Source organism: Solanum dulcamara, chromosome 5, assembly GCF_947179165.1.
Source record: "Solanum dulcamara chromosome 5, daSolDulc1.2, whole genome shotgun sequence".
Classification (NCBI taxonomy): domain Eukaryota; kingdom Viridiplantae; phylum Streptophyta; class Magnoliopsida; order Solanales; family Solanaceae; genus Solanum; species Solanum dulcamara.
In genome coordinates this window covers 37,830,442-37,902,530 of record NC_077241.1, presented here as the reverse complement: position 1 = coordinate 37,902,530, position 72,089 = coordinate 37,830,442, and the positions used below count along the sequence as shown (strand labels likewise).

Genomic DNA, 72,089 nt, shown 5'->3' with positions numbered 1-72,089 from the left:
CCTGTGTCCTTTGGATTATTAGAGAGTATTGTTTATCTCTTTTTGAAGTTGAGAGTGGCATCACAACTATCAAGCAGTGCCTTGAAGACCTACCATTTTACTCCGTTTCTAAAGAAAGTGAAGGTACTAATTTTTCAAAAAAGACTCAGCAAGCAAACTCCATTACTATTGTGTCATCTAGAATATCAGTTGTACTTGCTGATAGGACATATGCTACTCAAAGTGCTGCATCTAAAACTGCTTTCTCTCCTATGATAGTTGTTCTAAGATCTTTAACCACTGAAAATATGAGAACCATTCTTCTCACTGTTGATTTTTTTTCTGGGAGCAGTTGTTGCTTGTACACTGATTAAGCTCATTCTAAGGCTGGAAGAAGTTCGAACATCAAAAATTGAAGTGAACAAAGCAACAACAAATGCATTACTGATCATGGTGTCAATGCTACAGCTAGGGCAGTCTTATGTTCTTCCTCACCCAATTGACAATGATTCTTCTAACAGAATAGTTACGTTCTTTGCATAAGATTGCTCTATAATACGGGTAACGAGGTTAAGAACATCTAGTTAAGCTCTTGTTGCAAGAGATTTGTTAAGATGTTTTCTGATAAACAACTACGAGAAACGGATGAGATCAAAGCAAGGGAACAAATTTCTCACTCCTAGCCAGATGACCTCATTGATTTCTACCATTTGAAGAGTAGAAGGCTGAGAAACTTCTGTCTAAACATGATGTGTTTAGAGGGTACCTGGAAAAATATTAGACAAACAATAGTTAAGGAGATCCTTGGTAATAAAATAGAAATCATGGAGTTTAAGTAGATCTCTGGCTTGATATTATAATTGTTCATTTCTTCATAAAGTTGTGCTCTTGGAGTTGTTTGTATTTATCTTGCATAAACAAGCTTTTGGAGGTCTTACAAATATTATAGATCTTTATCTATTCTAATTTCTAGATCTCACAAGGATATGATGCTTCCGTATGTAATAGTTTATATAACAATGACTTCTTATTAGATATATCATTGTGTGAAAGAATAAAAGGAAAATTAGAATTGATGTCATATTTTTTTATTTGTTCTTGGCAAAGAGGCCATTTTCATAGTCTCCTAAATTTTGTAGATAAAATATGATTAGTTTGTAGAGTCGTTAGCATGATAGACATCGATAATTGTCATTGTTTTTGCCTTGATTTTTTACTTGTTTGCTCACATTTGCGGGTAAACTTTATACCAGTTTGTACTTTTGAAACGTATGTTGATCAATCTGGTTATTTTATTATTAAAGAAAGTACTAACAACTTAATTATGCCTTATTTTTTGAGATATTTTGTGCTTCTCTACAGCTTTCATTAGTGTTTTTGTTTTGATTTTGTTTCGACGCTAGCTATGAATATTTGTTGCAAAAAGGTTATTCTATTGTTCGAATTTGTTGCCGGGTACTGTTCTTTTTGTTTTTTAAAAATATTGTTGCTGCACTTTTTAGGTGTTGATTGCTGATTTTAATTCTTCTGTTGTTTAATATTTGCTTTCAGGTGGTATTTGTTTTGTTGTGTGGTGCTTATGTCTAGTTACAAATTCGCAGCTGGTAATCAGGAGATGAAGTGAAATTCAAAGCTGCTAAGTGAAAGCTTTCTATTTATTTGAATAATTTCTTTGTGAAAGATGAAATGATCCTTTTTTGGTGTAAAGTTTCTATAGGCTAGATTTATTTTTGTTATTAATGTGCCAATCTGTACTTTCTGGTTTAAAATTTATTTACTCAAATAATGTTGCAATGTCTCTTTCAACCACTTATTTGATTTATTTGTGAAAAAATATTCAAAGATTTTATATTACAATATACTTCTAATTATTCTTTGGATCAAAGTTTATTGTTTAGATATTTTCATTAAGGTTTCACATTAACTTATGGTAGTGTGGTTCATAGAACATGACAGTACCCTCTATGATAATATTAACGACTGGAGTGACAATTCACAAATGGAAAGATGAGGGCGTACAAAAGATGTAACTACTGGATTATTTGTGGTCAGCTCGCTAAATATTTTTAACGACCAGATTGAATATCCGTTCATGTACTTTTAATGACGGAGCTTTTAACGATCAGTGACGACTGAAATCAAACCGGTCGTAATTGACCTTTAACGATTGGATTATGACTTTTAGCGTCTAAATTTCCCTTCTCTAAAGATCTTTTTTCTTGTAGTGATAAATGTTCAAATGTTTCTCTAATGTTCATGCATGCCTACATACTTAGTACATTCAAAGTACTAACGTATACTCTTTTGTCTACATGATATCACCATGTAGGGACCGGTGTTTCTCCACATTCACCTCCTCGTGGCTACTTTGATCATTGAAGGCTACTATTTTGGTTAGTTCCCATGGTTCGGGAACAATATCCCTTTTCTCTTCTAGTTCATAATATGTAAAGACCTTTGGATTCCTTTTTAGTACTTTGACACTTATTATGAGGGTGAACTAGGGACATGTCATTGCCCCCGCCAAGTCTATGATGTATAGGTATTGTTGGACATGTAAAAGCAAAGTTGGACTACCTTAGTTTCTCATATAAATGCTTCCCTTAGTTCATGTTTTCCCTTTTATTTCTTCTTATTCTTGAATGTCATTACCTATGAAAATCTAAACGAATGCTAAGAGGCTTGGGTGAGGTACCTACGGGTGTCTTATTCGCCGCGTCACATCTAGGCTCTAGGCTTGGATCATGACAAACTTGGTACCATAGATTTAGGTTTAGTATGGTTCTCGAAGTCCAACATACCGTTGAATAAGGTCTTATTCATGGTTGTGAAGTGCGCCACAACTATGAATAGGAGACTATGGGACGTTTAGGAAAGTTTTCACTTCTTTTAAATTCATGTTGTTTCCTAGAGTGTCCTAAGACTTCCTCTAACTAACGAACCATTTTGTGTTCTCTAGATAATGCCCCGAGGAAGAGAACCTCCACCTAGATCAAGGGTTGATGATGAGGACTACACCCCTCCGGTACTGAAGCTCCACATCATGAGGAAGGAGTGACCCATACAAAATTTTAGAATATCATCACATTATTGGCTCACGCCATAGCTAACCAAGGGAATCAAGACATTCCTCCTCCTCTTCAAGTGCCTACTCTGGCTTCTAGGATTCGGGACTTCAAGAGAATGAATTCACCCATGGTTCCAAGGTAGATGATGACCCTATGGAGTTTATTAAGGAGGTTTACCAAATTGTGGCTACGATGGATGTGCCTCCAAATAAGAATGTCGAGCTAGTGGACTACAAACTAAAAGGAGTGGCAAGGATTTGGCATGAACAATGGGTCATTGAGAGGGGTGAAGATATGAAACCTATAGAATGGGAAGAGTTCAAGGGTGCCTTCCTAGACCGTTTTTTTCCTTTGGAACTAAGGGAGGCAATGATTCAAGAGTTCATCAATATTCTCCAAGGGAGTATGAGTATGAGGGAGTATGCCCTCAAATTTACAAAAATTATCCAAGTATTCTCCTTTCATGGTCTCCGATCCAAGAGAAAGGATAATCAAGTTTATTTTTAGTGTCTCTGCTTGGTGTCCAAGAAGTGCAAGACGGCCATGTTGGTTAAAGAGATGGACATCTCCCGACTTATAAAATATGCGGAACAAATTGAAGAAGAAAAGTTGAGGAAGAGGTCAAGAGGGTTCAAGAAGGCAAGAGTGGATGGTAGAGGGTTCAATCCCCAAAGGTTCGGTTATAGTAATAGTGGAAAGAACTAAGGTGGGCAATGATTTGTGGGGAAAGTTTCCACCAACATTACTCCAAGGTTAAACAAGGATAAGGGTGTTATCCCGGTGGTTCCAAGGGAGAATGTAGGTGCTCAAGCTTTTCCCGCTTGAAAAAAGTATAGGAGGACTCACAAAGGAAAATGCTTAGCCAGATCCAATGCATGCTCCAAGTGTGGTAAATTGAGTCAGCATGCTAGAGATTGTAGAGGTGGTAGTGGTAGGCCTCAAGGCTAAATTTCTCATGGTCAACAAGGTCAAGGAGGTGGCCAACCCACCAACCGCTTTTATGTTTTGCATGAGAGACAAGAGGTTGAGGAAGCACCCAATGTTGTTACTAGTATGTTAAAGGTCTTTGTATTTGATGTGTATGCATTATTAGATCCGGGTGCAAATTTGTCATTCGTTACTCCATTCCTTGCCAATAGGTTTGATGTGTTACCAGAAATATTAATAGACCCCTATTTTGTATCTACCCCCGTTGGTGAGTTGGTTATTGCTAGAAAAGTCTATAAGGGTTGTCCCATTTCTATCTTGAATAAAATTGTTCCTTGTGATCTCATTGAGGTTGACATGGTAGATTTTGATGTTATACTTGGGAAGGATTGGTTACATGCATCTTATGCTTCTATAGATTGTAGGACTCGTCGAGTCAAGTTTCAATTTCCAAATTAGTGTATTCTTGAGTGTAAAGGTCATGATTTAGTAATGAAGGGTAGGTTCATTTCTTGTCTCAAGGCCCGGAAGTTGATTGCTAAGGGTTGCATTTACCATAATGTAAGGGTTAGTAATGTTGACTCCAAAAGTCCTTCTCTTGAGTTGGTTCCCATAGTCAATGAGCTCCCCAATGTCTTTATCGATGATCTTCCCTGTATCCCTCCCAAAAGGAAAGTTAATTTTGGTATCAATCTTCTCCCCGATACCCACCCTATCTCTATTCCTCCCTACAGAATGGCCCCTGTGGAATTAAAGGAGTTAAAGGAATAATTAAAGGACTTATTGGAGAAAGGATTTATAAGGCTAAGTATTTCACTATGGGGTGCTCCCATGTTGTTTGTGAGGAAGAAAGATCGGTCACTTTGGATGTGCATAGATTACCATCAATTGAAAATGTGACCATTAAGAACAAGTATCCAATTCCTAGAATATATAATTTGTTTGATAACTTGCAATGGTTAAGTCATTTCTCCAAGATCGATCTTCGGTCTGGCTGTCAACAACTAAGGGTGAGGGAGTGTGACATTCCTAAGACGACATTCCAAATGCAGTATGGTTACTTTGAGTTTGTGGTGATGTAATTTGGGTTGATGAATACATTGGCGGTGTTTATGGATTTAATGAATAGGATGTTTAAACCCTACCTTGATACCTTTGTGGTGGTCTTCATTGACGACATCTTGATATACTCTTGGGGCGAAGAAAAATATAAGAATCACTTAAGGGTTGTGCTTCAAACCTTAAGGGATAGGCAATTGTTTGCAAAATTTAGTAAGTGTGAATTTTGGTTAAAACAGGTGGCTTTTCTTGGTTACAAAGTGTCCGGGGATGATCAATGTTGATCTAAGAAAATGGAGGCTGTCAAGAATTGGCCTAGACCATTGTCTCCTTCAGACATTAGGAGCTTTTTAGGTCCAGCCGGGTACTATAAAAGATTTGTTGAAGGGTTCTCTTCCATCTCATCTCCTATGAAAAAGTTGACTCAAAAGAAGGCAAAATTCATATAGACAGATGAGTGTGAAAAGAGTTTCAAAACTTTGCAAGATCGACTTACCTCTGCTCCTATTTTGACTCTACCAAAAGGATTAAAAGTGTTTTTAGTGTATTGTGATGCTTCAAAGATTGGTTTGGGTTGTTTCTTGATGCAAAACGGTAAGGTTATAGCCTATGCTTCTAGATAATTGAAAGTACATAAGCATAACTACCCTACCCATGATCTTGAGTTAGAAGCCGTTGTATTTTCTTTAAAGATTTGGCATCATTACCTCTATGGGGTACATGTGGATGTGTTTATTGATCATAAAAGTCTCCAATATGTGTTCACCCAAAAGGAACTCAATCTAAGGAAAAAGAGGTGGCTTGAAATCCTCAAAGACTATGACATAAGTGTGCATTACCATCAGGGTAAGGCCAATGTAGTTGCCGATGCACTTAGTAGAGTGTCTATGGGGAGCGTGACTCATATTGATGAAGGAAAGAGGGAATTGGTGAAGGACATTCACCGGTTGGATAGGTAGGGGATGAAGTTGAGTGATTCCAATGATGGTGGTATGGTTGTTCATAACGGGTTTGAATCATCTTTGGTGGTGGATGTTAAGTCAAAATAATACCTTGACCCGACACTAATAGTGTTAAAGAAGTTGGTAAAAGAAAAGAGAGTAGAGGTCTTTTCATAAGGGGGAGATGGGGTACTTCACTACCAAGGTCGGTTATGTGTTCCGAATGTGGATGACCTAAGGGGTTTGATCTTGAAGGAGGCTCACAATTCTTCATACTCCATTCATCCCAGTTCGACTAAAATATACCGAGATTAAAAGAGCTATATTGATGGGATGGCATAAAAAAGGACATAGCAAGGTTCGTGGCCAAATTTCCAAATTTCCAACAAATTAAAGCCAAACATCAAAGACTGGGTGGCCTAGCAAAAGACATTAAAATCCCTACTTGGAAGTGGAAAGATGTGAATATGGACTTTGTAGTATGTTTACTTCATACTCGTAAGCATCATGACCCGATTTGTGTGATTGTTGATAGAATGACAAAGTCGGCTCACTTCCTACCGGTCAAGACATCTTATAGTGCCAAATATTATGCTCAGTTGTATATTCGTGAGTTGGTAAGGTTGCATGGTGTGCCATTGTCAATTATTTTAGATCGTGGAACCCAATTCACTTCTCATTTTTGGAGATAGTTTCAAAAGGGTCTTGGTACTAAAGTGAAGCTAAGTACCTCATTCCATCCTCAAGCAGATGGGCAAGCCAAATGGATAATTCAAACACTAGAGGATATGTTAAGGGTTTTTGTGTTGGAGTTAAAAAGGAGTTGGGGTGATCATCTACCGCTTATTCAGTTTGCCTATAATAATAGCTACCACTCAAACATTGAGATGTCACCATTTGGAGCTTTGTATGGAAGATGATATAGATCTTCGGTTGATTGGTTTGAAGTAGGTGAGATGACCTTGTTGGGTCCAATATGGTGCTTGATGCTTTGGAGAAGATGAGGTTCATTAGAGAAAGGTTAAAGATGACAAAAAGTCGTTAAAAGTCCTATTGTGATACTAGGAGAAGGGATCTTGAGTTTTGTGTGGATGATTGGGTATACTTGAAGGTTTCACCCATGAAGGGTGTAGTTAGATTTGGTAAGAAGGGAAAATTGAGCCCTAGGTATGTAGGGTCTTATAGAATCTTGAGACGTGTTGGGAAGGCTACTTATGAGTTAGAGGTTCCTTTGGAAATGGCCATCATCCATCCGGTATTCCAAGTGTCTATGTTGAGAAAATCTGTGGGTGATCCTAGTTCCTATCCCTTTGGAAGTAGTGGGTGTCGAACAAAACTTGACTTATGAAGAGGTGTCGATTGAAATTTTAGACCGGCAAGTTAAGAGATTGAGGAACAAAAAACTTGCATCCATTAAAGTCTTTTGGAGGAATCAACAAGTTGAAAGTGCTACATGGGAAGCATAAGCGGGTATGATGAAATGTTACCCTCATCTCTTTCATTCTACTTAAGCCCAAGGTACTAAGTTATTCATGCTCAAATGTTTGAGACTCCTATGTTTCAGATTTTCCCAAGTCCTCATATGCATGCATGTTCATGAAGTTGAATTTTAAAGTCATGTTTTATGCTAAGTTTAAGGATCTCATGTTTTATGCATTTCAGGGGCTATTGTATTCATATGGGTGCTATTCCTCGTGCCGTGTTCTTTTCTATGCTAGTGATTCTAATTCGAGGAAGAATGTTCCCAAGTGGAGATATTGTAAGACTCCAAAAGTTAGAAAGTCCTAAAGAGGAACAACGAATGAAATCTTAGGAAAGTGCAGAAACTGGCACCAGTGATGACCACGAAAGGCCATCACGGGCTTTAGTGAGCACCATGGTCCATGGTGAGCGGACCTTGGGGATTCATAGACTCAGACCTTTAGGGAAGGGACCACGACGAGGGACCACAGATTGTGGAGAGCACCACAAATAGTAGTGTCCTTCGTGGTGACCTCTCCTCTAAGGCCCTAGATAATTTTCTAAGGCGAAGACCATGAATGACTACCACAAACCGTGGTGTGTTTCCATGATGGTCACTCAGCAGGCCTCCTACAGGACCTGCACCATGACCACATTTCATGGGCCATGATGTCCTCCACAGATTGTGAAGGTTTCTGTGGAGGAAGTTCAGAGACATTCCTGCAAACCTCCAAAATCTTTTCCCTAGTTCATTTTCCACGGGACCCCACCACTGGCCGTGGTGAGTACCACAGACCATGAAGGGTCCCCGTGAAGCCCAGTCTGGCTAGATTTAATAAGGGTATTTTGGTAGTTTCTTGTATTTTTATAAACAAGGTGAGGTCATTTTAAGGGATGAATTCACCTATCTAAAGGACCCTAAACCTTCCAAAAAAACCTCATTCCTCACATTAACTCCCTTAAATAAAAACCCTAACCTCTCAAGTGTTCCTCTCCATCAAGAAAGCGAGGGGTTTATTCCAAGAAGATCAAGTCTCCATTATTTTCAAGCTTGAATTAAGGATTCATACCCTAAGGTATTTGGGTTTCATTAATGGGTTCTTCTACCCATGGAGCCCAAATGTTTTTTCTGACTTTATAGTTCAATTTCAAATAGAGAAATCTTATTGGTTTTTATGCTATGATTTCAAATGCGTGGATTATTGTTTATTCGAAGTTTATTTGTCTGTCTTAGTCTATATTGACTGATAATTGCATGAAATGGGTGATTTTATTAATGGTCCTTATATGAAGGCATGAAAGGGTTTTAAGGTGTTTGGTGGGTTATTTCAAAGGTATATTAATTGATGCATTCTATTACTCTCATGCATGCTAGCATTGCTTTAAATAATTTAAAGGTTGAAGGAGTAGAACCCACCTAATTTTACTATATTCTCAATGAAGTTTGAATTGAAGGGTTTGACTACAAAATGAATGTTTATGAAAGCAAATGTCTATGATTAAAGGCATTCTCAAGAAATGAAAGATTGATGAAGTGAAAGGTCAATTCTCACTTGTGTGAATCAAATGAAAGGTTTTCATGAGCTATTCTACCAAATGATGTTTTGATGATCTAAAGCTATGTAAATGACTATGTTCTTATTATATGAACTATTCTGTGGGATTGAATTAGCACCGAATGTGACATTGAGGTAGGATTCATTTAGAGAATCCTAGTAGCAACCTCTTATCCCATTAACTATACGCCAATATAGGAGCCCTTGTAGGCTTAGCCTAGTGGGAAAGTAATCTCCCCGTGCCAACATAGGAGATTATATTAGATTCCATGTAATAGCTCGCATGGTCTTAAACGTCAGTTATGATGATCTCCCCATAAAATGAATATTTTAAATGCTATTTACATGAATAATTATGCATGCATTACACTATGTTTCATACTACATAAATGTTTAAATATTTTTGTAATGTTCATGCATGCCTACATACTTATTACATTCAAAGTACTAAAACATACTCTTTTACCTACATGATATCACTATGTAGGGACCGGCGTTGCTCCACATTCACCTCCTCGTGTCTAGTTTGATCATTGAAGGCTACTATTTTGGTAAGTTCCCATGGTTCTGGAACAATAGGCCTTTTCTCTTCTAGTTCATGTTATGTAAAGACCTTTGGCTTACTTTTTGGTACTTTGACACTTATTATAAGGGTGATCTAGGGATATGTCTTAGCCCCGCCAAGTCTATGATGTAGAGGTATTGTTGGGCATGTAAAATCAAAGTTGGACTACCTTTATTTCTCTTTTAAATGCTTCTCTTAGTCCCGTTTTCCATTTTATTTTTGCTTATTCTTTAATGTCATTACTTATGAAAAGTTAAACGAATGCTAAGATGATTTGGTGAGGTACCTCCGAGTGTCTCATTTACCGTGTCACGTCTAGACCCCAGGCTTGGGTCATAATGGTTTTTAATACAGATACAGGTATTAGAGATTATCAACAGGCACATCATTGATGAACGATCTTCTATAACTTGTGGTGAGACCTCTTTTCATTCAAATGAGCTCCTTCATTATTTACTTGATGTCATTTCATTATTTCTTTAAAGTAGTCGTGGGCTTGTATCGACACCTTCTTAGCAGTCAGTAGAGGCTTCATAGACTGAGTAGAGTGGATTCATTTGAGTCTTTTAGAGTCTGTTTTAAAAATACTACTTCCATTATTAAGATATGATATTGATTCATATTCTAAATGAGTGCTTTAAGCTATTATTTGAAATCTTGATGAGGATGTTAGGTGAATGATGTTATTCTCTTATTGAGTTGAGCCATCCTCTGAGTGAGTTATTTAGGCCAAGTGGTTCGCTTGGGACCAACAATGGTTTCTGAGTACCGACCATGTCCAGGGTGTAGGTTCGGGGCATGACAGTTCATCCTGAAGGTATTGTTCCTCGCCACAGGATAAATTAGTACTTGTTTTAGTGCTAGCACTAGCTAATAGTTGATGACTCTTGACATTTTACTTGTTTCTCTTTAGTGCAACTTCAATAGACATCGCCTATATCCTAGCCTTCTCAATAACAACTTTCAATATGGTTGGTTTGAACATTTTCTTACAAAAAATTTAATTTGCTCCTTCAAGACACCTATGAGACTAGATAAGAAGGGAAGTTTATTCAACATTGGGTTTCTAATGAGAATTCGGGCCTTGAGGTTCTCTCATTTTACCAAGGAAGCCATCAATTGTACCATTTTGACTTAACTTGTTAAATTCTTCAACTGCATCCTCAACTAGTAATTCACCAAACTTACTGATCAGTTCCTCCTTGAATTCTATCTTGTTCATTATTCCACCACTTAGTATTACTGAATACTACTAAACTTCAGCAGCCCTATTCAAATATAGAGAAACAGTTTCTACTATTTCCTCATTCCCAACTCTATATTGTATAAAGTACCTTTCACATTTTTGAATCCATAACTTAGGTTTATGCCTCATTACATTAGGCATATCCCATCTAGGAGGTAAGACTAGAGTCTTTTGAGGTCTATTCCTGTTGTCTTGGTTTGGAATGGGCAATAGTCCTCCTCCATTTTTCTAGCTAGCAGGAGCCTTCTCCAATGTCGCCACCTATCAATATATAGTTCTAGCGTGCCTTAAATTCCCAATTGTGTATCTCACACCTCTTATTGCGATTTCAACAGATCTATAAACAGTTCATCATGTCGAGCCAGTTTGTCATTAGTGACCTCCCAGTGAGTACTTTCTACTATAGTTACCACACAGGTCACACGATTTGAGCTATGATATCAATGGTTAAGATTTCGATTGACATCTGTAAATTCATATTGAAAAGGAAATAATCAAAAACTGAAGAATGCGCCATAGCCACAAGAACCTGAAAATTTTGATGAGAAAAGAATTTTGAAGGAGATCCAAAAGAAGAGAAGAGAATTTCTGAGGGTAGCAACAAGGAAGAAATGTTGTAAAATTTTTGTTATCCTTCTTTCTGTCCTATGATTTGTACTTGTAACCACTAGACAGGTGGCTTGATCGCGACTCTTGCCCTTCATTTAGTTCGATGTAATCCTAGCCCTTTGTAATGCATCATAAGTTTGTAACATTTAAAATAACAAGATTATATCTGACAAACCAATTTATTGTAATTTACGTCAACCGTCATTGAGATGTTTGGGGAATAGTCGAAATTTGGTGGTTATACCAAGTAATAAATTTATAATTTCAATTAAAATTCATTGATGGAAGTTAGAGGCCAAGGGGTTCCTTGAAACAAAAATCTTAAGTGACATATTTATTGAAACAAAGTTTTTATATTATCTTAATTATGAACTGACTTGGGAGGAGCATATATACTAATATATCTGGAGTTAGGGGTCTTATTACATATCAAATAAAAGTTCTACGATTCTAGTTTTCTTTTCATAAAACCTCTTATCAATTTGACATTCGAGTAAAAAGTTATGACCATTGTTCCACAGGCTGTCTGGGCAAACCAGGTCACGAATTCGGGTCGGGTTTGACCAACTTTAAAAGGTGTTTTCTGACTTCAAAAAGGGTTATTTTTACATTTTCTCAAACTGAAAATCTCCATCAGCCATTGAAGATTTGTCCAATACCTCTGAGGTAAGAAAACAACCTCTTCTAGCTTGATTCTTCCTTGGCTCAAGTTCAGAAAAATATTATCCTCATCACAAGCTTAGTTTTATGCTATTTCTTATCATTCTTTTAATTGCCGTTGAATTAATTTCATTTGTAAGCTGGTGTTTTAAGTTAAGTACATGGTTGAGCTACTTTGAGGTAAGGTTCTACACACTTTTCTTAGAATCTAATGGCTTAAAGTTGGAAATTGATTCCTCCGACCTAGGCTTATTTTGGTGCATTTTCTTAAAGTTGTGGAGTTGGGATGGTGTTGGACCCTTGAGGCAGATTGTTGTGCTCAACAAATAGAATATTTTTGGTTAACATAAGTTTCCTCCAATTACCTACCTCATGTTTTTACATTTTTGGTCGTTTTGTTGACTTTTAAGCCACAATGTGGTGCTTGAGTACCGTGGCTCAAGGCAGCCTAGTTTTGTGTTGTTATGAGTTGTTTTGGTCTGTGTATTCATGGTAATATGACAGAGGGAATGTATCGTTCAATCCATTTTTTCTTGACTCAAAATCGAAATAGGAGCAGATTTGAAAAAGGATCTTAGAGTTTCTAGGGTTGGGCTAGGATCCAGAAACCTATTTATACACCTAGCCTTAAGTAAAAGAAATCTCGTTAGCCTTACCATAGAAGGTTCTTTTCATAACCCCAATACATTTTCTATGCAGATACTCACATTCACATTAAAGGGCAAGTTCTCTATGCATTCAAGAGGAATAATCGAGTCAAGTTCATCATAATGTGGTCGTAGTTACAGATCGAAACTGGACCTGAGAGAGACTAGACTTCTAGTAAGAGTAGGTGCGCCTTCAATTCTATTGGTCATGCGTTTTCCTCTTTACTTTCTATCTTTATTCTACGTTGAATATAGAAAGATGCCTTTCCTTTCAAATATGAAATTTCAGTTGATTTTCATTTACTGGTCTCATCTTTTACGGAATCGATCCTCCGAGGGAAAAATAGAGATGTCTCCTACATTATCCATAATATGTGGAAGTATCGACTCGTTAATTATTTTATTACAAATTAAATAATATTTTTGGATGCAGTGGCGACTAAAGGGACACGTAAGAAAATTTATGAATGGATGGGGGATCAGGGCACCACTTTTAGGTTTTGCATACGGAGGTTATTGATTGAATGACGTGAAGTGCATCCTGTTATATATTCTTGAAAGCTTACCACTCTTGTGAGATGTTGATAGACTCGTGTTGTTATTATTAGCTTCTGGTTATTTTGAGATTGTGATTTAGTTTGTTGAGTTAAAAGTTGGCTGGTGATGATAAAGACCTTAACGCCTTATTTATTAGTTATGGCTCATTTTTGCTGCATGGTTGATTCTTGTATTATTGCATTACTCTTAGTTTGCCAAGATTCTTAGAAGCACCTTTAAGGATTCAATGGAAAGATATGTTAGGCTATTATTTCTATTCCAGCATAATCCTAATGGCCCAAGATTTTTATGGATGGTATATTGTCATTATTTGACATGTAGCATTGTCCTATTGTGTTGGATACCACCATATGATATAATTTCTATCAATGACACTCTACTCCTTGCGTAGTAGCCTAGAAAAGCATGTTATAATGGTGTTTTGATCAATTATGATTACTTGTTATTGTTGCGATGTTTTATCATCTAGATGCTTCCTATGAGCTTGTTTTGGCCTCGACAGAACTGACACTGCAGGGTTCTTGAGCATACAAATTGATTGTTTTACTGAGCTTATGGGCTAGGTAGACTAATCCTACTATTTGGGTAGACTATCTAGGTTGTACTCTTCTCTAGATAGTGACATAAGTTTTTCACATTTTAAATAACAAGCTTATGTTCAACAAGATAATTTATCATAATTTACGTCAATAATCATTGCGATATTTGGAGAATAATGAAAATTTGGTGTTATACCAAGTAATAACTTTATAATGTAAATTGAAATTCTTTGACGGAAGCTAGAGGCCAAGGGGTGACTTGAAACAAAAATCTTAAGTGATGGATTTATTGAAAGAAAGTTTTGATATGATCTTATTTATGTACTGAGTTGGGAGGAGCATATCTACTAATATATATGGAGTTAGGGGACGTATTACATATCAAATCAAAGGCCTACAAGTGTAGTTTCCAATTCACAAAACCTCTTATCAATTTGACATTAGAGTAAAACGTTATGACCATTGTACCACAGCCTATCCGGGCAAACTGGGTCACAGATTTGGGTCGGGTTTGACCGACTTTAAAAAGACTTTTTTGACTTCAAAAGGGGTCATTTTTACATTTTCTCAAAGTGGAAATGTCCAACATCCATTCTAGAGTTCTCCAAGACCTTTGAGGTAAGAAAACACCCTCTTCTAGCTTAATTCTTTCTTGACTCAAGTTCGGAGAAATGTTCTCCTGGTCACAAGCTTCAGTTTGTGCTATTTGTTATCATTTTTTATTGAGGTTTAAGTAATTTTGAGTGTAAGATGATTTTTAAGTTAAGTAAATGGTTTAGCTACTTTAAGGTAAGTTCTACACCTACTTTGCTTAGAATCTCATGGCTTAAAGTTGGAAATTGATTCCAACAACCTAGGCTTATTTTGGTGCATTTTCTTAACGTTGCGGAGTTGAGATGGTGTTGGACCCTTGAGGCAGATTGTTGTGCTCAAAAAATGGAATATTTTTGTTTAAGTTAAGTTTCCACTAATCACCTCCTTCATGTTTTTACATTTTTGGTCATTTTGTCGATTTTGAAGCCACGAGGCGACGCTTGAGTGTCGTGGCTCAGGGTAGCCTAGTTTTATGTTTTTGTGAGCTATTTTGATCTGCGTATTGATAATAATAATAATTTTGTGGAGAGTTGGGGTATTGGTGCTCCACTTTTAGGTGTTGCGTACGGAGGTTGTCGATTAAATGGCGCGAAGTGCATCTTGTTATATATATTTAGGAGCTTACCGCTCTTGTGAGATGTTGATAGGCTCATTTTGTTGTTATTGGGGGTGGAGCTACAGCCTACTAAGGGTGTGCAAGTGAACACCCTTCGTCGGAAAATTCTATTATTTATGTAAGTTAAAATTTATTTAATACCAATATATAAAACCTTTTGCACACCCTTGACACTGTTAGAGCCTTTGATGCAGCGGAAGAAGAGGTCAAAAGTGATGCTTAGGTCAGGAGTTTGAATTTCACTATATTTTTACTTTTTTTGGTGTCATATAATTCACACAATCCTTTCTAGAGAAATTTTATGGGTCCACTTTATCTCAGTAATTTAGGCTTTTACCTTTCTTTTTAACTCCTTTATAATTCTCTCAAATCAAATTTATATTTTACTTTTTTTAAAGAAATTATTAGATACTACTTATTTGATAATTATTTTCTTCATTTTAATTTATGTGATATTCTTGAAATTTTGAGTTATTACTTTTTTTTAGAAATATTTTAAGTTATTAATTGTTGTAATTTATACATAAATTAGGACAGAAAAAATATTAAAATTAATTGAAACTTTATATATGTGTATTACATATAGATAATATTTCAAATGAGTTTCTACTAAAAGAATTAAAAGAAGAGGTTATATGCAATTACACTTTTCTTTTCCTCCTAAGTAGGTTATTAGGAGGTTTTGGAGAAAAAAATTCATAAGGGGTTAATTTTTTCATAGTTTCATAGGTCAATCGGGAGGTCTGGAACTTTTTATTAGAATTCTCACGCATTTTCTGTCAAAACATATAAAATTTAACATACATCCATTGTAATATAGAAGTAGCAAAATCGATTGATTGAAAAACAAAATTTAAATTTAAGTAAAAATTGATTATTTTTTTGAATGTGTTATTTAAATGTATTTAGCAAAATCAACTCATTTATTATAAAACTATTATTTTAGTTGATATAATTTATTGTGTATTTTTGAAATTAACTCAAACTAGAGAATTTTTTTTCAAATGATTTTTGTTTAGTGGAAATTGTTTTATTGACGGTGTTGATAGTAACATCGCTAGGTTGAGTAGGATGGATATGAACCCTACTTACTGAAAAGTTTTGTTACTTGCTGTTAAAAAATTTGCACACCCTTCGTAAAAAGTTTGGCTCCGCCACTGATTTTTATTAGTTGCTGGTTATTTTGAGATTGTGATTCAGTTTTTTGAGTTAAAAGTTGGCTAGTCATGATGACGACCTTAACGCCTTATCGATTGGTTATGGCTCATTTTTTGCAGTATGGTTGATTCTCGCATTAGTGCATTACTTTTGGTTTGCCAAGCTTCTTAGAGGCACCTTTGGGAATTCGATGGAAAGGTATATTAAGGCTATTATTTCTATTCCGGCATGATCCTAATGGCCTAAGCTTGTTGTGGCCTATATATTTTCATTATTTTATATGTAGACTTGTCCTATTAAATTGTCTACCACCACATGATATAATATCTATCAATGACACTATACTCCTTGCCTAGTGGCCTAGAAAAGCAAGTTATGATTGTGTTTTGGTCAGTAATTATGATTACTTGTTATTGTTGTAATATTTTATCATCTAGTTACTGCCTATGAGCTTGTTTTTGTCTCAGCAGACACTGACACTGCAGGGTTCTTGAGCATACTGATGGATTGTTTTATCAATCCTATGGGCCGGATAGACCTAGCCTACAGGCCGAATAGACCGAGCCTACGGGCTGGGTAAAACGTACCTATGAGATGGGAAGGCTATACCTACGGGGAAACATATTTGTATTTCACCACAGAGCTTCAGATTTGTAGTGATTCATGGCACATGTACATTCAAACAATTCAGATCAGATTATTTATGGGATCCAGGTAAGGGGATACTATAGGTATTTAGCAATAGTTAGTGCTCGTTAGGACTTACAGGGATTGTGTGTTGTTTATACCTATCGGGATTATAGGGTCCAGGTCAGGTTATTGTTTTTTATGTGTTTATGTTGCCTTGTTATAGGGAGATAGGTGTTGTACTTATGTTTCACCTCTACCCTTTTCATTCAGTACTTATACTTCAGATTCAGCTTCTAGTTGCCTTACATACTCGATACATTACTACGTACTGATGCCCCATTTCCTGGAGGTACTGTATTCATGCTTGCAGGTACTAAGCAATGATTATTCAGACCTTTCAAGTATCATAGACGAGCTTTAGCGGGTTTGTTGACTCCTTTCTTTTCAAGGGTTGCTAGAGTCTTAGTGGTTTGTCTTTTTGCTATTTATAGTTTTGGGTAGGTTGGGGCCCTATCCCTCCAAGTATTATATTCATATAGGCTTACAGACTAGTCAGTTGATGGTGGCCATTTTGGTCTTGTCTGTTTGTTAGCTATAGCATGTTAGCCAATTAGGCCTTATTTTATTAGTAGTTTAGCGGCTCACTAGCGTATTTTACATTATATATACATGTTTTCAATTTTAATATAGAGATGATAGTGTCCTTGATAGCCCTCTTAACATTTATGCTTTCCAAGATATCATGTCGGCCTCGATAGTCGAACAGGATTATGTGTTACCTGCTTATTACATTATATGAACTCTTGGGTGTAGCTGGTTTCTTTCTAGAGCTGTCCACAGGAGCCTTGCTGGATGAGGGTTTATTTTTAATTCGGGATGTACTTGTGTTTTTTTGATTGTGTGTGGCTGCTATGCTACACTAGTAAATTCAGTTTGGTCGGATTTGGCTTAAGTTTTTGCATTAGATTCTAGTTGCGCTGCTTGAGTTTGGTGTGTGACACCCTTCACTTCTTATTTTGTTGCTTAAGTTGAAATGTATTGTTCTACTTTGAAACTCGACAACAACATATATTACTCATTTATTTGGGATCATAACAGCTTGCTAAATTAACTATGAGGAGGTTAGAGTTTAGAAGGAAGAGAAAAACAATCACATATTTCTTCTCTCCATTACATATTAATACATATTTTTACAGGAACTAAATGTTAGCACTTAAATTATTTTGATAATGATCCTACTTCTATTTGTAGAAATAATACTCATAGGGAAGGATAACTCGCGGAAATCAAAAAGGAAATTAATGGTTGGAAGAAAACCACATATGAAAGACACTGTATAGATTTGGTGATATCTCGGATCAAGCACACATGCAGGCGAAAATCAATCAAATTGATTGAACTAAACAATTCATTGATGGAAGCTCAAAAAGAAACTGCCATAGAAATATGAATCACCGACCAAGAGAAGACTGCACAAGACAGCTGGAGTCAAGGAAGCACTCTATACAAGGTAGAGAACCTATCAAAGAAGGATAGAAGATATTACACGAACATATCTGATATGGATGTGTATCCTCAATCAAGTAAAAATTACAAATCCCTGATTGAAAGAAAATCTCTTGAGGTTTCCTTTTAGAGATGAAATGATGACCTCAACCAGAGCCAAATATAAAGTCATCCTCATCTAGCTAGATAGTTAGGCACTTCACTTGAACTTGTGCTATTGTTTTCTCTCATCATTCAGGAAGCCTTGTATTATTTCAAAGTCTACAATTGTAATAGAAAAGAGAAAGAACTTTCTCTAGCATAAATTATACGAGTATAGGTGACGTCAAGTCAAGGATTCTGATTTGCACATCAGACAAAGTTTGAATAGTTTCATGAATATATCCATACGAACCTAAACAAGATCTAAAGGTAACCCTTTGTTACTCAAGAGGATTGGACTAGGCATCATATTGGTGATCCGAACCCACATAAAATCTCTATCTCTTGTACTTCCATGCGTTTGTCTTTTATATATTATTTTTTTAATTAACTTGCAGTCAGTTGGCTCTCAACCTTGAGTAGCCGACTAAAGAATTAAATTTCAATTCACCCCAACCTCTTGACTTTCAATTGGTATCAGAGCAAGTCTCACTGATAAGAGTGTTTAACACCACATGAGAAACGATCCATGGCTAACTATCAAATTCCTGGTGCAATTCTCCAAGATGGTCATTCATCAAATCATCCACCCTACTTCAATGGATAACACTACTCTCATTGGAAAGACAGATTCAGAATCTTCATTAAATCAAATGATTTTCAAGCATGTGTTGTGATAAAAAAGAGACCAAAACCCATTCCTAGCATCACTGGAAAAGAAACCTCTGGAAAGACCATTGATTTGGAATCCTGTGAGATAACAAAGTGTCACGACCCGAAATCAGGTATGATGGCACTTGCCTAACCTACCAAAGGCATGTTAGCCTAAGAGTCTAAGCAAGTCAATAGGCAGAAATAAAGGCAAAAGAGTAGAGTCAACTACGATATAAACAATAATAAGAGGAAAATAGATTCTAAACCACCCAAGACATTCTGTCACATGTACAAGCCACTATCTCAACAGAAATGAAAAGATACAAGTCCAAATGTCTAAGTCCTCAAGTAGAACAAAATATAAGATAAATGGGTGGTAAGAGTTTGCCGAAGATGACAAGCTACTACCTCTCACGCGTCTAGAAGCTCGGTCCAATCAACATGAATACTAAGAGCAAGAGGTACAGGACTAAGATCCTACACATATGTAAAATCAAGGGGTGAGCACTAACGATATGGTACTAGAAAATGGAAACTAAACCCTAAGTAAAGCAATGCAGAACATAAGTACTCTTGACATCCCAATCACATACCACCACAACTACACACCTGGACTCAGACAGCCCAGTCTATACAATTTATACACAATTACCTCAGAAATACTAGACCATCTACAAGTAGAAAGTACATATATGTTCTCATCAACATACTCAGGCATACATAAGAAATCTCAGTCGTACACAACCATAGGATGAAGTAAATACAAATGCAATGTCAAATAATTGTGATGCATATGTGTCCTACGATACACATTCACTAGTCACCTCATATCGAAACCTATTAGGGCCCCATATGGACCATGTATTAATCACCATTACCAGAAGAGACCTCGACCATAATATCAGTAGAAAAAGACCTCCGTCGATGAAAGAGGCCTTGAAAAATTACCTCGACCGCTAGAAACCTCGGTCCTAATATCCAGTATCTCACTCATATCACTTTTTCAACCATCACAAATAAGATATGCATATGTAATGAGTGAAAACTGAATGAATATTCATATATGATGCCATATAGTGCAAAATCATACAATAAGTCAATATCTCATAGTTCACAACATTTAGACAATTATCCATATCCAAATTCCACGATTGTATTCATATCATATGAATCAAACTGAATCTAATAACCCGATACACCCTAATCCACTCACATAGGAAGATACAAGGTTCAACATAGTTAATAAAGGTTAGAAATCTACTTGCCTTAGCTAAAGTCATGATCAACCTGAAATCAAAGCTTTCCCACACTGACAATACACCAAATCGCCACAATCTAATCAAATATATACTTATAATCACATTTCGAATACAATGAAACTAAAATCAAGCATTTGGGGTAAAAATGGTAAAATAATCAAAAATCCTTTGTCAAAAAATAAACTCGAAATATGATTATTTTTAAATGAAAATACTCTACAAGTAATCAAGAATATAACGGTGAAAACCTTTTAGAAAATAAGGTTAAAGTGATTTCACAATCCCAATTTGTCTTTCAAAAATTCATGTTCGAGAAAACCCCAAAATCTCCAACTCAAATCACCAAATTTGAGGTTAAAATCCATAAATAATCAATGGGAATTGAAGGAAATAGTTAGAAATACATTACCTAAGAGTTTTGTCACAAGAAACCTCGAAGAAATCACATAAAAAGAGCTTGGAAATATTTAAAATGGTGAAAAATACCTTAAACCTCACCTAAACCATCTCAGATATCGCTTAAGTGAGTGGGTCTTCGCTTTTGCGAACCCTACTTAAGTGGGCCCCTTAGCTTAAGCGATGGGTATCGCTTAAGAGAATGTTCGCTTTAGTGATCCTAGTCTACTTAAGCAGACCATGCATTAGCACCATAAAGTTGAACTAAGTTAAAACTCAAGCCTCCGATCGGACCCTCGAGATTTATTCAAAATCACGTATTATAATGACTGTAAAAGTCATTATTGATAATTTTTATGAAATGACCATTTTATCCCTCCCTATAATTATCTCATGTCATTTTTATTGGTAACGACTGTGGGTTTTGGAGAATTCTATGAAAAAGATGAGCTTTGGAAAGTTTCGAGTTTAAAAGGCTTTAAGTGTTCAAAAGTGGTATTTGAGACCAACCAGGGATACGGGTCTCAGAATGGATGTCACGACCTAAATTCGGGTGTGATGACACTCATCTCAACACACCGAGACAAGTCATCCTAATACCCAATGGAAAAATAGATGTGGAAGAAAAAGAAATAAATCCAAATTTAACTTAACCGAAAATAAGTAAAACAAACTCAATCTCCCCCAAGATTGATTATCATGTGTACAAGCCACTAATACATTTCTGAAATATAAAAGAAAATACAGTCATAATGTCTTTGTCTCTAGAATAGGACTAAAACATATTAAAAGAGTAAGAGGTGTCCGCTAGATGGATGTAATAGCTACCTCAACACTCAGAATGATAGCCTCAGAAGTGGTAGAAAATGCTAGAAGATCAATCAGGTCCGGGCTCACAACCTACACAAGTATGGAAGCAATGGGCGAGTACCAAATAACACGTTACTCAGCAAGTGAATAACTAAAACTAAGCCATACTTAATAGATACAAGTACTCCTGTCCTCCCAACCGAACTTCTTTAACTACAACCTGCATAAAACCAGCCTAACTCTATACTTGTACAATAACAACATCAATATAGTCCACGAATACTCATCAATAATCTCATCAATGAATCATATCAAATCAACTCAACATATACATATCAATATAGGGGTAAACACAAATTCACAAATATCAGAGAGGTGCAATGCAATGCAATGAAATGATGCATGTTTGTCCTATCGGTACAAATTCGCTGAATCACAGTCCGAAACCCATGGGGGATATTTCTGTCTATGTAACCTACCACGGAACGTGTGGCCCATCCGCTTAACATATATATCTTGCCACAGAGCGTGTGGCTCGACCCCTTTTATATCATAATACTTGCCACGGAGCATGTGGCTCAACCCCTTTGTTTTATATCATTTTCAGTCTCAACACAATATGTCAAAACCAATGCAATTAATTCGTGTTCATATAATTAACGATAATAACATAACAACAATAATAATTTTTCCTATCTCACATCAACATAGTAATTTCGCATGTCCAAGATAAACCCATAATCACAACATATCAATTCCACCAATACATGTCATTAAATCACCATTTAATACCCCTCATCTCCATTTTTAAGAAAAATCAAGAAAAATATATATGGTGGCATATATTCATTAAAAGTGGCGAATTTAAATGGAAAATCAAGAAGACGCTTATCGTAGAAGAACTCAAAAATGAGCCTGAAAGTTATGAAAAAGAATCAGTTAAGTGTTACATATGCAATTCCAAGTTCAAATCCAAGAGGAGGAAGATTGGGATGGCATAGAGGTTGGGGAAAGGGCCCACATGAACCCCAAGAGAAGTCCAAAGGAGTTCCTAGCTAGGGGCCTTATTTGCATGCCAAAACTAATGAAAGTTCAAGCCTAAAACAAATAAAGAAATTGATGCAAGTGGAGCTTCATCAAAACCTTATACATGAAGCCCAATTAAGGGGTTATACACCCAAACTCACCTCAATTAAGAAGTATAAAACGGTCGCTTTCAAATATAAAAACCAACTAGGTTGGGGTTGAACCCATAGGGAATGCGGAGAAAATAAGTCTAGTAGCACTTAAACACAGTTGTAGTCAATATTTCCAAAAAATAAAAATATATAAAGAAAATAGAGGGGGGGGGGGGGTTGTTTTAATAAGTAATTGATTTCAGTAATAGAATGAAATAGACTTAAGGTTGGAAACAATATGATAAGGTGACTAGGAATGTGTTCCCCATGACATGTAGCTCAAGAGTTGTAAGGTATTTATGATATCTTATCAATGTGTCGCATGCATAATCTAGCAAGTTATATACATCTAAAAACCTCCCAGTCCTATTAGATATATTTCACTTCTCACTTCCCGGTCTCTGAGTGTAGTACCAACTAACCCTTGTTTTTTATCTCAGAAAAATATCCCCTCTCGGCTCAAGTTCTTAAATGAAGGTTTTGGACCTTGAATGGCTATTGTAGTTTTCTTTTCCTAATCACTACCCCTCTCCCGATCAAGTAATAAATATAGGTTAGTTTTAACGCATGCACTCATTAAAAGGAAAACTAGATGAAGAAAACTATAATGCAATGATAAACATCGAATGACAATCACCTATATGTTTGCCTACTTCTTTATTTTATCATGATTCCCAAAATCCTAGTTATGGGGTTTAGCTACTCATATTCATAAGGAATGAATCAGCAATCAATATAGAATTCATAAGGCAATACTTACATTTATGCAAAAGTAAACCTTGAATCACAAGAACAAAGAATGAATCAAGAACGAACAACATATTAGATCACACATTTTATTCTTGAAAAGTAGTTGAAGTTATGTACTCACAATGTTCACAATACTCAAAAATTAGTAAATACTCGTAACCCCCAAAATAAAATGTGTTTTATGTATTTATAGAAGTAAAAAACCCAGTCCTAAACCAACTAGGAAAACTTAAATCGGCAAAGTTTATGCCAAGGCTTCACGGTCCGTATTCAATTTCACGCCTCGTAGTCATGCTTTGTGGTGTTTGACTTAGTTCCACAACTATGTGGGCCTCTGCTCCTTCACAGAAAATCATCACATCTCGTGGTCCTCACCATACCCCATAGTGGGTTCTGTGGTACTTTTCTTGGGCAATTTCAACTCTTTTCAATACATCCTTCACGAGCTCAGGTCACGACCCATGGTGGACTCCATGGCCCGTGAAGGGTCTCCTGGAGTTCCACTTAGCCAAAATTCTTACTCATCTTCAAGCTTCACTTGTCAGCACAATGCCAACCACCATTGATCGTATGAGTTACCTCGGACCATGGTGGCACTTGTAGTCCTCGCATGCAATATTTTTTCAGCAAAAACTCCTCAGGAACACAAAATAATCAAAACACTCATACGCGACTTAGTTTTCCTGCAAAATGAACAAAAGCACATCATATCTACTAAATATGCTTGAAAATCATACTAATCCACTATTTTGAGCGTCCAAAGTGTCGTAAATATGCTACACATCAAAACTTTCAACTTAGAACTATTGTTTCTCCTCAAGCGATGACACGAAATAAAACAACACCATGCAAAAACACAAATGACTATCAGAAGACATATAGAAACCCAACACATAAAACCATGACCCTCTCTTTCAATCAACTCAGCTATGTAAATGCACTTATAGTCCAACTAAATCACAAGAATTGATTTACGACATCACACTACTCAAAGTTAACCAAGCCAATGCAAACAACAATGTACTACTCATTATAGCAACTCAACAATATAATCATAGTGCCCTCACCATAAGGAATTCTCTCACATGATATGTATAAACAAAAAAGAGACTGAAACAAACTCACTCACACTCGCAAATAAAGTTCAATCAATGCATACATACAGATCATAGGCTTGCTCTTATTTTCTATACTTCAACTTTCGAATAGCTCTTTTAGGATCACATTAGGACTTTCTTTTCATGTACATAGATTCAGGCTCATATAGGATACATTTAGCATTAAAGTGACTATTTTTTCCCTCTATGACACTACATTAAATTAGTTTCTTCTTTTTCAACTACAAACTAGTTCATCGCTTTTTTTTTCTTTATTTATTCTTAGGTGTGGCTTCCACTTTTGTTCTTTCTTATTCTAAATGTTTTTATCATTGCAATTTGAATTTTTTTATGCATTACACTTGTTATTTCATTTCTTTAGCAATCACACCCTAATGCTGTTCTTTTTCCTCTCATCACAGTTCTTTTCACACCCTAAATTTTCCTCTTCTCTCTATAGTATCCACCCTCAACTTATACTCTTAGCTTGAGTTGAGGTTTACATTGTTATAGAAGGGACTAAGGCAATGATAAAGTTGTCCAGTCAGACATGGAAGGTAAGTTGTGTTATTTCAAAAAAAGGTCTTTTTCAGGCTCAAACTTTTGGTTTAAAGGATACAATTTCATTAGGTTGGTTATTTTTAGGCTATGTGAATCATTTTCAATAATGGCCTATGATTTTGTCCTAACCAATCTATCCAATTAATTCAATGAGACTAGCCAGGCAAGTTCTATCTTGTAGATATATTGTTTGAACTAGGTAGTTCAACTCACAAATGACACATATGCTATACTATTCAGCATAATCAACACAGTCATATTCTAGCTAGAATTTGATTGACAAGTCAATATGTACAATGTCCTATAAAGATCCTAACATGTCTGTTTTCACAGTTCAGACAAAATCATATAGCATTTCAGAAAAAATTCAATTGGGGGTCATTTTTGTTTATTTCAACGCATTCCTTGTCACAGGATACTATATAATTCTATAGACTCTTGTATTTACACAAAAACAACCTAAACATGCCAGTTCTACTAGATATGAGAGAAAAGAAACATGACAAAAAAAATCCCAAGAGATTAGGATGCCCCCACCCCTATCAAAAAGTTGTGTATTGCCTTCCATACACGTCAAAATACTCAAAAGTAAATACAAGGGAGGTGATCATACCTTAAATTTCCTATGTATTAGTTGGCTTTGTGTATTTAATAAAGTGGGCTCACCTGAAGGGTCGTTGCCTATATCAGGAGTGAGCATGCTGGAAGGCATCTCATTAGTAATAACATTTAGAATTGGGGTCTCAGCAGCCTTAGAGGGAGTGACTCCACTATTCGGCAAACATTTGTTTCATCAAGTTGTTGCCACTCTAGCTTTGCTGTCTCGTTAGCTTCTCTTTAAGAAGAAACATAGCTTTTTTGAAATGTTTTTCCTCAACCCTCTTCTCTTTTGCTGCATCATCATTGGAGTTATCTCTATATCGATGCTTCTTTCCCTTTCCCTTTTTTATCAAGCTTGGGTTCTAAAATAAATCCCCACATATCATCTAATCGCACGAGCATGAGAGGTGCAGATAAAAGTTGTATCAAAGCATCAATAGCAATAACATGAGCAACAGTGGTTGATTTTTATTACAATCTATCCAAGTCCTGATGCAAGGCGGCCAACTATGCCCGCATGGCCTCGGTCTCCTCAACACCCAATCTTCTATTCTACTTAGTAAGGTCGGCCTCAAGGCCATCTATACGACACTAAAATAGAGAGATATCTTGCCTGAACTTTGAGAGAAGCTGAGCAGCTTCCTCATGTATCTGATCTTAGACTATCCTTGGTAGTCGCTTAATAACCTGATCTACCAAGGTCCTTATATGCCACTAATCCTGCACCAATCTCTCAAAGAAGGAAAATGGTACAGTAATAATACTTGTAGCTGCAGGCGTGGAAGGATTAGGCTTAGTGTCATCCTCAGGCTGCTCTGTGGCGTCCTCAATTGTAGGAATTGTAGAAACTCCCTCCAAGGATAGTATAGGAGAAGGTGGACCTATGGTCATAGGTACCAACACGACTGGTCGATCGGGCTTAGTCTTATTGAGATAGTTGTCCAGATCCTTCATTAATACCACATTTGTGGAATTCTTCATCCTGGTATGGCAGTCATTGTATTTGCACACAAGGATACCCACAAACTCATACATCTCCTGTATTAGGCACTTGAATGGTAATCCAGCCCGCTCATTAAAGGCTCTGTCATAAATCTCGGTCTTAATCAAATAACTATTGTATTGTCCAAATTGAGCCATAATAAGGACTATTACTAATGCCTATAATGGGTGGAGCATATTTTCATTTCCTATTTGTTGGAAATTAGCATAAACAATGGCCTACCAAAACTTTGCCGAGAATGTGAGGGAGGCCTCAATAATCAGTTTCCTTGGGGTTGTGACCCTCGGTGCATTCATACCATCAATGGAAATCAACTGTGAAATCCACTGCATAATCTGAAGCCTCTCCGCCTGGTCACTCATACACTCTTCATTACTAACCAAATGGTGTCAGTGCTCATAAAGACCCATCCGAACATCTGTGTGGAAGGATGAACCATATAAGAAATGATTAATCATGGTCTTAGAGATATGAAATTGCACTCTACAGACCTGTACCTAATTCAGCAGTGGTGACCTTAATACAATAGCCCTCTTTTTCTTTCTAGAAGTCTCATCAGGGACCATATTTAGCATCGTAGCGGTATAGGTAGAATAAAAATCCTAAGTAAGAGTGTGGCCGTAATATCCTGAGTCCTTAGTCATCCACCCAAAGTGATGCTTGTAAAATAACTATTTAAGCTCTGGAAATGAGAAGAGGTTATTGATGATGACCTGAACTTCTAGTACAATAGGCCATTTGTTTAGGCCTTTAGAGCCTATGGTCAGGCCATTTGTGAATATCTCATATTGGCTCGTAGTGAGCCACCTATTTCTCAGGACTGAAATAAGTTTTTGGTGCTCTTTGGGGTCACTTTCTTTCTCATTCTCTAGGAGCTATATCTTATCTTATTCACCTTTGCCACTGCCAATGCCACCTGCCTCCTCCCTGACTGCTCATTTTCTCCACTAGCTTCTTCTTTAGAATGTTCATCTTCTCTACTTACCTCATTTTCCTAGATGGTTGCCTCCTCTTTAGACTAGGATGGAACAGCCTCGACCTCAACTAATGCCATAGCTATAGTGGTCTGGGGTATGTAGGAAGAAATATTAGTAGTGACCTGCACCTTGGACCCACTAAAAGATTCATTTCCCAACTCCTATTTTGAATTATTAATTAATTCCTCGAACGGTGAGTCAAGGATTCAGAAGGGATTCTTTGACCATCTAGGTCCTATGGTACCTGTAAAGATGGAAAAAAATAGTATTAACATAATAAACAACGAATTTAAATGGGTACTTAGGCTTCCCCTCTTAAGAAACAATGCCGCTCAATCCATCATAGGGTGATTGCTAGCTATTTTGGAAATGAAACTTATTTTTAGATTTTCTAATTTTTTTCAAAAAATTATTTCAAATATTTCTACATGGTGGACCTTCACGGGTCGTGACAGGCCTTACGAACCGTGAAGGATTCTGTAGTGACTACTAGTGATTGGGGTTTTAAGTAATTACCCAAAAATTTTCTAAGTGTTGGAACCATGGACTACACCACGGCCTATGATAAAGTTCACGGTCCGTGATTCCATCTGTGATCTTACACATAGAAGAATCTTAGGTATGAAGAAAATAGGCATCCACCATGGTTCATGAAGTACAATATGGACTATGGTGAAGGTCGTCATCCCCAACTCAATTAGGTCAACCATGATCGATCATTCCTTTCATCCAAAAACACCACACAATATGCAAATACAACATAATGATACCTGAATCAGTCCAACCCACTCCCAATACCATAAGGCACAGCAAAATCGAAACCCTAAACATATTTTTATAATTTTAGTATAATCAAATATAAGAAAACTTACTTTGTGGTGTCAATGGACTGATTTATGGTGCCAAAATAATGTTGTGATGCTCTGCACGTTCTTTCGACAACCACATGCTTAGAACAATTTGAATTTGAGTACTTAGTGAGGTATGGTGAATTGGAATTGGGTGAGATGGGAGCGAATTGAGACGGACCCGAATTGTGCAGTTGAAATTTGGTTAAAGCCCAATAACTTTTTAGAATTTGGGAATGGGTCCAAACCGGGTCGAGCTAACGTTAAGTTAGACTACCTGCTTTTCGTGATGGGTTTTCGTGATGAACACTATGGGACATGATCCCCTTCATGGCATTGGACTTGTTGAAAAAGAAGAACAAACTAACCTTGGGGTCATGAAAGGCTAAACGGACTGTGAAGTCCATCACAGCCCATAGACCCCACCATGATCGTGAAGCCCATTAAGGTTGTGTCTGTCATGCCTCCTCACCGCGGGTCATGGTTACCTATACGGTCCGTATAGAAGCCTATGGTGGAGTGCATTGGCCAATTTTAAGTGTTTTATCTTTCTTTGTATCTGTGCACTCGTAGAACACACCATGACAGTATAAAATATCAAAAAACAAAATTCAGCCTACCTACTACAACTACAATCCTTGGGTTGCCTCCCAATCAGAGCTTGATTTAACATCAAGGCACGGCGTAGGTCACTTAACTACTCAAACTTTATCAAGATTTCCCCCGTGGATTGCCTCCCATACAACACCTGATCTATTGCGGTATGATGCAAATTCCTTGACTACTAAGACTTCATAAAGCTAGAGCTTCTCAACTGTCTTGCCTCCTCATTGGATCCCAGGTATATCTTCACACGCTACCCATTTACCTTGAATTTGTGCCCATCCTATGCTTCAATCTTGATTGTACCATATTGAAACACTTGAGATATAGTGAAAGAGAATGAAAGGTACAAACCATTTGAACTTCAACTTACTTGGAAATAATCTCAGTCTGGAGTTGAACAATAACATTAAGTCACTAGGGAAGAACTCTCACTTCTCTATATGCTGATCATGATATAGCTTCATTCACTCTATGTATAGAGTTTCTCTCTCATATGCTCTTAGATAGAACTCATCCATCTCATTTATCTGCTCTAGACTCATATTTGCAGTTCGCGTCAACTCAAATTTAGCTTCTTTAGTGCCCACAACGCCGTGTGCTCTAGTTCTAATGGCAAATGACATGCCTTTCCAAACACTTACTGATATGGTGACATACCAATGAGTGTTTTAAAAGCTGTCTGATATGCCAATAGTGCATCATCAAGCTTCCTTGACCAGTCAGTTCTATTTGCATTCACAAACTTAGCTAATATCTCTTTTATTTCCCTGTTGAACACTTCAAATTTCCCACTTGACTAAGGATGATATGGAGTAGCTACCTTGTGTTGCTTTACACTGTCTTTGGCCAATAGTGTCCGAAAGATCTTTTTATAAAAATTGGACCCCCCCATCACTGTTGATTTCTCTCAGAGTGCCAAACCTAGAAAAGATGTTCTTTTTCAGAAAACCAGCTACACTCTTACTCTCATTGTCTGCTAAGGACACAACTTCCACCCACTTGGATATATAGTCAACTATAACTAGGATATACTTCATACCATATAAGCTCATGAATGGTCCCATAAAATCAACACCCCATAGATCAAAAAGTTCAACCTACAAGATTGGAGTCATAGGCAATTCTTGGCACCTTTATGTAGCACCTTGCCTCTGGAATTTGTCACAACTCTTCGCCAGATCATCATATACATCTTTGTAGATGGTGGGCTAATAATATCCAGATTGAAGCACCTTATGAGCTATTTGGTCTCCACTATGATGTCCACCCACTAGAGAAAAGTGACACACCTCAAGAATACTCAACATCTCAGCTTTCGACATACACGACCTGATCAGATTATCAGCACACATTCTAAAAAAATAAGGCTCATCCCAGAAGTACCTTCTCATATCATATAAAAACTTCTTCCTCTACTGGAATATTAGGTCTTTGGGTATTATATCACTAACCAAATAATTGGTAAAGTTAGCATACTAAGGAATAAGATAAAGATAACAGCTAATACCAACTCATCTGGGAATGAATCATCAATCTCAAGCTCATCCCCATTTTTTTTCCAGCTTCTAACCTAAATAAATGGTCTGCTACCTGATTTTCACAACTTTTTCTATCATTGACTTCAACATCAAATTCATGTAGCAAGAGAACCCATCTTATCAACCTTGGATTTGCGTCTTTCATTGTCATTAAGTATCTCTGAGTATCATGATCAGTGTGCACTATCACTTTTGTACATAGAACGTACGCTCTAAATTTCTCAAATGCATGAACAACTGCTAGCAACTTCTGCTCAGTGACAGTGTAGTTATTCTGGGCAACATTGGGTGACCTGCTTGCATACTAGATATGGTGAAAGATCTATTCATTCTTTTTCCCTGGCACAACCCTTAAAGCAACACAACTCGCATCATATATAATCTCAAATGGTGAAGACTAGTCAAGAGCAACAATCATCAGCACTAAAATTAGTTTTGCATTCAAGAACTCAAACTCCTTCATACATGCCTCATTAAAATAGAATTTCACCTCTTTCTCCAACAATTTACACAATGGATGTAAAATTTTAGAAAAGTCCTTGTTGAATCGCCTGTAGAACCCGGCATCTCCTAAGAAACTGTTGGTACCCTCCATAGAGATAGGAGGGGGGTAGCTTCTTAATAACCTCTATATTTTATTTATCCACCTCCAAGACATTTTTAGAAATTTTATGGCCTAGCAGAATACCTTCTTTGACCATGAAGTGGCACTTTTCCTAGTTAAGAACCAGGTTGGCCTTTTCAAATCTTTGCACTGCTCTTCTAATATTAAACAAACAATTATCGAAAGTAGTACCTACCACAAAAAATTCATTCATGAATACCTCTAGCATATCTTCCACTATAACTGAGAATATTGACATCATATAACTCTAAACTATGGCGGGTGCATTACATAGTCCAAAAGGCATGCACTTGAATGCAAATTTGCCATATGGATATGTAAATATGGTTTTATCTTGATCCTACGATGCTATAGAGCTCTGATAGTACCCATTTAGGAAGGAATACCAACCTCTACCTATAAGCCTGTCTATCATCTGGTCCATGAAATGTATTTGAAAATTGTCTTTCAAGGTCCATTTGTTGAGTTTCCTATAGTCCAAGCAGACTCGTCATCCTATGGTCGATCGAAGTGGAACTAGTTCATTCTTTTCATATACAAAAACCATCATACCACCCTTCTTGGGGACACACTACATAGGACTAACCCAATCACTATCTGAAATCGGGTACACCACATATGTATCAAGCCATATTATACTCACCTTCTTCGCCACCTCTTGCATAGGCGAGCTTAATATCTACTGGCGCTCAATGCTAGAAATGTAATCCTCCTCTAACTGGATTTTATAAGTGCAAATGTCAGTTGGTATGCCAATGATGTCAACAATGGTCCAACCAATTACTTTCTTCTACCTCTTTAAGACTTCAACAAATGCCCTAACCAGCTCCTTATTTAAATGTGCAGCAATAATAACTGGCAAAGAGTTAATTTCACACAAGAACACATACCTCAGATAACATGGCAGTTCTTTCCATTCAAGTATATTCAGCTACTTAATAGATGTTTGGCAGGAGGAGTTGTCTATTCTTCTAATCAAGATCTAGCTTTTTAGGAGCATAAGGATGTGATCCCATGCCCTGCAAAGCATTTATAGTCTCATCAAACTCCTCTAATCCATCATCCTCAAAGTTTATGATCACAACAGCTAAAGTCTCGATAGTGAACCTTTCCTCAATGGATACCTCAATAACTGCCTCCTCAGCAACATTGATCACAAATATCACGGTCATGTCTCTAGGCTGCTTCATGGCTTTGCACACATTGAATTTTACTTCCTCATTATTAAGCCTAAAGGTAATTTTGCTACTTTTCATATCTACCAAATCTCTGCCCATGACCAAAAATGGTCTTTCTAATATTATGGAAACTTCAAAGTCCACCTCGCAGTCCAGGATGACAAAATCAGTAGGTAATATGAACATGTCAACTCTCACCAACACATCACATAGAATCTCTATGGGCTTCTTCATTGATTTATCAACCATCAAAACCCTATTGTATTCTGTTTGAGGGCTTCTAAGCCTAACTATTTGTAGAGCATAAGTGGCATGAGATTAATAGTAGCTCTCAAATCACACAAAGCCCTTGCAAAATTGAATACACTAATAGTGCATGGAATAGTGAATGCTCATGTATCCTCCTTCTTTTCAACTAATTAACCTTATAACAATAGAACTAAAATGGTGTAGATTATCTGTAGGCTTGAAAGTGATTGTTCTCTTCTTAGTAACCAAGTCTTTCATGAACTTTGTATAACCCAATATTTTATCCCACACTTCTACTAATGGAATGTTCACAGATAGCTCTTTCAGCATGGTGATGAATTTCAAGAATTTCCCATCCTCGGTCTTCTTCTTTCATCTATGTGGGAATGGGGGAGGCGGTTTGGAATTTATGGTAACGGTTGTGCTACCTCTTCCTCCACTAGCTGTTTACCTGTTGACTTCTCTGTTATCTTTGGCTCTACCACTATCTCCTCAACCTTATCATCATCATCAACCATAACTGCATCATGTGTACCACTCATTGCCTGCTCATTGATATCGGATCCAACATCCTTATCCTTCTCAATACCTGCAGGTGATTGTCCCTGAATCATCATACCACTTCTGGTCATTATTGCCATACATTGCCTGTCTTGTTTTGGGTTTTGTATAGTATTACTAAGAAGTGTGCCATTCTTTCTTTGATTTAGTGTTGCTGATAACTTTCCCATCTGGTGCTCTAAATATTTGATAGCAGTAGAGTATGAATCTACTAGCTGAACCATGTTGGACATATCTCCCTGTAAGTATTTGACACCTACATCCATTGACTCTACCTTTTGCAAAACCTTAGCTAGCATGTCTTCCATTTTTGAGTTTTGAGAACTAGTTGAAACTCGATCTCTATTCCCAAGAGAAACATACATACCGCTTCAATTGTTCTTGAAGTTATCCTTTGCTTTGTCAGTTCTCTTAATCACGGTTACCATCTCGATCATAATATCCATCCTTTTAAATGTTCCAACCTTGATTTTAAGAATTGTAATTCCGAACCCCCCCTTCCCCATGATGTAAGACCTCAAAAGTTGGAAAACAAGGAACAAAAGATGAAATTTTAGAAAAATACATCTTTTTGGCACCAGGTGATGACCATGAAGGCCATTATGGGCCATATTGAGCACCATGGTTTGTGATGTGATACTGTGGTCAGGATTCTAAAACTTAGTCCTATAGGAAAGGGACTATAACAAGGGACTACAGTCCTTGGTGAGAACCACAATTTGTGGATCCCTCTGTGGTGACCCTTCCATAAAATGCTTAGAAATTATTTTCCAAGGCAGGGACCATGCCTGACCACCAGGGGTCATATATACTTTCACAGACCGTGGTGGGATCTGTGATGGTCACCCTGAACACCTTCCTATCATGATCCTCATCATGACCTTTACCACGGGCTATTGTGGCCTTCATGGACCATCATGCTCTCCGTGAATGAGGTCCTAAAGATTTTTGCTTTCCTCAAAGTCCAAGGTATTCATCACGATAACCACTACGGATTGTGGTGAGTTACATGAACCATGGTGGGTCCTCCTTTAACCCTAGTTTCTATTTTTTAAGTGAGGTTATTTTAGTCTTTTCCCTATACCTCATTAGTGAATGTGGATGGTTTTAGGGACTAAGTTCCTACCTATTAACTACCCTACAGTATTCTAGACCTCTCATTCTCTCCATAATCCCCAAATCACAAAACCTTCTCTCCCAAGTTGTATCTCTAAAGTCTTCTTCTTCCTCAATCATTTCAAGGTGATTTCTTCAAGATCAAGCCTCTATTATTTTTAGTTACGAACTCATCAAGGTCAAGGTATGTGGGACTTCATCCATGGTCACTTTCACCCATGGAATCCTAAAGATCTCTTTTCAATTCTCTTATGATTTCTTCAAGTAAAAGCCCTAATTTCTTTGGGTCTTATTAATTATGATATACTTCAATGCTATTAGCCTAATTATGCATAATTCACATCATATTATATGATTTCAAGTAAAATTTCAATGACTCATGATATATACTAGTTTTAAGTATGATTTTGAGATATGATCATGATTTTCAAGTTATATTATATGAAAACTTTATACTATGAATTAAAGATGCTTTATGTAAAGAACTTTATGAATGATGATTCTATGATGTTTCAAGCAAAGTTAAAGATATGGCAAGTTAAGTCTCTAAAGATATTTATGATCAAAGATATGTAATGATGAAAGGAATACACCTATATTGCATGAGTTATATGATAGAGGAGCTAATCCTATGATTTTACTATGATGATGCTAAATGAGTTATTATTATGATATTTTATAAAAATGGATTGATATTAGTTATTATCTTTCCCTATGATGTTTATAATCATATTTTATGAGTTCCATTGGGATATTGACTAAGCACCAGGAGGTCTTTTAGGTGGGATTCGGTCCGGTAATGAAGTAGGTTACCCAAGGGAGTGATAGTAGCAACCTTTAGTCCCAAACTATGTTGCCCGTGTAGGTTTATATATGCCAATAAGGCGAAGCTAGTGGATCCACATAGCCTAGTTAAAGAGTTACTTATGGAGTATGCCCTAGCAAGGTTTCCTCCTTTGTCTCAATGCAGGAGTTATCAGATTCCATGTATTATCTCTCATGATCTTATATGTCGGTTAAAGGTCCTATCCCACACAGTTTCAGTTGAGTATGAGTTCTTATGATGATTATGAGATTTTTTTGATGCATTGACCAATGAGGTAAATGTCTTAATGTTTTCATTACTTTATACATGTTTTGATGATATTGGTCTTGTTTCCATGATTCATATTTAATATGTCCTATGTTATTGCGCATGCATATTCCATATACTTTGTGTATTCCATATACTAACACAAACGTTTTTCCTACATTGCTTCATAAAGTAGTGTCAGGCGATCACATTCATTCTTCTTCCACTCGTGGCTAGAGTTAGCACTTTCATACTGTTGGTGAGTCCTCATATTCCAAGATGAGACATTTTATTTCTTATGAGTTTATGACTTCTTTATCTTCTATATGGGTGAGCTGGTAGCTTGTCTTATGCCCCCATCGAGTTATTAGAGGCATGTTAGATAGTGAGAGTCTATGTTATCTCTTATTACATAATTTTAAGACTTATGTTATATTTGAGATTTTTGCTTCCGTTTGTTGATTTATCTTTATTTCTTAATTTCCTTATGTATGCTCATTAATGTTATGCTAAGAGGCTTGGTTGGATTCCTTCAGGATTCTAATTTTTGTGTTACGACTAGGCCCTAGGTCAGGTCATGACACCTAGTTATTAAGATATTTTACTTCCTCCTCAAAATCTATCTCTGGCTCGTCATACTTGTTTGTACCCCCAACTGCATTTACCTTCTCAGCACTTCTGGATAGTAAGTTCTTAGTCAGGAAATCCATCAGGGTTTTAATGTGAGTCATATCTTGATCATGTTTCTTTTTTCTCCTTCTCTGCTCAACTGACATCTCGAATATATAACTCGGGCCTCCTACCTCAAAACCGCTTATGTGCCAAGCCCTTCTAGTGTTTGAAATCTAATCCAAGAGTGTTGAAGCTTCTATAAAGGTTTTGGACATGAATGACCCAACACAAGCTTGACCAACTATTGGCTTAGTAATGAAGTTGCATGATCTGTAGAATAGCTCCATCAAATGCTTATCTGTGAGATTATGATTTTGGCATTATTTCATCTTCCAACAAAATCTCAGCCATGAGTCATGTAAAGCTCCATGGGGGAGCTGCATGTGTGCATTGATCTCATCCTTGATCTACAACTTCCTTGAAGGTGGGAAGAATCACTCCAGAAATGCTTTCTTTAATTCTCTCGAGTTGGTGATTGAGTCATGCGGGAGCTTATTTACCCACTTGATTTCCTCTCTAGACAGAGATAATGGAAATAGTAGTAAGCAAATCATTGTTTGGCTAACCCCAGGGATATTTCAAGTTTTGCATGTAGCAATGAAGTTCATTATATTTTGATGTACCTCATCTCTAGCCACTCCTTTAAACAGTCATTTCAAATTCAAGAGTTGAAACATGGTGCTAGTTATGGTGAACTTTGCGCCTGGTGGTAGTGGAGGAAGAACTATCGCCCTAGTTGCTCTAACTCCATCCATATCTCGATCATTATTCACCAGAGAAAAATCAATGGATATTTCTTATGCTCTACCTCTTTTCACTGGTGGAGGATGTTGAGGTGCATCTTCTTCCTCATTCCCTAGATTATCGTTATTACCATGATTTCCTCTAGCTTGAAACTCCGCAAGCTCTCTCAAACTTTGCACTTCGCGCAGAAATCTAGTAGTAGTATTGTTTTTGGAATTATTTCAATTGAATTTAGTGATTCACCTACTTTAATCATTACTGAAGTAATTTCTTTTTTTTTCTTGTGAATTTATTTTTCTAATAGACTTCTATAGCTCAGGATTGTAAGGGAGCAGTGGTTCACCCATACTTTGGTATTGGGAATGCATAAACATGTACCATGTATGAAGAAAAACAAGAAAAAAATAAAATTAGGAAACAAGACTACAAACCAAAATAAATACTAATAGAATATTTCAAAGTCTATTCCTCAACAATGACGCCAAAATATAATACTTTCACACTTACACCTATATTAAGAAGTATAAAGAGGTCGCTTTCAAATATAAAACCCAACTAGGTTAGGGTCGAACCTAGAGGGAATGCGAAGAAAATAAGTCTACTAGCACTTAAACTCAGTTGTATTCAATATTTCCAAATAGTAAAAATACATAAAGTAAATGGGGGTTTTGTTGTTTTCATAAGTCAATGATTGTAGTAATTAAATGAAACAAACTTAAGGCTGTAAACAATATGAGAAGGTCACTAGGACTGTGTTCCCCATGACATGTAACTCAGTAGTTGTAAGGTGTTAGTGATATCGTATCAATGCGTCACATGAAAAATCTAGCAAGTTATGTACATATAAACATCTTCCGGTCATATTAAATGTATTTCACTTCTCATCTCCCGGTCTTAGAGTGTATTACCAACTAACCCTTGCTTCTGATCTCAAAATACTATCCCATCCCAGACTCAAGTTCTCAACAAAGGTTTTGGACCTCGATTCTTTATTGTAGTTTTTTTTCCTAATCACTACCCCTCCTCAAGCAAGTAATGAATACAGGCAATTTTTAATGTGTGCACTTGTTGAAAGTAAAATTCCATTAAGAAAACTATAATGCAATGCTAAAAATTGAACGACAATCACTTGTATGTTTGCCTACTTCATTATTTTTTCATGGTTCCCATAACCCTAGTTATAGGGTTTATCTACTCATGTTTGCAAGGAATGAATCAAGAATCAATATAGAATTCATAAGACAATACTTATGTTTATGCAAAAGTAAACCTTGAATCACAAGAACGAAGAATGAACAAAATATTAGATTGCACGTTTAAATTATGAAAAGTAGTCGAAGTTATGTTCTCACAATGTTCACAATACTCAAAAATCATTAAAAACATATAACCCCCAAAATAAAATGAGTTTTGAGTATTTATAGAATTACAAAACCCAATCCTAAACCAATTAGGAAAACTTAAATCGGCAGAATTCATGCCAAGGCGTCATGGTCTGTATTCACTTTCACGCCTCGTAGTCATGCTCCGTGATTTTTGACTTATCTCCACAACTGTGTGGGCCTCTGATCCTTCACGGGAAATCATCACATCTTGTGGTCCTCACCACGCCCTGTAATGGTGTCCGTGGTACTTTCGTTGGGAAATTTCAACTCTCTTCAATATATCCTTCATGAGCTTTGGTGGACTCCATGGCCGTTGAAGGGTCTCGTGGAGTTGCACTTAGCAAAAAATCTTACTCACCTTTAAGCTTCACATGTCAGCACGATGCTAGCCACCAAGGATAGTATAAGGCACCACAGACCATGGTGGAATTCATAGTCCTCTCCTGCAGTATTTTTCAGCAAAAACTCCTCGGGAACTCAAAATAATCTCAACACTCATATATGACATAGTTTTCCTGCAAAATGAATAAAAGCATATCATATTGTCATGACCTGACCCAGGACCTAGTCGTAACACAACGATCCAAACCCCTAAGGGTTCCAACCAAGCCTCCTGTTTATATCATAAACATACATAAGGTAAAGTAAAAGTAGAAACATCATAAGAGAGTCTAAACCATGGATAGTAAACTAAAAATGTCATATGACAACATAGACTCGAAATATTTTTCCAACTAGATTCCTCTATTCATGAACATGGGCAGAGGATAAGACACGTCCCTATCTTACCCTCAAAATAAATCATAACAAAAATATTTGGAAATAATAACCAACTCGATAACTAATCCCAAAAAAATGAGGACTCACCACAACTTCGCCAGACAGGAAAGCTTAACCAGCCATGTGGATGGATATGATCCTTAAACTCAACCCCTACATTGTGATACAATGTAGGCAAAAAGTATGCATTAGTACGTTTGAATGTACTAAGTATGGAGGCATGACATGCAACATAAATAATTGAATGCAATGGTCAAGTAAAGTACATGATAAGATAAGGTAAGTAAAACAAGAGAAAATCATATTGACCAAAGCATTTGAAAAGCATAATTTAGATCATGAAATACATAAGAGATCATACTTATGTAGGATAGGAACAATAACCAACAATAAGACCATGCAAGCTATAACATGGAATCCCGTTGTCTCCCCATACAACGAAGGAAAGGGGAATCTATACTTGCATAGGTAGACTCTAACCAGCTAGGGAGTCATAACGAACGTTATATGTGGATCCACTAGCTAGACCAAAAGGGAAATCCTACGGTGGGACATAGTTATGGGACAAGAGACTTTATATAAGGATCGTATATTTCGACCCTCCGCCTCAAGTCCATATTCGGTGCTATGTCAAATCTCACGAAATACATACATAGCATAAAAAATGTAAGAACATATATCATAGTCATGACCATAGGGTTGAAATCATAAAGTAGCTCATTCTCATAACATAAGTGCAATGCGGACATTGTCCTTCCACATTACAAATCATACATCCATAATCATAGTTTATACTTGGAAATTAGGGTAATACATGGATGCATGATCAATTCATTTGAAAATTATGAAATTGACTTGAAAACATGCATAATCATATACTTTCTATCAGCTCATACATAATTCATAAAGATAATATCATTTGGAAGTATAATTGAAAATACCCATAATTCATATCATGAACCCTAAAGATCAATATAGGAAAATTCAAGGAGAAACTCTTCAATTCAATGCAATAACTATCAAGTTATATTAAAATAGACTCATAATCATAAATTGAATCATAATTCATTCAATTGGAATAAAGATCATTAACCTATAAAATCCATACTTGAATTTAATAAAAAACTTGAGGAATTTATTAGGCATCATGGATGAAAGAATCCATGAATCAATACCCACATACCTTGAGTGACAAAACCAAAGAATTTGGGAGAATTTGAGAGTTTTGATGGAGAGCTTGAGTGAATTTCTTGGAATTCTTCAATGGAGCCAGAGCTCTTGTATAGAGAGAAATATTTGAGTTGGTGAATTATAGAAGAATGAATAGGATTAAGGGATTTGGGTTAGAATATAGAGTAGAATTAGGATCTAAAACACTCAGGTTCATTAACTAATAATTAGGGAAATATCTAAAGTGCCCTTACTTAAAAAACTGAATTCGGACGAAAAATATCTCCCAAGTTCGCGATGCGGAGGTGCTCTCGGATAGGCCAATTGCGAATGCGATTTTGGCCAGATTTTGACTTGGTAAAAAATTATACTGAACGGGAACAAGTGGGCGACGCGGAGCTGCCGCGCACCTCACTATTTTGTGCAATTTTTGACAAAATTCATCTTTTGATACACGAGACCTAAAAATCCATTGAGACCATTTTTTCGTAGGTTTTGACCCCCTAATCAATATTCTGGAATTGAATTTGCCAAAAACAATAAGGAAAATACATTACGCGAGTAGCCTATTCCCAAGGCATTCTTAAGGTACTTATGAGCATTTTTAGGAATGTTACAATATCTCCCCCTTGGGAACGTTCTTCCTTAAATGAGATTCAACTAATATATGAAGGACATGGGAAAGAGGACAAGCAACCCAACATGTAAATGAGAACACTTTGAAAATGCATAGAACATGTAAACTTCAAAATTAACATAAAACTTGGCCTTTTTGAAAATAAATTATTTCATGAATCATGCATGGATATGAATGACATATGGAACTGAAACGTAGAATTTTAATCGATTTGATCATGAACAACTTAGTACCTTTAAAATTGAGTGGAAAGAAAGAGATACACATAACTCTTCACTATATCCACTTCTGCTTCCCACGTAGCACTCCCTACTTATTGATTCCTCCATAACACTTTGACGGATGCAACATCTTTATTTATTAATCTCTTCACTTGTCGGTCTAAAATTTCCACTAGGACTTCCTCATAAGTCAAATTATCTTCAACGTTCACAATTTCCAATGTCACAATAGAGCTTGGATCACCCACAAAATTCCTCAACAGTGAGACATGAAATAACGGATGAACCATAGCGAACTAAAATAGCAAATCTAACTCATATGTCACATTGTCAATATGCTTCAATATCCTATAGGGTCTTACATATCTAGGACTCAACTTTCCTCTCTTACCAAACTGCATCACACCTTTCATAGGTGACTCTTTCAAATATACCCAATCATCCACATCAAATTCAAGCTCTCTCCTCCTAGTGTCCGAATAAGACTTTTGATGACTTTGAGCCATTTTCAATCCTTCTCTTATAGGCCTTACTTTCTCCATTGAATCAACTATCAAATCTGGACCAATCAATGCCATCTCACCTATTTCAAACCATCCCATCAGAGATATACATCTTCTCCCATACAGGGCTTTAAAAGGAGTCGTTTGGATGCTAAAGTGATTACTATTATTGTAGGCAAACTCACTCAATGGAAAATTCTCATCCCAACTTCCTTTAAGACCAATCACATATGCCCTTAACATATCCTCCAAAGTTTGAATTGTTCTTTCATCTTGTCAATCGATTTGAGGATGGAAAGTGATACATAGCTTGATTCTAGTAGAAGACCTTTTTTTTGAAATGACTTCCAAAAATGTGAAGTGAATTGAGTACCTCTATCTGATATAATCGACAAAGGAACACCATAAAGTTTCACAAGTTCACAAATGTATAACTTAGCATAGTCTTCAGCACCATAAGATGTCTTGACCGGTAGAAAATGTGACTATTTAGTCATTCGATCCACAACGACCCAAATAGAATTATTTTGTCTCCTAGTACGAGGTAAACCCATTTGAAAGTCCATATTCACATTTTCCCACTTCCAAGTAGAAATATCAATGTCTTGAACTAAGCCTCCCAATTTTTGATGCTCAACTTTAACTTGTTGATAATTAGGACACTTAGCCACAAACTACGCTATGTCCTTGTTTGTGTCATTCTACCAATACAATTCCCCTAAATCACGATACATCTTGGTGGATCCCAAATGAATTGAAACTGAGAACTATGGGCCTTATTCAATATCAACTCTCTTAATACTTCAATATTTCGAACAGAAAAATGACCTTGGTAAATAATACCCCATCTCCCCCTTGGGAGAAAGCCTCAATAGCTTTTTCGACAATCGACTTTTTCAATTCAACCAACACTGGATCATTGTCTTGTTTGTCCTTAACATCTGCCACAAGAGGTAATTTTGAGCTGTTATTACGAGAATACTTCTATCATCAGAGTCAACCAAACGCACACCTAAACATGTCAATCTATGGACCTCTTTAACCAACTCTCTCTTACCTTCCTCAACACATGCAATACTATTCATGGACAACCGACTAAGATATCGGCTATAATATTTGCCTTACCCAAATGGTAAAATACACTTATGTCATAGTCTTTGAGGTGTTCAAGCCACCTCATTTTCCTAAGGTTCAAGTCCCTTTGGCTAAAAACATATTGCAAGTTTTTGTGGTCAGTAAACACATCAACATTCACCCCATAAAGATAATGGCGCTAAATTTTCAAAGCAAACACAAACGCTGCAAGTTCAAGATCATGGGTTGGATAGTTCCTTTCATGCACTTTAAGTTTCCTAGAAGCATAGGCTATAACCTTACCATGTTGCATCAAGATGCACCAAAAACCAACATGTGAGGCATCAAAATAAACAACAAACCATCCAAACCTTTAGGCAATATCAAAATAGGAGTCGATGTTAGACGATCCTTCAATGTTTGAAAACTCTTCTCACATTCATCCGACCATTGAAATTTTACCTTCTTTTGGGTCAAATTAGTTAAAGATGAGGCAATAGAAGAAAACCATTCAACAAACCTTCTATAGTATCCAGCTAAGCCCAAAAAGCTTCTAAGGTCCGAAGGAGATAATGGTCTAGGTAAATTATTAACCGCCTCTATTTTCTTTAGATCTACTTTAATCCCATCATTGGACACCACATGGCCAAGAAATGCAACTTCCCTTAGCTAAAACTCACACTTACTAAATTTGGCAAATAATTGCTCCTCTCTCAATGTTTACAACACAATCCTCAAATGACCCATATAATCTTTCTCATTTCGAGAATAAATCAAGATATCATCAATGAATACCACAACAAACATGTCCAAGTATGGCATAAAAATATGATTCATCAAATTCATGAAAATAGTAGGAGCATTTGTCAAACCAAACGACAATACTAAAATTCAAAATGACCATACCTTGTCCGAAATCCCGTCTTAGGAATATCACACTCCCTTAACCTCAATTGATGACAACCGGAATAAAGATCAATCTTGGAAAAGTAACTTGCTCCTTGTAATTGATCAAACAAGTTATCTATCCTCGAAAGTGGATATTTGTTCTTTATAGTAACCTTGTTCCATTACCAGTAGTCTATACACATTAAGAGTGACCCATCTTTCTTCCTAACAAACAATATGGGAGCACCCCATGGTGAAATACTTGGCCTTATGAAACTCTTATCCAACAAATCCTTCAATTTATCTTTCAACTCCTTAATTTCCATCGGAGCCATATGGTAAAAAGGAATAGAAATAGGTTGGGTATCGGGAAATATATCTATGCCAAAGTCAATTTCCTTTTTGGGAGAAATACCGAACAATTCATCGGGAAATACATCAGAAAACTCATTAACTATAGGGACTGACTTAAGAGTAGAAGTTTCAGAGTCAACATCCCTAACTCACACGATATGATAAATACACCCTTTGAAAATTATTTTTCGGGCCTTAAATCATAAAATAAATCGACCTTTGACCATGGAATCATTACCCATCTATTCAAGAATAGGCTCATTAGAAAAGTGAAACTTAACCACATAGGTCCTATAACATATAGATGCATAGGCGGGATGTAACCAATCCATATCAAGAATGATGTCAAAATCATTCTTGTCAAGTTGAACAAGATCACATAGAATAACTTTGTGCAAGACCGACACGGGACAATTTCGATAAGATCTCTTGGCTAATACCGAATCACCTATGGGAGTATAAATCGAAAAAGGCTCTAATAACACTTTGGGGCACACATCAAATCTCATAGCAAGGTAAGGAGTAACAAAGGAAAAGTTGGCACGTGGATTAAGAAATGAATAAAAATCAAAGTTAAAGACCCATAACATACCTGTGACCACATTGGGAGTCTCATCCACATCTTGCCTAGCATGAAGAGCATAGAATCGGTTATTAAATTGACTACTCTTAGGTTGAACTCGAGCATCTTGTTGCACTTGGACTCCTTGATGATGACCTACTTCACCCTTTTTGGAAGAAAAAAGGCACTCAAATTGCTTATGCCCATCTTACCACATCCATAACAAGCACCCATCCCCATCAAGCATTTCTCTTCATGATTCTTTCCACACTTAGCACACTTAGGAAAAGAAGGGCTACTAGCATTCACACCTCCTCCTCCTTGAGCTTCAGGGTATGGTACCCTATCCTTAGAAAACTTATTTCTCGAATGTTGGACTTATTGAGAGCGGCCACTACTACCACCAATCCTAGCATTGGAGAGCCTACCTTCACACCGATCACTCTTAGAATCCGTCATTGTCGTTTCCTTGAGCTCTTCTACTTTAATATATTTGGCAAAAGTCATGATCCTAGATATGTACATCTTCTTAACAAGCATAGCGGTACGCAATTCCTTAGCAACCAAGTCGAACACCCCTGATATGAATTGGCTCATTCGAGAATGCGGATCAATAACCAATGAAGGAGCATACTTGGATATCTTAGTAAACTTGAAGGCATAGTCCCTTATTCCCATAGTGCCTTGTCAAAGATTTATAAACTCCAACATTTCAGCCTACTTTAGCTTAAGAGGGAAAAAGCGATCAAGGAAAGCAAGTTTGAAAGTTTCCCATTTAATAGGACCTTCATCCACCCTCTCCAACTTCCATTGAGTGTACCAAATTTGAGCAACACCCTTAAGTTGGTAAGCCGCCAACTACGCTTTCTATTATGAAGTCACCCTCACGATACTCACTATCTTGTAGATCTCATCTACGAATTCTAGGGGATCCTCATCAACCTTTGAGCCATAAAACTCCAAAGGGTTCATTTATGCAAAATCCCTAACTCGTGAGGCCGGAGTAGGAACATTAGAAGGATTCATAAACCCTTGGTTGGTCACCACTTGGACTAGCATAGTAATAGTGGTCCGAAACTCCGTATTAGTCACTTGGACCCCATAGAGGACCATTATATTGAGGAGCCAGAGTAGCTTGGGCTTCATTAGCATTGTTTACCCTTGCCATTGGTGGTTTCTTGGAGCCATTATTTTGAAAATTGCAAAGAATAATCATTAGGGAAAGAAAGTCTTAAAATATACTCTATCGCACGACCTAGATCATGAAAGAAATTAGAATTCCTAAAAATTCCTCATAGCCTCCTAATTATAGATATGGCGCGCATCACACCAATGCATAAGACACTACTTGACGCGGCATATTTGACACCCTAGGACACTTGAACCTTGTGCTTTGATACCAAGTTTATCATGACTCGATCGAGAGCCTAGTCGTAACAGGGCAATCCAAACCCCGAACAACTCCAATTAAGCCTCTCGTTTATATCATAAGCATACATAAGGTAAAGTAAAAGAGGAAACATCATAAGAGAGTCTAAACCATTGATAGTAAATGAAGAATGTCACATGACAACGTAGACTCGAAGTATTTTTCCAACTAGATGTCTCTACTCATGAACATGGGCGGGGTCTAAGACACATCCCTAGATCATCCTCAAAATAAAGCATAACAAAAATCTTTAGAAACAATAACCAACTCGATAACTAGTCCCTGATAAATAAGAACTCACCACAACTTCGCCGAATAGGAAAGCTTAACCAGCCATGTAGGTAGATATGATCCTCAAACTCAACCCCTACATTATGAGACTAAAAAAAAGCAACCCATTGCACTAAAGTTTCCACTATGCACAGGGTCTGGGGAAGGGCCCGACCACAAGGGTCTATTGTATGCAGCCTTATCTTATATTTCTTCCAGAGGTTGTTTCCAAGGCTTGAACCTGAACTCCTACATTATGAGACAATATAAGAAAAAAGTATGCATTAGTACATTTGAATGTTCTAAGTATGAGGGCATGACATCAAAGGTAAATAATGGAATGCAATGGTCAAGTAAAGTACATGATAAGATGAGGTGAGTAAAACAAGAGATGATCATAATGATCAAAGCATTTGAAAAGCATAATTTAGATCATGAAATAAATAAGAGACCATACATATATGGGATAGAAACCATAACCAACAATAAGAACATGCGACCAATGACATGGAATTTCATTGTCTCCCCATACAAAGAAGGAAAGGGAAATCTACTTGCTAAAGTAGACTCTACCCCGCTAGGTGAGTCACAACGTACGCTATATGTGGATCTACTAGCTAGGCCAAAAAAGGCAATCCTATGGTGGCACGTAGTTATGGGATAAGAGACTTTATATAACAACTCCATATTTTGAGCCCCCACCTCAAGTTCACATTTGGTGCTAAGTTAAATCTCACGGAATACATACATAGCATAGAAATCGTAATGAACATGTATCTCATGATCATAGATTTGAAATCATAGTGTAGCTCATTTTTATAACATAAGTGCAATGCGGGTATTTTCCTTCCACATTACAAATCATACATATATAATCATAGTTCATACATGGAAATTAGGGCAAAACATGGATGCATGATCAATGGATTTGAAAATTATGAAATTGACTTGAAAACATGCATGATCATATACTTTATATCAGCCCATACATAATTCATAAAGATAATATCATTTGGAAGTATAATTGAAAATACCCATAATTCATATCATGAACCTTAAAGATCAATATAGGAAAATTGAAGGAAAAACTCTTCAATTCAATGCAATAACTATCAATTTATATTAAAATAGACTCATAATCATAATTTGAATCATAACTCATGCAATTGGAATAGAGATTATTAAACCCATAAAATCCCATCCTTGAATTTAATAGAAGACTTGAGAAATTGATTGGGCTTTATGGATGAAAGAATCCATGAATCAATACCACATACCTTGAGTGAGAAAACCAAAGAATTTGGGAGATTTTGAGAGTTTTGATGAAAATCTTGAGTGAATTTCTTGGAATTCTTCAATGGAGTCATTGAGAGCTCTTGTAGAGAGAAAGAAATATTTGAGTAGGTGAATTGTAGAAGAATGAATAGAATTAAGGGTTTAGGGTAGTTTATAGAGTAGAATTAGGCTCTAAAAATATCTAGGTTCATTAACTAACAATTAAGAAAATGTCTAAAGTGCCCTTACTTGAAAAACTGAATTCGAACGAAAAACATCTTCCAGGTCCATGACACGGAGCTGCTCCCGAATAGGCCAATTTTTAGCAAAAGAGATTTTGGCTAAATTTTGACTCGAGGAAATATCACACTGAACGGAAACAAGTGGATGACGCAGAGCTGCCGCGCACCTCACTAGTTTGTGAAATTTTTGATAAAATTCATCTTTCGATACACGAGTCCTAAAGATCCATCAAGACCATTCCCCACAGGTTTTGACCCCATGATCGATATTTCGGACTCAGATTTTCCATAAAAAATAAGGAAAATGTATTATGCTAGTGGCCTATTCCCAAGACATTCTTAAGACACTTATGAGTATTTTGAGAAATCTTACACATATCTACAAAAACATGCTTGAAACTCACACTAATCTACCACTTTCAGCGTCGAAACGTCATAAATACGTGACACATCAAGGGGTTCGTAGATATTTGGTCGAGTCACTACTTTGTAGATTAGAAAGGTTCTTTGAATAAAGAGTTGTAGATCAAGAAAATACTAAAGTGGAAATACAAGGCTCCACTTGAAAGATCAGAGGCAGATTCAGGACTTGATGCTTATGGATTCTGAATTTTAAAATAGGACAATGATCTCAGGTTAATCTAACAACTATCAAATTAATGCGTAAATATCGATATTTAACATATTCCTTTTAAAAAATGACTAACTACGTAAACACTAGATAAATATACGTACTATCATTACATTACACTCGACGAGTTGTCATGTTTTCAAAATGATCGATGATCGCTTCATTAGGTATACTTTTAAATACTTCATTTATTGATATGAAAATTTGTGTGTGTATATATATATATGTATATATATGTATATATATATATATATAATATTTTTCTATGATATTCACTATTGTTTTAAGAAAAATTACTATTATTAAACTCACCATAAATATTTTTGGGCTTAAAACAAATGTTTTACTAGATTCACCCTTGAGTTATCCCTCTCCACTAGAAGTTGGAATTTGGATAAGCAAACAATAATTTAATTAATATAATCAATTAACAATATGTGGAACAATCTTAAAATCAATTGAATATATTGTTACACAATGTAAAGAAAAATGAATAAATAAACAAAGAAGGTAAGAGCCGAGGAGGAACTAGGAAGAATACATAGTACATACCGAGGAGCATAGATTGAAACTCTGACAATGAGCGGCAGCAATGTGATTTGCAATAAAAGAACCCTAACTTTTTTGAAATCAAACTTGAGTTTAAGATTTTCTTGAGTGTGAGAATAAATCAATAGTTAGATGTTATTTAGACTATAACATTTCTTTTTTACTTACAATTATATCTATTTTCTGTTTTATTTTTAAAAAAAATAGAAGAATCCACGGAAATGAATTAATCCCGTGAGAGGAAAAGAGAGGCCAAGATCTTCTTCTTTTGTTAATTTTTTTTATTTAGTTATCTTTAAAAGAAATCATCTTAAGATAAAATGTATTGTTGTCCGTGCGAAAACACTAGGTCATTTGCCTTTCCTTGTTTGTGAGTTCGCACCTATTAAATAAAATAGAAAAAGGGAGAGACGTAGAGAAACGCAGAATAAAAGAGGAGAAGAGAATGATGACAATATCTATTATTCATCAAAAGAAAGTTTCCTTTATATAGGCTGAAAACATGAGAAGAAAATCAATAATTATGCTAACCTACTTCATAAATAATTGCTAGAAAGATTCTCCTATAAATAAGGAGCTAGCTACCTAAAGATTAGGTAAAAGAGACTTGGTAAAACAAGAGTCCCAGTATAGTAAAATAACTGCTAACAAACCCTCCCTTAAACTAATGTTTCTAACACATTCTACTGGGATTCAACTTCTTCAAACGAATTACCAAGTATTCTTCTAAACTAGAGAAAACCCTCCCTCTTCAGATCCTTAGTGAAGATATATGTTACTTGGTCTTGGCTCTTGCAATAATGCAATTCACTTACACAATTATTTGTAAGGTATCTTAAGAAATTATACCTTACATCTATTTGCTTGATTCTCCATGGAACACTGGATTTTCGGACAATTTGATGGCTGAACAATTGTCAGAATATATGGGAGTAGCATAAGCTTGCCTGTAGTGAACTTCCTCCAGTAGCTTCCTAAGCCAGATAGCTTGACATGCACATGATGTTGCAGTAACAAACTTTTGTTCTATGATGGATAAAGTTACTATAGGCTGCTTTTTAGATGACCATGAAACCGCATTTGATCCCCACATAAATAGGAAACCACTATTACTTTTCCTATCATCTCGATCTCCTACATAATCACTATCCGTAAACCCCATCAATAGTGAACTTTCTTTCCTTTTGTACAACAAACCATGGCTGATTGTGCCTTGCAAATACCTCAGAATACGCTTAGCTGCTAGGAGATGATATTTTTTAGGATTGTCCATGTACCTGCTAATAATGCTGACAACATACATTATGCCAGGCCAAGTTGTTGTGAGATACATCAAACTTTGTACTAATTATTTGTAGTAGTTTTCATCTAAAACTTAGCCTTCTAGATCCTTATCTAACTTCAAGCTAGGATCAACTGGTGTACAATGAGGTTGCACTTCTCCATCTGAAACTTCTGCAACAACTCTTGCTCATACTTCTTTTGAAAAATAAAAATCCCATTTTTAGACCGAACAACCACTAAAACAAGGAATTAAAGCATTCTTCCTAAATCAGTCATATAAAACTTCTTCATCATGGGCTCTTTAAATTGTTTAAACATAGCTTCACTTCTTCCAGTAAAATTAAGTCATCAACAAATTAACAGACAATAAGAATATCACATTTATTGTACTTGATGTAAAGAGTCTTCTCATATGGACATCTCTAGAAATCTTCCTCCACGAAATAAGCATCTATCTGACTGTACCAAGCTCTTGGCGCGTGTTTTAATCCATGCAAAGTATTTTTAAATTTATACACCTTGTGTTCTTTCCCTATTTTGATATAGCCAGGAGGTTGATCAACATACACTTTTTCTTCTAGGTTACCATGTAAAAATGCCGATTTTATATCTAGTTGATACATCGACCATCCATTTTGAGATGCCAACCCCAAAATCATCCTAATTGTATCATGTCTTGCAAATGGTGCAAACACTTCTACATAATCAACACCATACTCTTGCTTGTACCCTTTTGCCATTAGTCTAGCTTTGTATCTGTCTATATCTCCATTTTCTTTCAACTTTTTCTTGAACACCCATTTTATACCAACACGGTTTTGACCTTCTGGTAGTGTTGTTAGTTCCCAGGTGCTATTCTTCTCAATGGAAAATATTTTCTCTTCAATCGCTTTCTGCCATTTTGGTTGCTTTAATGTTTCTTCAAAGGTAATTGGTTCACATTCTGCAAGTAGACAAAAAAGACTTATGGCGTCAACTCCAATTACTTCATAATCACTCATCCAAGCGGGCCTCTTTCTATGCCTTTGTTCTCTTTGTTCAAAAGAAGTACTTGAACTTTGATTTGAAGATTCAACCACTTGTAACTGTTGTGTATCATGCTGGTTTGTTCCACTGTTGATTTGTTCTTCATCATCAAAAATTGCTAGAGTATGTTACTTAGATTCTCCTCTATCCCATTGCCAGAACTCATCTTCAGAGAAGATCACATCCCTGCTAACTACTATCTTTTGTGGGGTGGGATTATACAATTTATAAGCTTCTGAATATTTGCAATTCCAAGAAACACACATTTTTCTCCTTTATCATCTAACTTCTTCCATTTCTGATTTGGTACATGTGCACAACAAACATAACCAAAAACTGTAAAATGACTTATATCAGGCCTTCTTCTATTCCAAGTTTCTTCTGGTGTTATATTTCGCACAACAAAAGTTGGACTCTTGTTTAAAATATGTACAATCAAGTTTGTTGCTTCGGGACAAAAACTCTTTGGTACTTTGCTTCTAACCAGCATGCTCCTTACAATATTTATGATTGTTCGGTTCTTCCTCTTACTCTCTCCATTTATTTGTGGAGTGTAGGATGTTTTTTTACGTCTTTTAATTCCATATGACTCACAAAACTTTGAAAAAGATTATGATTCATACTCACCACCTCTATTAGTGCGCAACACCTGAATCAAATTTCCTGTCTGTGTTTTAAACTTCTTGAAAGCTTAAAATATTGGGATATATACTATTAATCATTAGTTTAGATAGAGTATTTATTATAAAACAATTGTTTATTCTCTAAACTGTTAAATATACTTATATTCTCAATCTTGATATAACTATTATGATCTGTATATATTAATTATCGTTTTGATTTATTAAAAGGTGAGATCCTGAGATGAGTCAATATGCTTGGTAGATTGGATGATAATAATAAATATTGGTGAAATAATAAGTTAGTTGATGGAATTCATGTCTCGATATAATGATTGATGATATGCCTTTTTGAGAAGGTTATAAGTTTTCATTGTGTCAAACTTTGCAAGTGGATTTATGAATCCGACACATGAAATAAGTTAAGTATTGTTATAAAGAAAATTAATCATTGAATTAAATTCTTCAATAAATTAGTTTATTAATTAGAATTTGTAATCTTAACATGAGAAATTACATAAGTGTTTAATGGGGAATTTTAAAATATAAATGGAGGAGTGCAATTAAGAACTTCTAGTGGAATGATTTGTAATTTATTATGGTAAGAATAATTCAAATTAATTATTTGAATTATTTTCATAATAGGAATCCTCATTACTTAATTTTGTGGTCCCTACGGTGCTCATAGTTAACTAGAACTTAGAATCCTATTTTCTTCTCCTTTTTTGATTGGGAAGAAATCTCTATAAGTAGGGTTTCTTCTAACCTAGAAAAAAATATGTTTTCTATACGATACTTTCCCCCTTTAAGTGTTGAGAGAGTTCGGCTGTGAACTTGGAATCACTGTAGAAGATCGCAGAACTACAGTCTAACTTGTGGATTCGCATGAAGGTATTTGCTGACGCTTCAAGAGGTATTTATTGAATTAAATTTCAAAAAATTTATGTGTTCTGGCATTATACTATGTGTTTTAGCATAAACATATGTATTCTAGCATAATAGTATGTGTTTAGAGCCTTGCTTGCATCTAAATAGATAATCTAGATAAAAAAAACATATATATAGTTTTATATATGATTGTTGGAAAAAAAAAGGAATGGAGGGGTTAGTTCGACGGCTGCGACGGTGAAGTCGTTCGGAAAGTTTGAACAGAAAATAGGATCTCTCTTGTTTATTTTATGTAAAAACACATTTATGGACAGTGTTGGATTTCTTGGCGGCTGTAATTAATTTTGAGTTATAGAGGATTTGTGAGTTTGACCCGTGTTGAATAAGAGCAAATCTCTTGCTCGAATTCCAGTCCCTGTAGCCCACAACTTGGCATAACTTAATTTTCTTGGCCTAGTATGAAATCAGATCCTAATGAATTTTTAAAAACTATTATGACACAATATGGCTAGTGAGTGGATTGATATTCGGTCAAATTGGTCCCACTGAATTATTCAAAAGGAATTTGATGTAGAAACATTAATTGGGTATTGACCTTTTCCATTTTTGCAATATATGTAAGTCTTGCCAACGTGAAAACATAACTTGATGGATACCATCTTTTATTCTAGTAGTTCACGTGTGAGCAGCAGAACAAGTTTAGATGGTGCTATTGTATATGCTTTTATGATTGATATCCAATAGGCATCTCTGTTCCAATGTGATTCGTGAATCATAAAATCTTTAGTATTTGTTCTCTCTTAGTTGAATAATTACATGAGCTTTAAGTTGTTACTTCTCAATCCGTATAAACTAAGAATTTATGATTGAAAATAGTTAGCATGGAGAACTTATTCGGAATCAATGAAAATTCTTAAAATTTTATACTTGTAAGATTATATAAATACATGAATTGAATATTATGATTAATAAATAGGATCTATGAAAATAAGCTATTTATTTGAGTCATTAGAATATCCTCAATATATCATGAACAATATTTATGTTATGAAAGAGTACAAAAAAAATATTTTTTTCTTATTTGATCGGATTAAAAAGAAACTTTGGGATGAACATTTATTTACTTGAATGGAGATTTACCTTGAGATGCTAGTAATGCTTAATTAATTCATGAGAAGAGATATCGAGGTTTTCACTCAAAAGGAGAAAATGTAATATCTTGGATTTTCAGCTTTATTAATCGAGAGGACAACATGTTATAAAAAGGTATTGTGTATCTTACCTAAAAGAAATGACACACAATATACCTTGTGCTCATGAGATAATTATTAAAAGAGAATAAAAATTTAAATCATGTTATTTTAATTATTAACTATGCCTAAAACAGTTAATGATCATAGTTTGGAGGTTATGTGTTTTTTTATGATCTCTAATTGACGTTAGATTTGATGGTTCTATTGAAAATCATTTAGATGGGTTTTAGGTAGTTTGTCAAATTAAAATTTTATTTGAATATGATAAGTCATTTTTCATGTCAGTTATAATTATCTTGAATTTGGAACATGATTACACATGATGATTTCACATGAATTGATATGTGATAAGAATGTAAGACATATTATTCAATTCCTAAAGATGTTTAAATCACTTGTATTCGAATTTGGTCATAGCTTTGAAAATAAAGAATTTTTGCAGACTCTAATTGACCTGAAATTTGGTAAGTTCATTAAAAACGACCTAACAAGAAATACTCATTGCTATGCATTTATGGTTTTTGAGGTTGTTAAGATTATTTTAAGTTGTTCTTTTGGATTAAAATGTGATTTAGTATGAAAATAATCATTTATATCAGTTTTATTTATATTAAATGTGGTACATGATTACACGCGATGTTTTAACATGAATTGATATATGATAAGGATATAGATCTGATTATTTTTCCTTAAATCATTTGAATCTGAATTTGATCATAGTTTTGAAGATTAATAATACTTTTGAAATCTGATTGATCTGAAATTTGGTAGGTTCCTCAGAAACGATCAAATTAAAAATATTCATTGTTATGTAGTGATTTGTCAATTTAGTGAAACATTACTCGACTAGGATATGGTGGTGATAGAGATTGTTCTCTATGGTCTTCATCACTAAATTTTAGTGAAGTATTAAGTACATGTGTTGGCTTTACACCTTCCTCCTTATCGGATGAAATTAATACAAGTCACTAGATTTAATCTCTAGGTTTTGTAATCTGTGTTGACTCTCCCTATCTGAGTAATATATGATCGGATCAATGGATATAGGGATAATGATGATCACTTGGCTTAAATTAACAATACACTCTTCACCTGAGTTAGATATTGTTCTATCACGACCCGAATTCGGGTCATGATGGCGCCTACTATAACCCCCGAGTAGGCAAGACAAATCCAAATCAAGCGAAAGTCAAACCTCAATTTAAATACATAATTAATAACATAAGAAAGTGGAAGCAAGAAGAATATAACAAAAGAAAAGTCGGGCCAGAGTATAGATACGTAAATACAATACAAAATATACAAAAGTCCAGACAGTGATAAAAAATGATAGACTGACACTAGACCAAACCTAGACCTGGTGTCCCCTATACAGGAGCTATTAAGTACAAAAGCTGAAAAAATATGAATGTACAACGCATAATTGACTGCCCAGAATACAAAATACAAGTCAGAGCAAAAGTGGGAATGTAGCAAGTCTCTAAATGCCGGGAGATCACCATAATTTGGATCTGGCTCAGTTAAGGATGATCGGGCACGCTAGGGTTGGCTCGAACTAGGAGCTGCATAATAAAGATGCAGAAGTGTAGTATGAGTACCAAAACATGGGGTACTTAGTAGGCATGATAGGCTAACCGAGCTCAGAAAGAATAAATATATAATAAGCAGCACGATTATACTAATAATAATAGGGGAGAAGCATGAAAGTATAGTTATGGGGAAAGAGGGTACGGGAAGAATCATACGAAAGTCAAGTAAATCCAACCAATCATGTAATCACATCAATAGTCCCAACTCATAAAATACTAAAAGAATGCACTAATATAAAATCATAGTTAAGGCTAAATATTTTCCAAAAGTATGAAGCGCTTGGAATAACCCTCGAGCTTATCAAATAATGGGGCGCCCAAAATCATACCTCGAGCTGATCAACATAGAAATAATAACTGAAATATGTATCAAAAGGCCACCCGGAATTCATACCTAGAGTTATCAAATGAAATAAAGTGTAGCCCACGGTCAATAAAAGGGCCGCCCAAAAAATACATCGCGCTCATCAACCATGAAATGCCTTAAAAAATATATCACCATGTTTCCCTTAAATACCTCATATTTGTTCATCAACCAAAAGTCCTATTATCATCCTTTACTCTTTCTTTTAAAAAAAGGTATTTAACAACGGCGAGGTAAATAAGACAAATAGCATATCAAAAATCATATATCACTTACTTGAGATTCCGGTGTACCAAAAGTATGGTCTCGAACCCAACATTTCAATATTATAAGCAACTAAGGCACAAGCATGAGACAAAAATCCCAACGAGTGACCAACCGAAATCAAACAAGTCAAATAAGTGGCGCCCCCTTTTAAGTCACCTAGAATCAAGTTCTATGGATTCTATGTGATGTAAACAAGCTAAGCTAGTACCTAGAATAAGGCTTCAACGTCTAACATCCCAATTTAGATACAAACGCTGATCATCGAATCCAAAATGCTAATTAAGATATCAACATCTAAATCACAAACCTAATCACTCGTTACCACCCAAAATATATAAATTCCAACCAAGTCAAGTCTAACAAAAAGAAGCCATAACCTACCTCAAAGACAAAACCGCACACGAATCGCTAAACATAAGCCTTTCCTTTTTGGGCCACCTCCAAATAATTCCACTCTATCAAATTATCAAAGAACGCATCAAAACAAGGCCAACGGTACCCATATTACTATAACTAAAAAGGGAAACAAAATTGGATCAAAATTTGTCATTGGAACCTGCACACGAAATCAAAAAACCAACTCTGTCACAAGGTCCCAAATGACTCAAGAAACTTATACCCCAAAAATACGCACATTCTGAGCACCGAAAGAGCTCAAACAACTCCACCAATTTCAAGCCCTAGAATAGTCAAAAATTCAAGAAAATAATGAATTTACGCAAAATTTACAAGGCTTTTAAGATGAGAAAGGGTCCCAAAATGTTTCCACAAGAATCTCCAACTCACCGGAGCAAGAATTATCAAAATTGGTCAAGAATTTCTCTCCAAAAAAGATTTTGATATGTGGGAAATAAGAGGAAAATAGGATAACAACGGTCTAAAAAGACCTTAATGTTAGGCCCCGTTAAGCCTTAGAGAACGCGGAGGTCAGTCTGCTGACCTTCCGCGAATGTGGAGACTTGTCCGCGAACTCAAAGAACCAACACTTAAACCACTGCAAATGCGACTCGAGGCCCGTGAACGCAGAGAACAAGAAGCTTGACCTCCGAGAACGTGGAGAGTAACTTTTAGGTGCACCAGTAGTTGTTCTTGTGCATTTCACTAAGGAAAACAAGTCCCTCAACATGGGATCGAAACTCATTTGGAATCCCATTGACAAAAAAAAACTATGATACCCAACATGAAATGATATTTCGTACTCAATGGAATTGAAGGATTTGCCAATGGAGGTCGTTTCGATAAAATATTGACCAAAGTCAAAGAATTTAAAGAAAACACTTAAAATGCACAAACAATCATAAAATCATTCCGATCACCTTGGGAACCAAATCAAAGGTTGTTCTAGACCAAACATAGCATTCCAAAGCTAACCTGGCTGACAAAATTTTCATCCGATCGCATTTATTCAAAATGTTGACTGAAGTCAACCCTTGGCCAAAACTTAAAATTAAAACGAAAAAACTCAAAACAAAAACTCTAAAACCCAGACCAAACTTTCTTCTAGACCAAAATGGACCTTCTAGAGCTGATGAAGCCATCAAAATTCTCATACTATGCCCGAATCTTCAGATGTTGACTAAAGTCAACTCTTTCAATCCTTAAGCATAAAAAATAACCAAACCATTTGAAAACTCAACCAAAAACCTTAGGGAGCGTTCCATCCATCACAATATTACATGAGGGCTATAAAACTATAGGAAAGGCTAAAACAGTAAAAATACAAAAGTACAAAAATAACCTTGACGGTCATTACAGCATCCACTACTAAAAGGATTTTCATCCTCGAAAGTCAAGGAAGAAAGGTAATTGGTGGCTCAAAAAGGTGAGGATATCAAGTCTACATGTCCTGCTCGGTCTCCTAAGTAGCCTCCTCAACGGAAGGATGCCTCTACTGGACTTTCACTAATGGAATCTCCTTAGACCTCAACTTCCTAACCTACTTGTCCAAAATAGTCACAGGCTCCTCCTCAAAGGCTAAAGACTCGTCAAGTTGAACTGAATCCCACTAAAAAATATGAGACTGATCTAGAACATACCACCACATCATAGAAACATGGAATATAGGGTGAACACCCGATAGTGCTAGGGGAAAAGCCAACTCATAAGCTACTTCTCCTACCTGTATTAAGATATCAAAAAGGCCGATAAACCTGGGGCTAAGCTTACCCCTTCTCCCAATCTCGTCACACGTTTTATGGGTGAAATTTGTACGAACACCCGATCTCCAACCATAAACTCCAAAGGCCGAACCTTTTGGTCTACATACTCTTCTGCCTACTTTGGGCAATGCAGAGTCTCTCCTGGATCACATGAACTCTATCCATTGAATCACATAGAAAATCAGTGCCCCAAGCCTAACCTCAAAGGCATCAAACTAGCCCACTGGGGAATGACATCTTCTACCATATAATGCCTTTAAAGGTGCTATCTTGATGCTCGAATGGTATCTATTATTATATGAAAACTCTGCCAAAGCCAAGGACTGATCCCAATGACCCTCAAAATTAATAAAACATGCCTATATCAGGTCCTTCAAGACCTGAATAGTCCTCTTTGACTGACCATCTATCTGGGGATGGAAAGTCGTATTGATCTCGACTTGGGTACCCAACTCTCTCTGTATAGACCCCTAGAAATGTGAATTAAATTTAGTACCATAGTCTGAAATAATAGATACTAGCACCCCATGCAATCATACCACCTTTCCAATGTAAATCTGACCAACCTCTATGAAGTGTAGGTAGTTTGGACTGGTAAGAAATGAGCAGACTTGATCAATCGAACTATAATGACCCAAATAGAATCAAAACCTTAGGAGGTATGAGGTAAACCTACTAAAAATCCCATAGCTATCCGCTTCCACTTCTACTCTGGAATTGTTAGTCATTGGGAAAAACCACCTGGCCTCTGATGCTCGAACTTAACCTGCTAGTAGTTCAAGCACCTAGCCTCAAAATTTGTAATGTATCGTTTTATCCCACACCACTAATAATGTTGTCGTAGGTCATGATACATCTTCGCCACACCGAGATTAATGGAATATCAGGAACAATGGTCCTCCTCAAGGATGAGCCTCACTAAATCTCTAACTCAAGGAACACAGATACGACCCTCAATCCTTAAAATTCCCTCTAAATCTAAGGACACCTTCCTAGCCTCTCCATTGAGTACCTTATCATAAATCACCCTCAGTTGTGGGTCCTCAAACTTCTGTGACCGAATTTACTCCATCAAGGAAGACCTAGCCTCCACATAAGTAAGTACCCTGCCCGGCTCAGAAATATCAAGACGAATCATATGGTCTGATAAGGATTGAATGTCCAAAGCTAAAGGCTGCTCCTCAACAGATAAGAAAGCCAAACTTCCCATACTCACTGCCTTCAGGCTCAAAGCATTTGCTACTATATTTGCTTTGTTCAGGTGATAGACAATAGTGACATCATATTCCTTCAGCAACTCCAACAACTTGCGTTGTCTCAAATTAAGGTCTTTATGAATGAATATGTACTAAAGACTATGATGGTCAGTGTAGATCTTACAATGGGCTCCATACAAGTAATGCCTCTAAATATTCAATACGAAGACTACCACCGCCAACTCTAAATTATGTGTGGGGTAGTTCTTCTAATGCACCTTTATCTGCCTGAAAGCATATGCAATAACTCTATCCTGCTGCATCAAAACATACCCCAAGCCAACACCTGAAGCATCATGATATACTGTAAAACCCTAGTACTTGATAAGAAGAGTAAGAATCAGAGATGAAGTTAATAAGGCCTTGAGCTTCAGGAAGCTCGCCTCACACTCATCATACTACTAGAAGGGAATATTCTTCTAAGTCAATCTAGTCAAAGGCACTGAGATAGAAGAGAACCCCTCCACAAACCGTCTGTAATACCCTACTAACCCAATGAAATTGTGAACCTCGATAGAAGAAGTGCGCCTAGCCCAATCATGAACTTCCACTATCTTTATCGGATTTACCATAATACCATCCTTGGACACTACGTGCTCTAGGAATGCCACAAACTCAAGCCAAAATTCACATTCTATGAATTTGGCATACAATTGTTGATCCCGCAAGGTTTGAAGCACTATCCTCAGGTGATGATCATGTTGCTCTCTGCTCCCAGAGTAAACTAAAATTTCATCAATGAATACAATGACAAACAGGTCCAAGTAGTGCCTGAACACACGGTTCATCAAATCTATGAATATTTTGGGGGCATTAGTCAACCCGAAAGATATGACTAAGAACTCATAGTTCCCATATCAAGTCCTAAAAGCAGTCTTAGGGATATCTGACTCCCTAATCCTCAATTGGTGATACGTTGACCTCAAGTCTATCTTAGAGAACACTGTTACACCCTATAACTGTTCAAATAAGTCATTAATCCCCGACATTGGGTACCTATTCTTGATGGTCACCTTATTCAGCTTTCTATAATCAATATACATATGCAAGGGACCATCCATTATGAGTAGAAAACCAATCCATTCCTAGAATCAAGTGAAAGTCTACCATATCTAGCAAAATAAAGTATGTTATAGTATCATACCCCAAGATAGTCACCACATAGGATTGATACACTCGATCCACTACTAAAGAATCACCTAGGCACAAGCAATAGCTCACATAAAATATCCCATCGAGTAGTATAATGAGAAGACACATATGAGTAAGTGGACCCCAAATCAAATAAAGCATAGGCAGGCTAATGAGAGACAAAGATAATACCTGTGATAACGACATCCAACGTCTCCACCTTTAGCCTACCTAGTCATATATATGACTGGGTCTACCTCTACCACCTGTTTGTCCTACCGGGGGACTAGACCTAGTACCCTAGGAATCACCCATGCCACCCTTCACACTCTCTCTGGTGACTAAACTAGGCCTGGGGACCTGAACCTGCCTATCCTGTGGACCCTATTAACTCGGGCATCTGCGATGGCTAATAGTAGGACACTCCAAATCAAAGTGGCCTATCACACCATATTCATAGCATGGACTTCTAAATGAACCTCCCTGTGAAGTCCAAGTTGAAACTGAATGCTGATCACAGCCTGAATACCCAGAAGTATGACCCCGATAAGACTGACCCAAAGTAAGGCTGCTCTAACCGCCGGCACCTACTGATCTACCATCGCTAAGCTATAAAGCTGCCTAAACTAGTCTACTAGGTAGATACTATTGCAGATGGCCTCTACAAAAAGAACCCCTACCATGTGACTGGAGTCCACTGAAACTACCCTGGTGGTAAGGCCTCTTATTGTTGCCTCCGTAGGCCTCACGACGTATAGCCTCAATAGTATAGGCATGATTTACTATCTCCAAAAACGAACAACCTAATGCAACCATATACTCCATGGTTAGCCTCAAAGGAACAAATAACCCTCTGATAAACTGGCATACCTGCTCCTTCTCTGTTGGCATAATCATGGTAGAGTTCCTGGAGAGCTCATGGAACCGAGAATCATACTCTATAACCATTATTGATCTCTGTACTAGCCCTATGAACTCATCTCTCAACCTCTCCCTCAAACTGCGGGGTACATACTTCTCAAAAAAAGCCTCGGAGAATTGAGTCCATATCATCGATGGTGATCTAGCGAGTCTATGCTAAGATAGGACTCCACTACTACTTCGCTAGTCCATCTAACTAAAAAGTAGTGTAATCAACCCCTTAGTACTCCACCAATTTGAGGTTATGCAAACTCTCCTAGAAACTAACCAAAAATATGTGGGCATCCTTGCTTGCGGCACTCGAGAACCTTAGAGGTGTCAAGCTGATTAAATCTGCACAACATGTTCTGTTCCTCTATAGTCATAACCGATCTAGTTGTCATGTGCTAAACAACTATGGCAATAGACTATATCACTGTACGAGAAGCTATAGTAGTAGGTTGTAGAAATAGGGTTGGATCATACTATGCCCTTGCCTACCCTAAAGTTTGAGCCTTCTCTCGGACCTATGGTCTAGCTGAAGTGCTAGGTAGTGTCCCTATGTGGGACATACCCTCCATGAAGCAGAGGATCTAGGCCAGAGTATATTGTAACAGTAACGTGGCCATGAGGTAGAGGTTGGGTTAGATTCTCTTCTGCGGGCTAAGGCTCGAACTTCTCAACCTTTATATTTGGCTTCGGCACTGGTATTATGTCATAATATTTTTCCCGGCCTTTATGTCGACCTCGATCCCTACCCCAAGTTGGAACTCTATCTATATGTGCAAGGGGTCCTCATTCACACCGAGTAGATCTCATCCTCGCCATATGAGAAAGATTAAAACAAATAAGATTTAGAAGTGTTTATAATCATCAATGTATGATCAGAAACAAGAATAGTGAATTAATTTCTAACAATGCCCTCTAACCTTCCGAAGATTGGATACAGACGTCAATGTACCGATCCGTGGGACTTTACTAGATACTTGATCCTATAATGGTGAGTCTAGTTAACCTAAGTTTTGATACCACTCTATCACGACCCGAATCTAGGCCATGATGGCAAGCCAAATGCAAATCAAGCGGAAGTCAAACCTCAATTTAAATACATAATTAATAACATAAAAAAGGCTAAAGAAATAAGAATATAACAAAAGAAAATTTGAGCCAGGGTATAGATACGTAAATACAATACAAAATATACAAAAGGCCTAATAGTGACCAAAAATGACAGACTGACAATAGACCAACCCCGAACCTGGTGTTACCTATGTAGGAGCTACTAAGTACAAAAGCTGACAATATATGAATATACAATGCATAACTGACTGTACAAAATACAAAATACAAGTCAGAGTAAAAGAGGGAATGTAGCAAATCTCTGAACGACGGAATCTCACCACAATCTAGATCTAGCTCAGTTACGGATGATCAAAAATGTGCTAGGAGTGGCTTGAACTAGGAGCTGCATCAAAAAAATGCAAAAGTGCAGTATGAGTACCAAAACATAGGGTACATGTAGTCATTATAGGCAAACAAGGCTCAGAAAGAATAAATATATAATAAGCAGCATGATGATACTAATAATAACAAGGGAGAAACATAAAACTACAGTTTTGGGGAAAGATGGTACTAGAAGAATCATACAGCAGTCAAGTAAATCCATTCAATCATGTAATATCATAAATAGTCCAACTCTAAAGAGACCGGAGGAATACACCAATGTAAAATCATAGATAAGGCTCAGTATCCTCCAAGAGTATCCTGAAGCACCTGGAATATCCCTCGAGCTCATTAAAAATGGGGTTCTTGGAATTATACCTCAAGCTCATCAATATCAAAATAATAACCCAGAATATGTATCAATGGGCTACCAGAATATGTATCAATGGGCCACCCATAATTCATACCTCGATCTTATCAAATGAAATAATGTTGTCACAACCCAACTCCGTAGGCCGTGACTGGGGTCCGACCTGGACCCCCCGTACACATATCTATTAGCTGTGGTCACATTGAATCATAAATAAGATAATATCATGCAACAGAGCCCTATCGGGCAATAACGTTTTCATAAACCTGTAGCCTTTTTCATTTGTTTCACATCATGACAAGGCACGCAAGCCAACAAGGCTGCCATAACATAATCACGTATATCATATATCAGGTAGACCCAGCTGAATCAAACTGACATACACAACCCACATATACATGTCTGCAGACCTCTAAAAATAATACAACAACATATGGCGGGATAGGGCCCCCGTCGTACCCCTGAATAAATAAAATGATGATATACATCAGTGGCTAGTGCCAAAACTAGGCTCCGATAAAATGGAGCCTCTTCAAGCTAAGCTAAGCAGAATCCTAAGCTGACGGACTCCCAAAACCTGTACAAGTACCTGCGGGCATGAAACGCAGCCCCTCAAAGAAAAGGGGTCAGTATGATATATGTACTGAGTATGTAAAACATAAGATAATACAACTGGAAGCATATCTGAAGTAGAGAAACTGGGGATAAACTATCAAAATTGGAAACCTGTACCTGTACTCTGTGAGTCATAAAAGCGTGCATGCTCAAATTATACAATATAGATGGCCCTTTCAGGGATCCGGTGAATCATATCTGTAGTATCAATATCAAGCCCTGCACCATCATTACCTTATTACAACACATCATCATCATATATATATACATACGTACCCGACCCTCTAGTGAAGGGCTCGGTGGATAATGTAGTGAGTTGTGTACCATAACGGACCTGTCTCGGGACTCGGTGAAAGAAAGGTTACAGTATACACGATTAGAGTAGTGAGAAACAAAATACAGTTTAAATCATTATCTGAGACTCAATAAAGTCATCAAGTGAACTATCACTTGGGGATCAGGGCAGAAGGTATCTAACGTATACTCTCTAACTATCACTAAGGACTATGTAAAAAGGAGTTTTTAGAAATCTTAGACGTATGCCAATGTGAAATATCTTATAGCAGTCCGAGCATTGATTATCTCAGAGCCTTTCTTTTTTTACAAATAAGATTTTAGTCGAATCAATTATTATACAGTCATATAGAAGACTCGAAGATAGCAGCTTACTACTTTAAAGTTTAACATTCAAAAGTGAGTCAGGGTCCTGAAGTCATATTCAGAACCTGGAATGGAATTACCCCCAAAGCTCATCTCATATCCTGCTTACATCTAAGACATGCCAAAAGAGAATAAATAGGCTTTACATACCTTGTCTGAATTATTCCTTATCCTATTTGCCTCGCCGTCCTTTGAACCTATTCAACATGAAAGTAATATGAATATCAACTACTCTTAGTTTTCGAGCATCTTAGGTTACACCTTAGTATTAATGGAATCTATTTCCTTAGTCGTTTCCTCGACTAGTTCTTTAGTTTATTAAGGTTACACCTGTAGCATATGTTTATGTAATTCACACCAACAATATACAACATAAACTCTAAATGATTTATTCAAAAATACGATATCACAATAGGGCGTCTAGCCTTTATTTTGTAATGCCTTTCATTATACGCAACGAGGGGTCGTGTGGATGCAACCAGAAGTATCCACATCCCTTTTAGAATGAATTTAGGCCCTGCAACAATATATCACACCCCTGCAGCAACAACTCACTCAAAACTATGAAAACGTGAATTCTGAACAGCTTACTATTTTACCTTGTCCCTTTGTTTCGAAGGGATAATGGAGGGAAACAGGATTTGCATCCTTCATGAAAGTTATAGAAATGTGTCTTAGGGTCGCATACAATTTTTAAACACCCTTACATCAATTTTTTACAAAACGATATGCCCAAAACACCAACAGCAATCCGTGTAAGATTTTCAAACCCAAAATATGGGCAGTACCTCCTCTACACTTCATCACCCTTTTTCGAGAATCTAAAAGCAAAACTGGATTTGAAAGTCTCATTAAAGTTATATACCTATGAAATACCTTTCCAAAACATATTGAATCACCCGAAATTAAGCTATACACAAGAAGTTATACCAATATTACTAACAAATGTCCCCTCCAAAAACGGGTTTGTTAACTAGTTTTTAACATTTTCTCTCTTTGTTGTTTCAATTTTTTCTCAAGTTCCAAGATGAAGAATTAATTCCGTAGACATCGTAAGACATATATATACATCTCCATGTGGTTGAGGAACACCGTAGATAATTAATTTACGAAGAAAAATTGAAGAACTTACCTTTAATTTCTCAAAATTGTGGCTGCCTTGTTCCTTGTGTTTTTCACGTTTTTTTCTCTTTATTTTGGCTAGAGATTTTGATGAAAAATGTGACTAAGATTCACTTAACACACATATATACCCCTCTTTAGAAGGTGCCACGTGATAGCCCCCTAGGGTGACACGTGGCAGCCTCCTAGGGTGACACGTGGCAGCCTCCTAGGGTGCCACCTCAATCCCTATTGCCAATCACATGCTACCATGTGGCAGCGGGGTCTACCCCAAGTAGGTTAGTTACCTGTTTGCTTGTCACCTGCTTGTCACCTGCTTGCTTCACTTTTATAAGTTCGGAAACTAGTTTTTGCTCCCTCTCGTAGGTTTGTAATCTCATCTTATTTTAAGAGCCTATGTAATCCGTGCTATGCAAGCTTGGTACGTACTCCAATAGCTTAAGTATGTAAAACTTCCAAATTAGTAGCTTACATAGGTAAATCGAGTCTTACGACTCATTACTTGGCCTCCAATTCCTTCCGGGTTATTATAACTCCATTTCCAACCTTCTCTACTATGGGGTATCATATTCTCCCTTCCTTAGAGTCGTTTGATAGTGTGTTAGCATATCCAGCTCACATGATAATGTCTAAGGAACTTATGAGACATTCCAAGTTTTAAAAGCGTGGGGTATAACATCCTTCCCCCGTTTAGAACATTCGTCCCCGAATGTTAGACAAAACTTCTGTTAGCACCTTATACAAATTGTAGGGAGATTCTTTATTGTTTCCATAATATATATTTCTACCCAGGCACTTAATATACGAGTTTCCGGAGTTGGGGTTACTTGCTGACATCGGGAATAGGTGAGAATACTTGTGCTTCATGCTCTCTTCAGTTTCCCCGGTCACTCTCTTTCTGGTTTTGGTTTTTCCATCATATCTTGATGGAAGGCACGTCTTTAGTCCACAATCTTCTAGCTTTTTGATCTAAGATGGCGATAGGTTGTTCCTCGCAGGATTTTATCTTCTGGACACCATCTATAGAATATACCCTGGGTGGCTCGTCAGTATCTTTGCGAAGCATCTCCATCTGATGGACTGGGTGTATAGTTTCCAAATGAGGTGGTAAGCTCAACTTACCAGCCACGTTACCTATCTTATGAGTAACTTGATACAATTTAATATATTTTGGGTTAAGTTCCTTTTTCTGGGTGACTCTGTTATGAATATCCAATCATCAATTTAAACTCTAAATGTCGACGTTGATTATCTGTATATCATTTCTGCCGATTATGGGTCATTAGTCAATAGCTTGCTTAATCATGTCGGGGCCGTTTTAGCTTAGTCTTTCTAACATCAACCCATCCAATAGGGGACTTACACGTCTTGCTTTACCAATCTTGTACAGGGCCATTGGGATACGGGAGTAGTAGTTATTATTATAGGCAACTTGATAAGTGATAGATAATCATCCCAGCTATCTTTGAAGTTAAGAACACCAGCTCATGATATATCTTTTAGCATCTGATAGTATGCTCAGTCTATTCACCAACTCGAAGGAAAATGCGGTACGAAGAACTCTCTGTGCTCCCAATCTCTTCTTGGACTGATCTCTAGACGTTAATCATAATTAAAGTCCCTCTATCTGAGATATTAACTGGGGAAACCTCATGGAACCTTACCATCCTCCATGTGCTATAACTCCCCCTAATTTTAGCACCATAGGTGCTCTTGATTGGAAGCAAATAGGATGATTCATTAGCCTACTCACAATAACCCATATAGTACCCTACTCTTACAAAGTATAAAATGGGTGCGTAATGACGTTAATAACTTGGGAATCATTAGCCTCGTATAGTCCTTCTCGACTCTTTTCAGAACTTTAACTAGTGTCAATCTTTTGGGTCCTTCTTCCCCTTTTTTTCCTAATCCTTAGGGTTGGCTACCCCTTCTTGTAATCCTCTAGACCCATAATCTTGTGTCATTCTTTACCTTTACAAGATTATGAGAGGGTACAAGAAATATCCCAGTGCTATCTCATTAGTTCTCATGTCTTAACTTACCTTTCTCTCCCTTATACTACATTCGATGTTGGGGTAGGTCTTTGGTCCAATCGTGGCCATGTCTTACCTTACCCATAGTACTAATTCCATCTCGGTAGTTTGGCTTAACCTACTTTCGCATTTCTCGGTAGTTGATTACAACTTGGGCTCCTTCACCTAGGATAATAGTTGTGGTGACTCCGTAAGGTCCTACCACTCCTTTACCCTATAATCTTACAACTTTTCAACTGATTATGTAGCCTTTGATCGAAGGAGAAAGGGCTAATATCGTTAATCCACAAGTAACATTCCCTTTAGAGCCATCTGTCGATGGAGTGCGAAGTGAGTCTTATAGCCCCGGTCATATTGTGGAATTTTCGACCTTGGGTATTACCTCCTGTCATCCATAAATTACATTAGCTGGTACCCTTACCTTTTGGATTTTGCTTTTTCGCTCTCAGAGTTGGCTGCCAAGTGGTGTCAAAATTCCCTCATCTACTGGCCCATATAGCCATTCGGTGGTTTTCCTCTCATTAACTGGTACTATGTTGAAGAGCTGTGGCATTTGAATGTTCCGTCAGTTAGAAATTAGCTAATCCTTCTTATTTTGCTTAAGCCCTTGTTACAATTGCCTTAACGTAACGTATAGTATTCCAGGAACATAATCTCATGTCGTTCCTCCGCCGCTAGTTCTGATTCTTCTATCTCGCGTGATCATACCGACACTAACGCATTAAGTTCCATCAGAATTTCGAGGTTAAGCGTGCTGGGGTGAGAGTAATACTGGGATGGGTGACCTCTCTGGGAAGTCTTCGTGTCGCGTTTCATTGTAATCATTGCCATAATGTGTGGGGCACTCAACTCAGCTCCAGATTTACCTTAGAGTTGTCTCGGAGTCTTTATGTTTTTCCCTATCCTTTCATCTATTATCTTGCATCCAGTATCGGCGTAGACCTTTAGCTCCATTATCCTCTATTCACTTTGTGTTCTCCTCATTTTCTACCACAAGAGGCTTTCTATTCCTTTTTCTTTGGTTATTTATCTATCGCAACATTATTTGCGACTAACTCTATAACCAATATTTTGGCTTTTGGTCTAGCATGCTGTCATTATCCTTCATAATGTCTCTTAAGTTGGTTGATATCCTTTCATGGTTACACTCTTTTGTTTTTTTTTTGTTTTTTTATATACAGACGCCTTCTAGTGTTATGTTGTTTAGGGTCTCGTCACAAACTTCTTAACGCTGCATTATGTAGCATTCTGGCTTCCATCCAATTATTGGTAGCCTCCGGACCTTTTTAACTTGGTTCGGCAAGATATCTTATTGAAGTTTAGACATCCATCTCATATATATTCCCATATCGATTGCCTTCACCTTACTTTTGCCATTTTCTCATTAACTTCCCCCCTTTAGAGGGTACTCGTACTTTCATTTGTCTGTACTTTGTTCTACATATCTATGTCCAATCTCAATTTTTGTCCAATTCCTTTCACCAATCTATTTGATACTGCATCATGTCTCCGTCTATCTGCATATTTTATAACCTGACTATTTACGTACGGAGCCTTGACTAAATTACGAAGCGACGAGAACCTTTCCATATATAATGTGATGTCTTGTCTACTAATCGGTACTTGAATAATGTGCCCTAGGGGACAACTCGTCCAAGGCCACCTTCTACTTTTCCGTTTCCAAGAATTACTTAGCACCTGTAGTCGTTCCAATTCCAATTAGGCAGTGCTAGTATTCCAACGATAACTATTTAAGGTTTTCTTGAAGTAGTAGCTTTACCCCAACCTATATCCTTTATTCCTTGGGGTGAATGTAGGTTACACCAATTATTCCTTAAGTTTTTCATCCTCGTCCCTTAAGGGTTCCACTATTTCTGGGGCGACATTGTGTACACTCGTCATTTTTTTGTATCTTAAGCCCCATGCTCTTACTGCGTTCTCAATGCAGGCCTTTAACTTAGTCAACGCGTACTAAGTGCGTCTTACTAGTGGTTCCACTTTATCCCTACATACTCGTATCACACTAGTCAATTCATACTTACATATCCCCCTTTTAATTTGTATTCGTATTCAGTCCCTGACATCTCCTTGAGATGCTTCCGTTAGGAGTTTTTTTCCCAATTAGTCGGTGGAGAACTATAAATTGTTATCATAAATCATTTTCAACCATTGTTGAAAGAACCCAGAATCTCTGAAACATCACAGTACTTATTTTAATACTTGACACTCCTGGTCTCATTCCGAGTTTATCTTCGAGTTATGAACAACTCGTCTAATTTACAATAGGAGTTGAGGGCTTGGTATTTTTTCCCAAAAAGAGTGAAACTCATTCGCGGGACATCTTATCATTCACCCTGAGCCCTCTGTTTATATTCCTACAGTACAAATACGGCTGGAAATACCGTAGTTTGAACTTTACTACTTAAATAAGCTTTTGTTCCTCCGAAACAAAATTCTTCAAGTGAAAAGGGTTCCCCTTATCGACGACCTGAAGGGTACCTCTTACAGCTTTAGTTGAACACAGTAGGGGTACTTGGTATCAACTTCTCAGACATCTCAAAAATCTATGTTTCATTTCCTTTTCCCCGTTCTGGAAAAATTTCGGCAGAGTTTCCTCTACACTTCTTACCATCCCATAACCTGCACGTAGAAAATACCAACAACGCCTCACAGGGACAACACATATATATATTCATATCCTATCACAGCCGCACAAGGCTTTCAATATCATCTTATACCGCAGCCACACGGGGCTTTCAATATTTACAATAATATAAAAATATTGGACTTACCTCATATGTCCAACTTCAAACTGCATCTGTGGCATTTCTTGTTTGCCTTCCTTTCAGGTTTCAACTTTACATTTCAATATTAGCTCAATACCTTACCAAATGGATACCTTCTGTGGCTTTACTTTACTTACCTGCATGCTTCGTAACTTTCCATATCGTCAATTACTTCCTTCGGTTGATGTCGTCCTTCTATTAAGATCTAAGGTTAGTATAAGGAATTTTCCTATGACTCAGATCTAAAGCACGATCTCAGATGTAGAAGAAAGGTAACATCCTAAATGTCCTGTAGCTTCCTGTTTATAGATGTGGTGCACAATACATCGATAACCAAGACTCTACTAGACACGGTCTGTAGACAATCCAAGGACGAACTTCTCTGATACCACTTCTGTCACGACCCAACCTCGTAGGCCGCGACTGGGGTCCAACCTGGACCCCCCATACATATATCTATTAGTTGTGATCACATTGAATCATAAATAAGATAATATTATGCAATAGAGCCCCACTGGGAGATAATGTTTTCATAAACCTATAGCCTTTTTCATTTGTGTCACAACATGATAAGGCACACAAGCCGACAAGGCTTCCATAACATAATCACATATATCATATATCAGGTAGACCCAGCTGAATCAAACTGACATACACAACCCACATATACATGTTTGCAGACCTCTAAAAATAATACGACAACATATGGCAGGACAGGGCCCCCACTGTAATCCTGAATAAATAAAACGATGATATACATTAGTGGCTAGTGCCAAAACTAGGCTCCGATACAATGAAGCCTCTTCTAGCTGAGCTAAGCAGAATTCTAAGCTGACAGACTCTCAAAACCCGTACCTGTACCTGCGGGCATGAAACGCAGCCCCACGAAGAAAAGGGGTCAGTACGACATATGTACTGAGTATGTAAAACATAAGATAATACGACTGGAAGCATATCTGAAGTAGAGAAACAGGGGATAAACTATCAAAATTAGAAACTTGTACCAGTACTCTGTGAGTCATAAAAGCATGCATGCTCAAATTATACAATATAGCTGGCCCTTTCAGGGATCCAGTAAATCATATTTATAGTATCAGTATCAGGCCCTGCGCCATCGTCACCTTATTACAACACATCATCATCATATATATATATACATACATACCCGACCCTCTAATGAAGGGCTCGATGGATAATACAGTGAGTTGTGCACGCTAACAGACCCAGCCCGGGACTCAGTGAAAGAAGTGTTACAGTATACACGATTAGAGTAGTGAGAAACAAAACACAGTTTAAATCATTATCTGAGACTCAATGAAGTCATCAAGTGAACCATCACTTGGGGATCAAGGCAGAAGGTATCTGACGTATACTCTCTAACTGTCACTAAGGACTA

At 36.8% G+C, this 72,089-nt stretch overlaps 1 protein-coding gene across 1 annotated transcript; it reads right to left on the bottom strand.

Moving 5' to 3' along the window:
* Positions 1-49,780: 49,780 nt before the first annotated feature.
* LOC129890540 (secreted RxLR effector protein 161-like) lies at positions 49,781-50,227 on the bottom strand. Its single transcript, XM_055966077.1, has one exon. It carries the CDS (start codon positions 50,225-50,227, stop codon positions 49,781-49,783), a length of 447 nt encoding a protein of 148 aa, XP_055822052.1.
* Between the last annotated feature and the right edge of the window lie 21,862 nt (positions 50,228-72,089).

Excerpts from the sequence above, each read along its gene's own strand:
- LOC129890540 (XM_055966077.1), bottom strand. The coding sequence starts at position 50,227 with ATGTATGTTGTCAGCATTATTAGCAGGTACATGGACAATCCTAAAAAA.